The sequence below is a fragment of the Sapajus apella genome, unplaced genomic scaffold (assembly GCF_009761245.1).
Source record: "Sapajus apella isolate SASKATOON/1434 unplaced genomic scaffold, GSC_monkey_1.0 scaffold68, whole genome shotgun sequence".
Lineage (NCBI taxonomy): Eukaryota > Metazoa > Chordata > Mammalia > Primates > Cebidae > Sapajus > Sapajus apella.
The window spans coordinates 5,702,898-5,769,775 of NW_022437008.1; the positions used below are offsets into that span (position 1 = coordinate 5,702,898).

The following is a 66,878-nucleotide window of genomic DNA, read 5'->3' on the forward strand; positions in this document are numbered from 1 at the left end:
GCCACAGGAAGGCGAGCTCCGGGCTGTCCTAGGGAGGACGCTCAATCCTCGCTGCACAGGTCGCTTCCTGGAGCGTGAGTGGGGGTGGGAACCCTCAGAGAACTGAGGTCACCTCAGCCCAGTCCCTGAAGCACTGGGGGAGACACGGAGGTGAGCAACACGGTTCTTGGCTCTTGGGGTGTTCTTGGCCCAAAGGGCTAAAACAGCCCTGGAAAGCTTAGAGTGACACTTCTGTCTTACTCCTTAGGTCCCATTCCTCTACAACGGCCAGAAAGGAGCCCCTGCTTGGGACCTACTGCCAGCTTCTCACTAGCCCTGGAAGAAAATCCCAATTGCTCACCGCGGCTCTATGCGATCTGGGCCTGGCCTCCCTCTCTAAGGCGGCTCTGGGCCTGCTGGTACAGGGTCTCAGGGAACGCGGGCGGCTGTTACCAACGTCTCCAGAAAGCCAGAGCTTCATCTGCTTTTAGGGCTCATTTCAAATGTCCCTCCCTGGGCCACCTTTTCAAATTTTTATTTTAATAGAGACGGGGTCTTCTCATATTGCCCAGGCTGATCTTGAACTCTTGGGCTCGAGTGATCCTCCTGCCTCGGCCTCCTAAAGTGCTGGGACTACAGGTGTGAGCCTCCGCCGCCCGCCCCCAGGCCATCAACCGAGGAAACCTGGCAGCATCACAGCGCCCTGCTTTCTTCACAGCACCTGTTCTCTGAAGTCATCCTGTTTTTGGATCTATTTTTTGTTAGATTATGATATCTCCTTCACCGGGACATGGGCTCCCTAGGGCAGGTATTTTGTCCATCTATAGTCCCCAGCACTAAGAGCCAAATAAATGTTTACAAATGAGCGAATGGAGAGAGGGACTGGAATTAAGTGGGACCAATCCAGGAAGACTTCCTGGGAGAGGGTTTAAGCACAGGGCACATAGGGTGGGCGGCAAAGGAAGAAACCAGACCGGCTGGTGGATGAGGCTGCTTTCCTGGGTGTGACAGCACTGACGGAGGGAGGAGGGATGGGACAGGGATGCCTCAAGTTCTGCCTGCTAATACTCCACACCCCAGCCCCCTTTCTTTCCCAGGATTCCCGGATTTCCACCTAAGTATTCACCAAGGCCCCCAAAACTCAGTGTCTATCCCTTAGACTCTTCACTCCCTCCCTAGACCCAGGAGGCTGGCTGCCAGGCCCTAGGTGTGTCTCACAGTGGAGCAATCGGGGCTGGGCCTTGCCTCTTACCCACACTCAAGTTCTGGCAGATTTGGGGTGGGGTGGGGGCAGGCCTGTGGGAAAACAGGGGTTTACTGCTTTTCCCAGCGAGGGAACTAGGCAGTCAAGCTGCCCGGAGAGGTGATGTTGCAGAGCCAGTCTCTGCGGCTGCCTGATTCCATTAACCCTCCGTGATTCAACCAAAGCCGAGCTGCATATCGGGCAGATATTCCCGCCGCTCATCACGTGAACTGCTGGGATCCTCTCCCAGGGAGAACCCCCTGCTCCTCTCTTCCCCGCCCCCCCCACCCAACCCAACTTAGCGAACACAAACCACTGAGGCAGTGTGGAGGGAGGAAAAGGGGGGAGTTCGGAAAGAGACGCTGGCTTCCAGAGCTGGCACTTACCGCAAAAATCACATCAAGATGGAACCAGCCAGGTGCTGTGGCTCATGCCTGTCATTCCAGCACTTTGGGAGGCCCCGGTGGGCAGATCACTTGAGGTCAGGAGTTCGAGACCAACATGGTGAAACCCCATCTCTACTAAAAGTACAAAAATTAGCTGGGTATGGTGGTGCATGCCTGCAATCCCAGCTACTTGGGAGGCTGAGGCAGGAGCATCGCTTGAACCTGGGAGGTGGAGGTTGCAGTGAACCGAGATCATGCCATTGCACTCCGACCTGGGTGAAAGAGCAAGACTACGTCTCAAAAACAAAAACTAAACAAAACTACCCTCGGAAAATCTACCAGGAAGGTGCCAAGTGGAAACAAATCCTGAGTCCAGCAGAGCCAGCTCTTTGTCAGGCATAGGAACAGAATTTCTTGGGTTGAGCACACAAAGTAGTTGGCCTGTGTTTAGAGGCATGGTGCAAAAAGTCCCTGTCTTTAAACACCAGAATGCTCAACACGAGAGCCAGAACCGAAACCCTATCTGAAAACACATACTTGGCATGGCAAGATGATTGTACTACTGAAGGCATCTGGGAACTGAGGCAATCGCAGCTTCATCTGGAGGCTGATGCGACGAACCTCTTAGTTCTTTGTTTTCATTTTGTCAAGAGCGTGCTGTTTGATTCATTTAAATTAATGCACAGATGCTTGAGGCTGCCACCTAGGACTGTGCAGGCTATGTACCACCATGGACAGTGATAAAGGGGACCTGTGGGGGTTCAATACAGTCTGTCCCCCACTCAGGACATGGGTCTAATTCACACAGGGTGTTACATGGGCTGCAGCATAGCCCCTCCAGCACAGAGAGGAGCAATACAGGTTCAGGCTCTGGAAGCCTGGCGTTCTAATGCTGGCCCTGTCACGTTCCAGCAGTGTGACCTGGGCTGAGTTATTTAACCTCTACATGCTGTGCTTCCCCTGCCTATAGAATGTGAGTAATTACAGTACCCACCTGTGTCAGAATCACCGGGAGATTTCAATGAGATCACATATTTGGAGCACTTAGTACAAGGCCCGCCACATAGTAAGCCTCAATAACTCGGCTAACGTTGTTACCAATACCATTAGGTGGAGAGGAAAACATAGGGAGGGCAATTTACTGTCAAAGGGGAATACACGAACCAGACTCCATAGCCAAACAGAAGATGGTGTTGGATTGTCCAATGCTCTAGATCGCCCAGGCCCAAACTGACGCGGGGTCCCCCCACCGCATGTCAAATCATAGCTGATGATACAACATCAGTTCTCTTGTCTGATTCTTCACTCCTGGAGTTGACCCTATGCGGACGGAATGGTGGCTAATGAGCTTTTTCAGTCACTGTTAATTAGTAAGGATCCATTACACATAACTTGTGTCCTCCAGAAAACCTTTTGGGAGGTGCTCCACCCGCCTCAGTCATTCTCTAACTCGTCCCCTCCAGGAGCACCAACTCTGTGACATCCACTGCTGCGTGGCCACCTGGGCTAAGGGAGTGTTCTCCAAGCACCGTTCCCTCAGGTAGCTCTGCAAAGGGGAAGCTGCCATCATAAAATCAGAGGAGGCTGAAGAGGGGCGAGACGTCTGTGACCAGGGTGTGGGAGCAGCGTGAGGACTGAGCCAAGGTTGCCCAGCTTCTGGGGTTCATAAAGATTGTTCATGGACGCCGTCCAGCCCTCCCACCCAGGGCTGCCACCACCGAGCATTGCATCAGGTTGGGTTGATAAGGTCTTGCTTTGCCCTGGCAGCTCCGGTCCGTGTCCCAGCCCCTCCCTGTTATACCAGGAGCCGGTTTGGCCACCTGAACCTCATTGTGGAGAAGGCTGCTGCTTGACTAGGATGGTGTGTCACAGCGAGATGATCCAACTCCCAAGCTGGGGGTGGGGCGAGCTGGGTTAGGGCAATGACATGGAGTGGCCGCTCCAAGTTCAGAGTACCTGGGTCGCCTCTCAGCCTTTTGGCTAAGATCAAGTGCAGAGTACCTGAATCCCGTTTCCAACTGGGTACCCCAAGACCTGTTTTTTGTTTCCCTGTTCCTTGTCTTCTTAGCTCAAGACAGTCATTTCTCTGAAGACCAAAGAGTAAAAGATGTGCAGCTGGAAAATGGAAGGGTTCAGCCCTGTGGAAGGGAAGTGTACAAGTGGCGGAAGGATGCTGGAATACTAAGTCTAACACATCCAATCTGACCAATGCTGACTCCACCTGTTTTCTGTGTGAGCCATGGTACTAGGGGGATGTAAGGCTGACCAAGATGCAGCTCTTGACCTCAAGGAACTTGATATTCTAAAAGGGAAACAAGGCAAGAGCATGACTTACTTAGATGCAATGCCCGAGAGATACAAATGAACTAATATGGGAATTCTGAGAAATGAAAGGTGCGGAGACGGGGACTGAGGATGGCAGAAAAAATCCGGGAAGCTTCATCCAAGATGAGAGTTGGGTTCTGAGGACTGGCGATGAGAGAAGGCCATGTTAGGAATGAGGAACAGCATGGCCAGAGACGCTTGGAGGATGGAAAAAGAGGGATAGAGTTGGTAAGGAGTCCAACTTGGCCAGAACGTGAGGTATGTTCAGAGGGAGTAGGGGAAGTTATAAAGGTGGGCTGAGTTCAGAACATGCATGGCCTTCAGTGCCAAGCTAAAGAGTTTACATGGATTTTGGGTGGGGGAAAAAAAAAAACCCTGAATCAGCTTGGAGCGCAGACTCACACCTGTAGTCCCAGCACTTTGGGAGGTCGAGGCAGGCAGACCGCTTAAGTCCAGGAGTTTGAGGCCAGCTTAGGCAACATGACGAGACCCATCTCTATAAGAAAATAAAAAAATTAGCTGGGTGAGGTGATGTGTGCCTCTAGTCCCAGCTACTATGGAGGCTGAGGTGGGAGGATCTCGAGCCTGGGAGGTCAAGGCTGCAGTGAGTCATGATCACACCACTTACTCCAGCCTGGGTAACGAGTGAGAGCCTGTCTTTAAAAAAAAAAAAGAAAGAGAGAAAAAGAAGGCTGAATTCTAAGAGAGGAATGAGGGATATAAAGACAAAAGGAGAGGTTGCTTGGGTACCACTGCCAATCCCTTGGAGGGACAGGTCCAACCTGTCTCCGTCCCAGCCCCATCTGCATGAAGAGACCCATTGCAGTCTCACCTTCCACGTGCCTGGGGCAGAATGCGAATTGAGAAATCCAAGGTAAATGAGGAACAGTCCATACCTCCCCCTCCCAGAGCCCCGGGGGTGGGCGACAGGATCTGGGGGTGAGTCAGTGGGGTGGGGACCCCATTTCTGTGCTCATCTGCCTCCTTAGGAATATAAAGAGCAAGCACTGAGGCTCCGCCTCAGAGCACCCCAAACTTGACGCCATGAAGATCCCAGTCCTTCCTGCCGCTGTGCTCCTCTCCCTCCTGGTGCTCCACTCTGCCCAGGGAGCCACCCTGGGTAGTCCTGAGGTGAGCATGTCACCTGCATTTTTATTCTTATACCTGTTACCCACCTGCCCCTCCATCTCTCTACCTCCCGTCCATTCCTGGATAAGGGACAGAGATGCTTCTCTTTCTAGAAGGGACGCTGAAGTGTTGCGGGGAGGCTCATGTACTGAACCCTGGGAGGAGACAGGACTGAGTGGGTGGTCGAGTTCAGACGATCTCCACCAAGGGCCCTCGGAGTGTTCACCCATTCCCATCCAGCTGTGCACATGCTGGGGGACGTGCGGGGGAGGAGGGGAGCTGGAGGGCGGCACGTGTGAGACAGAGCAGCTCCAAACCCATGCCTGTGTCCACATGGGCAGCAGGTGGACAGGGTGGAGCAAAGAGGAAAACTGGCTAGTGCTGCCTGCAGCTGACTTACTCTTAAGAGGAGGGGGGGTTTGGGCATTCTGGAGACACCCCTGCTTAGCCCCTCTTGGCTTCATTTGTCCTCCTATGAGCAGTGCCCAGGTGATGGATGGCTCCCTACTGTCTCTGGAGCGCAGGACACAGTGAGAATCTTTACTATCCAGTCCTCCGCCAGAGAAGAAGCCTGATGCCTACTCTGGATTTAAAAATCTAAGACAGGGGCACAGGCTCAGCGGCTGAGGACGGAGCCAGTGGTGTCACTGAGCAGGGGGTCTCGGGGCCTCAGGTGATATGGGGCCGACTTCCCCAGTCTGAAAGGGCAGCTTTCACCCCACCTGATGCCACGGGGTGGGAAGACGTGCCCAGAGTTTTAAAATTTTCAGGGGAAACTAGAAATCTGGATGAATTTATGAATTCTTACTAATTCAAAACGCCTAATTCAAACCAAAAAACAAACGAGCCAAACTTCCATGAGATCTAAGCATCTGGAGTCAGCCTGCGGGCTCCGTGTTTGGCTCTGTCATGGGGAGGACAAAAGGGGACACACTGAGGCTGGGGTGGGGTCCCCATGGAGGGGGCTAACGGAGCCTCCAACATTGGTGGCAATAAAGCCACAAAGCAATGCAACCTCAATTAGTAAGAGGCAGGCGGGTCACCTCAGCAGCTGGGCTTCGACCTGCACCCGAATCTTTCCCACCCTGCTATATGGACTGAGTGTGGGTGTCTCCAGAACACCCCAACTCTTAGAATTAAGTCCACTGCAGGACAATGCTAGCTAGCATTTCCTGAAAGGAATTCTCAGCTCCAGGCTTTCTGCCTGCTGCCCATCGTGACACTGCTTACATGGACCATTCTCCAATCCCCTCCTCACCCTGCACATCCGCCAACCACGTGTGCGACTGGAACGGAGCCCATGGTGGAGAACGGGTTTCATTCTCTTGGGCTCTGGCTTGTGGATGAAGGCAGAGCTGGCAGAGATGGATGTGGGCAAGGGCCCTGGCATCACATGACCACCTGCCTCCTTTTCCCCCTCTGCCTTTCCAGGAAGAAGGCACCATTGATAACTATGCGTCACGACCCGAGGTAAGCATCTGCCTTCCCCGGCCCTCCGGCTGGAAGTTTTTCCTATCTCTCTCTCTCTGTGCTTCTTAGCAACTTTCCTAACACCCTGCTTTTCTGCCCAGGCCTTTAACACCCCATTCCTGAACATCGACAAGTTGCGATCTGTGAGTATACTTCCCTGGTGCTACCCCCACGAATGCCCTCATGACAGAGGGATAAATGCCTTGTAGAGAGCTTGCAAAGCTGCTACGGCTCCTTCACCTTCTCCAGAGGGCTGGGGGCTAAGCTCTGGCCTCCCTGGAGCTGACCTGCTTCTGCTGTCTCTCTTCCTCCACAGGCTTTCAAGACTGATGATTTCTTTAACTGGCATGCCCTCTTTGAGGTGAGTGCTCTGGTGCCCCTCTGTTGTCTGCCATCCCAGCGTGGTGGCAGCACATTCTGGCCTTAGTCGTTTGGGTTGGTTCCTGAGCTCTGGGAGGGAGTGACCGCCCTGTCTGGGTGCTGCCCAATGGGCTGTCAACCTAAGAAAGCTTCCCCCAGCAACTGTCCTGGCTACCCACATTTTTCTAAGATGGCAGTGGAGGAGCAGGGCCCCAAAGACAATTCCAGAAGAGGAAGAGCCTACTCAGTCAAGATTTTATTTGAATCCCCTCATCCTCTACAGATAAACTGAGGCCTCCTGCACTTAGAAGGCTGTCAGAGACAGAGCTGGAGCCCGAATCTCCTGGCTCTGCACTGACTGAACAGGTGACCTCAAACAAACGCCTTCGGTTCTCTCGGCCTCGGCTTCCTCATCTGTGATATGGGGATGATGACAGTTCGCACAGGGTAGAGGCACAATACAGCCTCGGGAAACATTAGCTCCTGATGAAGTCATGATAAAGCAATAGCATTATCGTTGCTGTTACTGCGGGAGCTCATTCAGGGACTGCTTACTGCTCCATGCCCGGCTGACCTGCGACACATCACTCTCTTTCTCTTTCTTTTAGTCTATCAAAAGGAAACTTCCTTTCCTCAACTGGGAAGCCTTTCCTAAGGTAAGAGGTGTGGGCATTAGGAGGATATGGAGCTTGGGGGTAAGGGAAGAAGCAGAGGATATGGGAGAGAGAGTGGGGCAGGGAAAGGAGGATAAACCTTCTCACCAAACTGAAGGGGGATCTCAGCTACTACATATAGAGGAGGACGGGAACTCACAGCCAGGCAGAAATTCATTTCCATCCCTGCCATCCTATACTGGGCACCCAGGGGTTCCCTATCTAACCCTGACCCCTCTCCCTCCAGCTGAAAGGACTGAGGAGCGTAACTCCTGATGCCCAGTGACCATGACCTCCACCGAAAAAAGGGGCTAGCGTGAGCTCTGATTCTCAGCCTACCACAACTCTTCCTGGCTCAAGAAGTCCAATAAAACATTTTCCATCCACCAGCTCCTGTATCTGTGTCTTTGTCCTTCTCCTACTGGGCTTTGCAAAGGAATTAAGACGAAATGAGCCTCAAGGCTGGCAGGTAGAAATCTGGACTTCCGAGAGGAGAGGAAGTAGGGAGACAGGAGGAAATAGAAAGGACATACCAAGATGGCAAGAGACCCCCTCGTGTCTTAGCTCCTTCCTGTTGGCTGGGATCCCTGAGGAGCACGAAGCTGTGACTTGCTTAGTAAGATGCCCAAGAAATCTGTAACCATGAGACAGGTCTCATTTTTCTGGAGAGGGAGCTCCTGGACCCAGAAAGCTCTCCTGTGGGGCTGAACAATAAAGACAGCTCAAACTAGTACCAAGACTGATAGATTTGCCGGAGGTCAGGGACACCTCCACTCAGGCCGTTCATTGCCAGTTTGTAAACCAAAAAGTATCTGAGATATGTCTCCATCGATTTAGTAGTTTATTTTGCCAAGGTTAAGGATAATGCTGGGGAGAAAAAATACAGAATCAGAGAAACAGTCTGGTCTGTGCCTTTCTCCAAAGATGATTTTGAGAGCTTCAGTATTTAAAGGGAAAAAGACGGGAAAGAGGGAGGGCGTGGTCACACTACTGAACCCACATGTTAGAAGAGAAAAGGCGCAGGGAGGGAAATAGATATAGATTTGTCTCATGCTCAGTAAATCTGGCACTTAACAAAAGATAAGGTGAACACAGTGTAGCTATCTGTTGATATTGAACCTTTTACCTGTAGCTATCGGTTTGGGAACAAAAGGAAAGGCAGCTTCTTACATGTCTCAAATTTCAGCTTATCTTTTTTCCTTTCGACAGAGTGAATTGGGGTCCCAAGTTTTTATTTTCCTTTCACAAATCAAACCTGCTCCCTGACCTGTTGGCATTCTCCCCCATGCACCTTCTGAAAACCTGATTCCTTCTTTAATGGCGACTTTGTATAACAGAGTTATCTAAAATCTAAGGTTCAGGACTCAGCTTAAATCATATGAACCCATCTGAAATCCTTTTCCTGGAATTAGGTAGGCTCTAAATAAAGAAAACTAGCAGTGTGACCCTGAGTGAGAATGTGATCATGGCGAGAGTCTTTCAGGGTCTCACTCTGTTGCCCAGGCAGGAGTGCAGTGGCACGATGTCGGCTCACCGCAACCTCCACCTCCAGGGTTCAAGCAATGCTCCTGCCTTAGCCTCCTGAGTAGCTGGGATGACAGGCACTCGCCACCACACCCGGTTAATTTTTGTATTTTTAGTAGAGATGGGTTTCACCATGTTGGTCAGGCTGGTCTTGAACTCTTAACCTTGTGATCTTTCTACCTTGGCCTCCCAAAGTGGCGGGATCACAGGTGTGAGCCACTGTTTCTTTATCCGTGAAATGAGTATGGAAATAAATAAGAATGAAAATAACCACCCTGTGGTGTTATGAAGGTCAAATGAGATAAGTATGTAAAACTTGCACACCGCCAGGCATTCAGTAGATAATGTATCGCGACTCCCCCAGTTTCAACCAGAGAGCTGCCACAATGACCCAGATTCACTCATTCACTCACCCACCCATCCATCCATCCAACCATCCACCCATCCACCACCCACTGCAAAGATTTTGAAACATAGAAGGATTTAGTTTTGCTTCCTTTAGATGCATTTTCTGTGATCAACTTTGTATACTTAAAATACTAAACTAGTTGGAATTATTTCTAGTTTCTCTTGAAAACTGGGAAAATTAGAGAACAGTGGATGGACGACTGGCTTAAAGCCAAGCAGTAGCTGCCTTCTTTGCACAGGACACGGCTCCCAGGTAAGTTTCTACTTGGCAAGCTTCACTTGTTTACATTGCCATTGGCCTTTATAAGCAACTGAGTTTGTAAACAATGATCTGCAGTTTAATTGAGGAAGTGCACTTCAAGGGAAATTAAACTTGGTTCCCACTTTCAGGGTGCTTACAGACCAGGTGAATAAGACATGTAAATGTTGCTGGATGGACATGGTGGCTCACACCTGTAATCCCAGCACTTTGGGAGGCTGAGGCAGGCAGATCACATGAGGTCAGGAGTTCAAGACCAGCCTGGCCAATAGGGTGAAACCCTGCCTCTAGTAAAAATATAAAAACGAGCCGGACGTGATGGTGCATGGCCTGGATCTATGCTAGATCATGTGAAATCCCAGCTACTCAGGAAGCATATGCACAAGAGTCGCTTGAACCCAGGAGACAGAGGTTGCAGTGAGCCGAAATTGTGCCACTACACTCCAGCCTCAGCGACAGAGCAAGACTCTTGTCTCCAAAAAAAAAAAAGCTGCTTATGCTCTTCCTTCCAATACACACAAAGGAGAGGAAAGCTATAAATGGAATGGCCAACAGAGAAGAAAATCAAGGACAGTGGTCAAATGCCAAAATCAATTGAAAGACTTAGTGAAGATTGCATACTCACAAACGGGTGATAGGAAATGGCGTACAGGAAGAAGGGGGGAGGTGCTTAAGGGACACCAATCAAGTGACTAGGTTTTAGGGGAGGAGTAAAGCGTCTTCAGAGGACTGGTAGTCATGATACACAAGTTAAGAGTATCTCTGAGATAAGGTGGAAGTTCTTAAAGTGTGGTCCCCAGGCTGGCAGCACCGGGATCCCCTGGGAACTGAAAAGAAATGCAAATTCTTGGGCCCCACTCCAGATCTACTAAATCTGAAACAAGGGGTGGGGCCCAGCAATCTGTGTTTTAACAAGTCCTCTAAGCAATTCTGATTCACTAAAGCCTGAGAACCACTTCCAAAAGGAAAGTTAGAGAACGATTAACCCAGAATCAGGATAGTAGTTATCTCTTCGATGGAGACATCCCACGTGATAAGAAAGTGGCACATAGAAAATAAGGGGGTGACAGAAGCCACTTCTATATAATGTTTCATTTCTTCTTTAAACACATACATTTTATACACACTTATGCATGCTGTATTTCACAATAACATATTACTAAAGCCAGAGACTGTCAGACCAATTTGTAAGTGCTGACAGAATACAGAGTCAAGACACAATTGGAGTCTAGAGAGACTATGGTCTGAACCAAAAATAGAAAAATAAAAAGAGAAAGTGAAGTGTAGACAGACTTGTGTACACGAGTGATGGATATATGCTAGATCATGTGAAATTGACAAAATACACAAACCATGGGTCAGGCCATTCACAGGATTCAAAGAATGGAAGACACAGCACCTGTTCTCCCAGGGGATGACCTGTGCAGGATGACGAAGCCAGGATTAGTCACTCTTCATTTTATACTTTATAAAAACAACAACAAGTGCATTTTTTTTTTCTTTTGAGAGGGAGTCTCACTCTGTAGCCCAGGCTGGAGTGCAGTGGTGCAATCTCAGCCCACTGCAACCTCTGCCTCCCAGGTTCAAATGATTCTCCTGCCTAAGCCTCCCGAGAAGCTGGGACTATAGGCGCCCGTCACCATGTCCAGCTAATTTTCGTGTTTTTAGTAGAGACAGGTTGTTGGCCAGGCTGGTCTTCAACTCCTGACCTCAGGTGATCTGCCTGCATTGGCCTCCCAAAGTGCTGGGATTACAGGTGTGAGCTACTGCGCCTGGCCAACAAATGCATCTTGTATGGACGCTATACCACCTGTTCAACAGGATGTACAGCTATGTGCTGAGCTATGAAACAATCTCCAAGACAGAGGAAAATGAAAAAAGAGTGTCGGATCATTAGGCTGCCATGCGGTTAAAGATATGGTACAAATATATGATATTATCTGCATAAAATGTCTCTGGAATAAAACTTGAGAAGTAACAGTGATCACTTTGGGGGAATTAGAGACTTTCACTGTGTACCTTTTTGGATTTTATGAACAATTTTTTTTTACCATGTGTAGATTACATATTCAAAAGAATAAATTAAAAATCAAAACTCTCAAGTAAAGCAAACAAAAACACCAAAAAACTCTTTGCATTGTAAAGTGGTCGGGCCTAGTCCATGCACTGACCGAGAATAGGTACTTAACTGAGTGGATGAAACTGACTTCTCACACTGACCACACCATTTTGCTACTCAGAATGTGGTCCCTGAGCCAGCAGCATCACCATCACTTGGTGCGTGCTTGCTAGAAATGCAGAAGCTCAGGCCCGGTGCGGTGGCTCACGCCTGTAATCCCAGCACTTTGGGAGGCTGAGGTGGGTGGATCACGAGGTCAAGAGATAGAGACTCTCCTGGCCAACATGGTGAAACCTTGTCTCTATTAAAAATACAAAAAAAATTAGCTGGGCATGGGCCTCTGACCTTGGCCTCCCAGTGTTGAGTGCCTGGTTGGCACCATGCCCAGCTATTCAGGAGGCTGAGGCAGAAGAATCGCTTGAACCTGGGAGGCGGAGGTTGCAGTGAGCGGAGATCGCGCCACTGTACTCCAGCCTGGTGACAGACCAAGACTCCGTCTCAAAAAAAAAAAAAAAAAAAAAATGCAGAAGCTCTGTCCACCCAGGGCTAATGAATGAGAATTTTAACAAGACCCCTGCCCGCAGATGATTCACATGCGCAATAACATTGGAGAAGCACGGCCTTAGGCATAATGTTGAGTGCTATGCAGATCCACCTGCCGCTTAGGATAAAGGAAGCACCCGGGGAGGAGGCACCAGATATCCCAGAACGACGTGTTTAAATATGACGGAAGGGAGGAAATAGTTTTGCACCAGGATAAGAAAATCAGGGAAAGTAACTCTGAGTTTGGCATTCATAAAGAAACTTAAAAAAAAAAAAAAAAAAGCCCTTGTCATACTCAGCCAGGACATAAAGGGACTAAAAACCAAAGCCAAACTCACTGATTACCTTTGGAGGCTGCTGGGAATCAACTCATTTTAAAAACTGGTAAATAAAAGAAATGAATCAAGCATTCAGCCTGACTTTCCTCTATGAACTATACTTCAGGGTAAACAGTTTCTCTCTCTCTCTCTCTTTCTCTCTCTCTTTTTTGTTTTTTTGAGACAGGGTCTTGCTCTGTCACCCAGGCTGGGGTAGTGGCATGATCGTGACTTGAGGGAGCCTTCACTTCCCTGACTCAAGCAAGCCTCCTGCCTCAGCCCCCTGAATAGTTGGAATTACAGGCACAAGCCACCACACCTGGCTAATTAATAAATTTTTTGTAGAGATGGGGGGTCTTGCTATGTTGGCCAGGGTGGTCTTGAACTCCTGACCTCAAGTGATCCTCTGGCCTTGGCCTCCCACAGTGTTGAAATTACAGGCATGAGAGCTCATGCCCAGCTGGCACAATTTTTCTTTATACAGGAATTTGAAGCTAGTAAATGCAAAAGAAATAATAAAATATTATCATTTTTCAAAACTTAATAAAATAATGTAGGCTAGCATCTGTAGGGAAGGAAAGAAACCTTTTCCTCTGCTGTCTTAGGTTCAGTGGCTGTGGCATCCTAATTAAATTAACAAAAGAGGCCAGGCATGGTGGTTCACACCTGTAATCCCAGCACCTTGGGAGGCCAAGGTGGGTGGATCACCTGAGGTCAGGAGTTCGAGACCAGCCAGACCAACACGGTGAATCCCGTCTCTACTAAAAACATAAAAATTAGCTGGGTTCCTGAAATACCACAGGGGGATAAAATTTAAAAAATAAAATTAATTGGGTGTGGGGGTGGGTACCTGTAGTCTTAGCTACTCAGGAGGCTGAGGCAGAGAACGGCTTAAACCCAGGAGATGGAGGTTGCAGTCAGCTGAGATCGTGCCACTGCACTCCAGCCTGGGCTACAAAGCAAGACTCCATCTCAAAAAAAAAAAAAAAAAATTAACAAAAGATACAAAAGATAGATTAGCAGAAGAAAAGGCTTATTATGCATGAATCCTGAAGCTGTGCAGAAAAGAAGTGAAAGCCTAAAGAAGTGGTCAGGCTTGAGGCTCATACAGTGTTTTAACAAAGGGTGATACACTATGGAAAAGTAGGCTGGGTGCGGTGGCTCCCGCCTGTAATCCCAGCGAGACTCTGCCTAAAAAAAGAAAAAAAATGTGGAAAAGTGACAAAACAATGAAAAAGGAATTTGGACATCCAGGTGAGGTAACTTGTGGGAGGGTAAGTAAAATAAACAGGGGAAATTAATGGAAGATAAGGCTTATTTAGTAAGGTTTCCTTATGCAGATTCAAGTCTCCAGTGTTATCTCCTCTACCTGATGGGAAATGTATGCCCTGTTTTTGGCAGAAAGGTAGAGGACAGAGAGTTCCTCCCTTGTCTGCTCCTTCTTAATTGCCTTCAGCTCAAAATAATTCTTATGCTAAAGCAGCATACTTTGGAGTGGCACATTCTAATCCCCTTCACATTAATGACTGCCAAAACTGGCAGGTAAAATGCTGATGGGGAACTTTATGGTGGTGAATCAGGCTCACAACCCATGAACCCATGGGTCTTTCCAACACCAAGAGAGAGAAGAGAGAAGCCTCTGCAGACTTGATGCACCAGAATACAGAGAGCCCCACACTGAAGCATTCTTGCCTAAAAGCAATCCCAAGCCTGATTAAAACTCCAGAATCTAGATCTAACTACCAGTTTGCAGGCGGATGAAAGGGTACAGAAAAACATGATAAAGGATTCTACAGGAAAAGCATTAGTAATTCCCCCCCCCGACCCTTGGCATTTCCTATGAGAAATTCTTGAAAACTGATAACCCAGTTTCTTCAACAAAAACACTGTGGAAAAGCTGGGCACAGTGGCTCATGCCTGTAATCCCAGCACTTTGGGAGGCAGAGGGGGGTGGATCACCTGAGGTCAGGAGTTTGAGACCAGCCTGGCCAACACGGAGAAACTTCATCTCTACTAAAAATACAAAATTAGTTGGGTATACTGACACATGCTTGTAATCCCAGCCATGTGGGAGGCTGAGGCAGAAGAATCACTTGAACCTGGGAGGCAGAGGTCTTTACCTTACAGATACATAATGATGAATTTATGAATGAAGTAATAAACTCATTAGGATTTGCTTCAAAATAATCCAGTGGGGGGAATAGGTTGGGGTACACAGGAAATAAGGTCAGTAATTGCCTGATAAATACATAAGGGTTCATTATGCTAGCTTTTTATTTTTGCACATTTTGAAGTGTTCTATAATAGTTTCTTCAAATATTCAAAAAATTTAAAGAGTATACTTTTTTTTTTTTCTTGAGACAGAGTCTTGCTGTGTCATCCAGGCTGGAGTGCAGTGGCGCGATCTTGGCTCACTGCAACCTCTGCCTCCTGGGTTCATGCGATTCTCCTGTCTCAGCCTCCACAGTAGCTGGGACTACAGGCGCGTGCCATCACACCCGGCTAATTTTTTGTATTTTTAGTAGAGGGGGGGTTTCACTGTGTTAGCCAGGATGATCTTGATCTCCTAACCTCGTGATCCACCCACCTCGGTCTTCCAAAGTGCTGGGATTACAGGTGTGAGCCACCGCGCCCGGCCAAGAGCATACTTTTAGAGGAGGGACGGGGGAGGAGGGCCCTCTAGTGGGCAGAGCGCGCAGAACCGGTAGTGCCGGATACTGGACTGGGAACACCGTCCTTCAGCCTGGCTATCTTGCAGGCGTGGAAGCCTGGAAATGCAGGTTGGGTCAGATGATGGGGGGCTGAGAAATTTCCACACAATCCTGTGGTCAATAAAGACAGTCCTGAGGGTGGTAACAACCACAATCGCAACTGCAATCGCAGCCATTCTTCTTTGGTGCTTACCACGCGCCAGGCTTTATGCCAAGTGCTTTGCATATATTATCTCAGTTGATCCACATAACAACCCTATTAGGCTGGCATCATTATACCCATCTTAAAAACAAAGAAACTGAATCTCGGAGAGAGGAGTACAGTCATGCTCTGTAGAATGACGTTTCAGTCAACAACAGACCGCATAAACAACAGTGGTCCCAAAAGATATCATATTTGCACTGTACCTTTTCTATGTTTAGAAACACAAATACTTATTGTGTTACAATTGGCTGCAGTATTCAGTCCAGTGACATGCTGTGCAGGTTTGCAGCCTACGAGCCACAGCCTATACCATCTAGCCTAGGTGTGGAGTAGGCTATGCTATATAGGTTTGTGTAAGTGCATTCTGCTGTTCTTCATTTCTCAGAGGTATCTCCATCATTAAGTGATTCATGACTGTAATCTGTTCAAACTCGCACAGCCAGGATCGAACCCGTACCTACATTACCCCTGCTTCAGCTGGAGTAATTTGGCCTTCACTTGCTTTATAACCTACTGTTTCTTTTAAGACTTTGCTTGGGAAAAAAAAAAAAGCTTCCATTCCTTAAAAAACATTTAAAGCTGGTCATGGTGGCCCATGCCTGTAATCCTAGCACTTTGGGAGGCTGAGGTGGGTGGATCACCCGAGGTTGGGAGTTCCAGACCAGCCTGACCAACACGGAGAAAGCCCGTCTCTATGAAAAATGCGAAATTAGCTGGGTGTGGTGGTGCATGCCTGGAATCCCAGCTACTGGGGAGGCTGAGGCAGGAGAATTGCTTGAACCTGGGAGGTGGAGGTTGTGGTGAGCCAAGATCACAGCATTTCGTTCCAGCCTGGGCAACAAGAGCAGAACTCTGTCTCAAAAAAAAAAAAAAAGTTTGGAAACCACTGCTAAGGATCCACTGTAGGCATGTAAGGTAGTACAATTTAACAGTTAGAATATGAGTTATAAGATCAGTCAGACCTGATTTCAAATTCTGTTCCTACCACTTTACTAGCTATGTGACCTCTGCATGGTCACTCTGCAGGGCCAGAGTTTCATCATTTGTAAAGTGGGAATAACAGCAATACTTCACGGGGGTTAAGAAAACCACAGTAAATGTTAGCCTAGTTTTTTTTTATGTTAATAAACAGTAGCTGTTATAATTATGCCATAAGACTCCATTCAAATAATGACTCAGATAGAGTCATACTTAGAGAAATAATATTTGCAACTGCATTCACTTGCTCTCTTCTGACAGATGAGGAAACTGAGGCCCAGAAAGATGAAGTGACTTTCTCAAGAGCCCCTGAGAAGAAACAGCAGAACCAGGCTTTCAACTCAGGCTCTGTAAGACTTCAGAGCTCTAGAATTTTTTTTTTTGAGACGGAGTTTCACTCTTGTTACCCAGGCTGGAGTGCAATGGCACGATCTCGGCTCACCGCAACCTCCACCTCCTGGGTTCAGGCAATTCTCCTGCCTCAGCCTCCTGAGTAGCTGGGATTACAGGCACGCGCCACCATGCCCAGCTGAATTTTTGTATTTTTAGTAGAAACGGGGTTTCACCAAGTTGACCAGGATGGTCTCAATCTCTTGACCTCGTGATCCACCCGCCTCGGCCTCCCAAAGTGCTGGGATTACAGGCTTGAGCCACCGCGCCCGGCTAGAATTTTTAACTATTTTATTTTCTTGTGTTGGCTGGGCACAGTGGTTCACATCTGTAATCCTAGTGCTTTGGGAGGCCAAGGCGGCAGGATTGTTTGAGGCCAGGAGTTCAGGACCAGTCTCAGCAAGACAGTGAGACCCCTGTTTCTATAAAAAAATCATTAAAAAAAAATTAGCCAAGCATGGTGCTGCTTGCTTGTAGTCCCAGCTATTTGGGAGGCTGAGGTGAGAGGATCACTTAGGCCAAGGAGTTCAAGGCTACAGTGAGCTATGATTGCAACACTGCACTCCAGCCTGAACAAGACCCTGTATTAAAAAAAAAAAATTAGCTCCCAGGTATTGAGCGCCTATAGTGTGTTTGATACTGTAGTAAGTTCTTTACATTCATGGTCTCATTTAACTCTTATGGCTTTATGGCTTTATGAAGTAGTCATCGTTATCACGTGTACTTTACAGAAAGAACATAAAACACAAAGGGGTAAAGCATGGTTGGGTTTAACTTTCTGTCATTGAAGTTTCTCATCAGATTCCTGAATGCCAAAATCAAGATAGAAGTAGAGCTGTGGATGGCGCACCCCAGCAACGACCATCCTAGGGGTACACTAGAGAGAAATTCTTGCATATATATGCAAAGAGGCAGGTGTAAGGATTTTCACAGAAGCAATGCTTGGAATAGCTCCAAGCTAGAAACCACAAATGAAAGAGTGGCTGTCTAGGCCAGGCGTGATGGCTCACACCTATAATCCCAGCCCTTTGGGAGGCCAAGGTGGGTGGATCACTTGAGGCAAGGAGTTCAAGACCAGCCTGGCCGACATGATGAAACACCATCTCTACTAAAAATAAAAACATTAGCCAGGCATGATAGCAGGCACCTGTAGTCTCAGCTACTCAAGAGGCTGAGGCAGGAGAATCACTTGAACCTGGGAGGTGGAGGTTGCAGTGAGCCTAGATCATGCCACTGAACTCCAGCCTGGGCAACAGAGCAAGACTCTGTCTTAGATAAACAAACAAACAAACAAAAAACAATGGATGTCTAAAACAGGGTGGACCATATGGTGGAAGGGTAGCTGTCCAGCAATAAAATAAGAGTGCCACGTGCACCCACTTGCCTGTATACAAGCAGAATGGGGTAATCTCTTTCCTCCTCGTTGTTAAAACTTAGACAAATTAAATCCAACAGAGTTTAACTGAGCAAATAACAATCTGTGAATCAGGTAGCCCTCGAACCAGACTGGCTCTGGCATAGCCACGTGGTTGAACGAGATTTATGGACAGAATAAGGAAAGTGATGCACAGAAAACGGATGCGAGGCACAGAAACAGCTGACATTTGCCTTATTCGAACATGGTTTGAACAGTTGGCCTCCTCTGATTGGCTGAAACTCAGTGATTGGCACAAAAGTAGATTACTGTCTGTTTACGGGTCAAATTAGGTTACAGTGTACAGAAACACTTTTAGGGTGAACTTAAAATACAGAAAGAGGCAGCTTTAGGCTAAACTTAACACCATCATAAAATGTCATGGCTGACATTCCTATAATAAAAGACAGGTTAACCAAAGAAAAGCGTAACAAATGTATCACCTGCACACCTGTGCACAGGAGTCATATAAAATATGAAAAATCACAGAAAGGGCCAGTTGGTTGAAGTCTTTATACCACTTGAGGTAACAGAAAGAACAGAGGCTTAGAGGGTGGGTGGCAGGACAAGTTAGGGAGGGAGAGGGAGGAAAGGTCTAGCTGGCAAGGTCAAATGGGATGCAGATGAAACCCCACACGTAGCAAGCAGCTCAGAATGAACAGATGGTAGCCTGTGGTACAAGTTTCTCTGTGAGGCTGGGCATGATGCTCATGCCTGTAATCCCAGCACTTTGGGAGGTCAAGGCAGGTGGATCACTTGAGGTCAGGGGTTGGAGACCAGCCTGGCCAACATGGTGAAACCCTGTTTCTACTAAAAATACAAAAATTAGCCAGGCTTGATGGTGGGAGCCTGTAATCCCAGCTACTCAGGAGGCTGAGGCAGGAGAATTGCCTGAACTTGGGAGGTGGAGGCTGCAGTGAGCTGAGATTGCACCACTGCACTCCAGCCCGGGCGACACAGTGAGACTCCATCTCAAAAAAAAAAAAAAACAAAGTTTCTCTGTGAGACCTTCAAAAGGTATCAGACTCTCAGTCTCTCTCTCCTGTGTTAATCTTCTCTAGCTCAGGACAAGGTGGGGTAGGGGTGGTTACAGAAAACCTGGCCCTCTATTTTACTAATGTTGATGTTCTCTATAGATGTAAACCTCCACAAAAGGTACAACCAGGGTTCTATCTGAAATACTTTCTTTCCTTTCCTTTTTTTTTTTTTTTTTAAGACAAGCTGTTGCTCTGTGGCTCAGGCTGGAGTGCAGTGGCACGATCACAGCTCACTACAGCCTGACCTCCCGGGATCAAGTGATACTCCCACTTCAGCTTCCTGAGGAGCTGGGACTACAGGCACACACCACCACACCTGGCTGGTTTTTGTACATTTTTAGAGACATGGTCTCACCATGTTGCCCAAGCTGGTCTCGAATTCCTGGACTCAAGTGATCTGCCCACCTTGGTCTAACACCACCTTGCCTGGCTAATGTTTAAAATTTTTTGTAGAGATGGGGGTCTCACTATGTTGTCCAGGCTGGTCTTGAACTCCAGGGCTCAACTCATCCACCTGCCTCAGCCTTACAAAGTGTTGGGATTATGGTAGTGAGTCACCATGCCCAGCCTAACATAATACATATTTTTTTGAGATGGAGTCTTGCTCCATCGCCCAGGCTGGAGTGGAGTGGCACGATCTGGGCTCACTGCAACCTTCACCTCCCAGTTCAAGAATTGTCCCGCCTCAGCCTCCCAAGTAGCTGGGACTACAGGCGTGCCCTACCACGCCTGGCTAACTTTTTGTATTTTAGTCAAGAAGGGGTTTCACCATGTTAACCAGAATGGTCTTGATCTCCCGACCTTGTGATCTGCCCACCCCGGCCTCACAAAGTGCTGGAATTACAGGTGTGAGCCACTGCGCCCGGTCCTAACATAATATTTTAAGGCAACCGCAATAAAGACACCTTAACTTCAAACTGTCCCAAAGCCATTAAGCTGTGAGGGCCAAGACCGAGAATTCTGGTGGCTGACAGGGTGCTCTTCATGTTACCTCCTAAACACAGTCCCTCCTAAGAGCCTGATTTACTTGATTACAAACCCCAACAATGGTAGCACTGTGGAGGCGGCCTGAGAACCTCAACAGAATGATGGGGCCTCAGCTGCTCCTGAGAAATGAACACAGCACCCCGCCCTTGATGACTATCCTCCCATTAAGACCTCCCACTACATTTTCTGACACCCAACCGACCAACCAACCACAACATTCCTGGGTACTCCTCCCCTAAATCAATGACAACTCAAACAAACAAAAAGCCCCCAGGCCTTTCCCATGGATTTGGGAGGCCTCTCCCACTACGCCTCCTTTCCCTCCCCTGCACCTGAGTCTCCTTCCCAGACTGGTGACCTGAGGTAATGCTCCTTAGCGCCTCCTACAACAAGTGACCACTTTGTATTTACCCTCCTACTGTGCCTCTATCACCCATGGGATATAGTCATTTCCCAGAATCTCCAAAAGTCCTTTTTATGTTAAATCAGTTCACGCTACCTTTCTACTCTCTACCCTCCCATGATTTCCCATTACTTCATAATAAAACCCCATAGATTTTACTATGGGCCTTATCTCCCACCTCTCCCCGCCAACCTTAATCACTTTGCTCCAGCCCCCTGCACCCCATTCCAGCCTCCTCAAGGGCTCTTCAAACAGGCCATGCTCCCTCTGCCTGCATGACTCACTTCCTTCTTCCCTTGCTCTCTCACTTCCTCTGTGGCAACCTCACCTCCTCCAGGAGGCCTTGCCAGTCTGATCATCCAACCTTTATGTTGTTATAGCCAGAAACCCTTGCCCATTATGAAAAACCTTACTCCCCATACAGAACACCCTTCATCACTCATTTCCAGTCTAGCGTCAGGGATGGAGCCAGGAGGTTCCTCCAGCACTGGTGATCTGATGAGAATATCCCTCAGGATAACCAATGATCATAGATTCTCCCTGTGGCTTACTCTGGGGATTACCCTTCTTACTAATTCCTAACAGAACATCGGGGGGAGGCTGAGGTGGGTGGATCACCTGAAGTCAGGAGTTCGAGACAAGCCTGGCAACATCATGAAACCCCAAAACTACTAAAAACACAAAAAAGTAGCCGGGCATGGTGGTGCGCACCTGGAGCTACTCCAGAGTCTGAGGCAGGAAAATCGCTTTAATCCAAGAGGCGGAGGTTTCAGTGAGCTGAGATCATGCCACTACACTCCAGCCTGGGTGACAGAGCAAGACTCCATCTCAAAAAATAAATAAATAAATAAAATTTAAAAATTGTGTCTCATTAACAGACTGCCTCGTTATTTCTTAAAAATCCAGTCGTCTGCACAATTGTTTGCCCTGAGTATATTTTTGCATAATTCATTCAATGTAAACATTTACAACACGGCACAATTTTTTAAACAAATTTTGCTTTGGCATCTATCCATTTCTCAATATTTTATACTCAGCATGTAGTTTCTCAATGAAACCTCCCAAGACCTTACTGGACTTCAGAGAAACCTTGTCCAGCTGCCTTCCCAAGAAGCTGCCTAGAAATAAAACTTCCTCTCTTTGAGGCCCAAATTCACAGTTCTTACTACCTGTGGATAACGATTTCCAATTCAACACCGACGGCTCCTCTGGCCCTGTTGGCTCCATGGGGTGGGCAGGATCCCGAATTTCTCATCTGCATCCAACACTCTTCTCAGCAGGAACACCTCAGCCCCGACTTCTGCTTCCCTTCCGACCTCACGCACATCCGGTCGGAGCTAACGTGCGCATGCGCCCGGGCTCTGGACGCTCTCTTTTTACCATCCACTTCCTGCTAAAATGCTCCCCGAGGCGCCTCAGCCCCTGGGACGCATTCCTGGCCTTTTCTCACACCTGTTTGATTGAGCCACTGCACTGATAGGCACCTCGAGGCCTCATGGGAGGATAACCCCCTTTTCTCTGGGCACAGGCCCTGAAGGCTCATCACACTGAGACAGTTACAGAAAAGGCGGGAAAGTCGAGATGCAGTGTTGGAGGCATTGAGGCTGTCTTGAAGTGCGACCCCTTGAGTCCCCAAATAGCGAGGCAGCCGCTGAGCTTCTCAGAACCCGGAAAAGTATAGAGGAGGAGCTCACAGGGACACACATCCCAATCTATCTATCTGTCATCTGCTCATATCTCTATTAACTAATTACATGATGGGATGATAATCCTCTGAACACGTTTTTAAAAAATATATTAATTTAATCTGTTTCTTTTCACTTCTTTTAATTTGGTGATTAGACAACTAAAGATTTTTAAATGGTACCTGTAGCTACTCAGGATACTGAGGCAGGAGAATCGCTTGAATCCAAGAGGCTTGGATTTTTAAAAAAATAGCTTTCATTATATTTCTTTCTTTTAATTCTTTAAAATTATTTTTATTTTTATTTTGAGACAGAGTTTCTCTCTTGTCATCCAGGCTGGACTGCAATGGTGCGATCTTGGCTTGCTGCAACCTCTGTCTCCTGGGTTCAAGCAATTCTCCTGTCTCAGCCTCCTGAGTAGCTAGAATTACAGGCATCCACCACCATGCCCAGCTAATGTTTGTATTTTTAGTAAAGATGGGGTTTCACCATGTTGATCAGGGTGGTCTTGAACTCCTGACTTGAGGTGGTCCACCACCTTGGCCTCCCAAAGTGCTGGGATTATGGACATGAGCCACTGCCCCGACCCCTTTTTTTAAATTTTTGTAGAGACAGGGTCTTGCTATGTTGTCCAGGCTGATCTCGAACTGGTGACCTCAAGAGTCATTCTTTTTTTTTTTTTTTTTTTTGGAGACGGAGTTTCGCTCTTGTTACCCAGGCTGGAGTGCAATGGTGCAATCTCGGCTCACCGCAACCTCCGCCTCCTGGGTTCAGGCAATTCTCCTGCCTCAGCCTCCTGAGTAGCTGGGATTACAGGCACGCGCCACCATGCCCAGCTAATTTTTTGTATTTTCAGTAGAGACGGGGTTTCACCATGTTGACCAGGAGGGTCTCGATCTCTTGACCTCGTGATCCACCCGCCTCAGCCTCCCAAAGTGCTGGGATTACAGGTGTGAGCCACCGCGCCCGGCCAAGAGTCATTCTTGCCTCAGCCTCCCAAATTGTTGGAATTACAGGCATGAGCCACTGTGCCTGGCCTTGGCTTACATTGTATATCTATCGGACAATGCTGGAGTTGATAAAAGGATTCATTGCAAAGCTCTTAATCCAGTGACTGGCTCAAAGTAAGTATCTGATGAATTCTCTAAACATATTTTTACAGATTGCTTCCCTGTGAAAAGGTTTCTGACCCGTGGAGCTCAGTGTTAACTTGGGAGACACATAACAGATGAGTGAACACACAAAGTACTTTCAGATCATTATAAGTAAGTACTGTAAAGGAAAAAAACCGCAGGAATTGGCAGCATTTAATTAATGTGACCGAGAGGGCCCCTCTGAGCTGTGGCCTTTGAACTGAGCCCTGAATGATTGACAAAAGGAGCAGGTTCTGAATGGCTTGGGCAGGGGTTCAAGGCCGTGGGAATAACCCCTGCGATAGCTCTAAGGCAGCAGTGAGACCTCTATGATTGAGGGAGGGAGAGAGGTCCTGTGCTTGGGAAAAGGGTAGTAGGAAATATATCTGCAGAGGTCGAGGTGTGGTGGATGGCAGGTCACAGGGGCCTTCTAGGCCGTGGTCACTGGTATTTGAAGCGTGACAGGAAACTTTTGCAGCTGTCTCCACCCAGTTCTCGGCAGACTTGAGTCCTAAGACTCTAAGGCATCCATTGCATGCAATGAATTAAGTCACCTCCTACTGTACTAAGTAATGGTATTAGCTAGTAGCATCCTTCGGAAAAATCAAGAAAACAATCCCTCAAGCCATTCTCTGCGGGGCTTGATTGTCTCCCACAATCCTAAGAAAGGTTGCAGGAGAGATATTTAGCACAAGAGTTGAAAAAAATCACTCTGAATGCAATGTAGAGAGTGGATGGGGTGGGGGCAAAAGGCAGGAATGGAGGGAAGGAGTTCAGTGGGAAGTTCTTCATATTGGCCTGGAAGAGAGATGGTGGTGGCTTCCACGGGGCCTGCAGTAGCCAGATAGTGAGAGGTGAACATGTATACATATATTTTAAGATGGAGTTTCGCTCTTGTTGCCCAGGCTGGAGTGCAATGGCTCAGTCTCGGCTCACCGTAACCTCCACCTTCTGGGTTCAAGTAAGTCTCCTACCTCAGCCTCCCAAGTAACTGGGATTACAGGCATGCACCACCACGTCTGGCTAATTTTGTAATTTTTTTTTTTTTTTTTTTTTTTTTTTTCAGTAGAGACGGGGTTTCTCCACATTGGTCAGGTTGGTCTCAAACTCCTGACCTCAGGTGATCTACCCACCTCAGCCTCCCAAAATGCTGGGATTACAGGCGTGAGCCACCACGTCCAGCTGTGAACATGTATTTTGAAAACCGGAGTCAACTGGAACCAACGGATTAGATGTGGAGGAAAGAGAAGGAGAAGGAGGAGTCAAGGATGGCTGCTGCAATTTTGGTCTGAGCCACTGGATGGATGGTGGTGATTTGGGTTCTAGTCCCAATTCTGCAGGATGACCCTGGGCAAACAAGTGACTTCTCTCTGCTGATGCTCAGTTTCCTCATCTGTCAAACGGGGATTGCCAAGGAGGTGTGATGAGATTATACATGAAATGCACAGGTCTGGCACATGGCAAGCACGTAAACTGCTGTTGTTATCATTTCCATCATTCCTGCGCCACTAACATGCTGATGTAGCCATATGCTTGGCCTCAGAAACCAGTCAGGCCTGAGTTGAGTTCCTAAGTTGTGATGTGACCTTTAGGGAGGTCACTTCACATTCCTGAGCCTCAGAGTCCTCCTCTGTGAAGGGAGATAATGAAAATACCCTCCCTCCAGACCCAGTTGTGAGGATTCAGTGAAGTCTGGGATATGAAGTACTTAGCCTTCAGTGTAGCACACAGTAGTTGCTCAGTTAACAGGGCCTAAATGCTAGAGCAATTTGAGTTTTCTTCTTGGTATATGTTTGGTAAGCAGTATTAATGAAAAGAGTCAAACTCTGTAAAATATTTTGAAGAGGTTTATTATGGGTGACCATGGCCCGTGACACAGCCCGCAGGAAGTCCTGAGAACATGTGCTCAAGGTAGTCAGGGTGCAGCTTGGTTTTATAATTTTAGGGAGGCATGAAACATCAATCAAATACATTGAAGAAATAAATTGGTTTGGTCCAGATAGATGGGATAACTCAAAGTGGGACAGGCTTCCAGGCTGTAAGTAAATTTAAACATTTTCTGATTGACAATTGGTTGAGTTTGTCTAAAGACCTGGGATTGATAGAAAGGAAATGATCAGGTTAAGATAAAGATTGTGGAGACCAAGGTTCTTTTGAAGTCTTATTGTGGCTGTCCTTAGAGACAACAGATGGCAAATGTTTCCTATTCAGATCTTTGAGAGGTGTGAGACTCTTAGTTAATCTCTTTAGGATTGGGAGGGCTGGAAGAAAAAGATCTAGCTATGTTAATAGAGATTTTTTACAGATGCACATTTCCCCCACAAAGGACAGCTTTGCAGGGCCATTTCAAAATATGGCAAAGAAACACATTTTGGGGTAAAATATTTTGACTTTCTTCTTTGTCAAGTAATGTTATGCCAGAGTAATATTGGAAAGTAAGTCACGACATATAGAGTTAAATAAAACCCATTTGATGAGAATTTATGGTTTGTAAGGCATGGTTCCCTGGGCCCCTTAGATAGGAGTTTGGGCAGGATAAAAAAATCGGAGCTTAGAATCAACTAAAAACAATACTTTGTATGTTTATTATGAAATAATATATGCTCATGGGAAAAATGTAAACGGTATAGAATTATGTAAAGTAGAAAACGAGGCTGGGTGCAGTGGCTCATGCCTGTAATCCCAGCATTTTGGGAGACTGAGGTGAAACAACTGCTTGAGGGCACGAGTTCTAGGCCACAGTAAGCTATGATTGTGCCATTGCACTTCAGACTGATTTTTAGTGATAGCCTCACTCTGTCACTAACAGACAATTTTTCTTTTGAGGCCGAGTCTCGCTCTGTTGCCCAGGCTGGAGTGCAATGGTGCATTCTCAGTTCATCACAGCATCTGCTTCCCAGGTTCTAGCGATTCTCCTGCCTCAGCCTCCCAAGTAGCTGGGACTACAGGCACGTGCCACCATGTCCGGCTAATTTTTGTATTTTTAGTAGAGACGGGGTTTCACTATGTTGGCCAAGCTGGTCTTGAACTCCTGACCTCGAGTGATCTGCCCACCTTGGCCTCCCAAAGTGCTGGAATTACAGGCGTGAGACACCGTGCCCAGCTAACAAACAAAATTTTAAATGAAAAAAAAGAGAAAAAGAAAAAAGAAAATTGACCTACTTCCCTCCTCCCAATTTCCTAAGTAACCACTGTTGGCTATCAAATAGTCTTTGAGAATTTCACATACATATGCACACATCCCATGCTTTCCTAGCAGAAGCTGAGAATTCAGACTCCAGAGTCATACAGATTCAGGTTCTAGTCCTGCCCTGCCACTTATTTGCTGTAAGATACAGGACAAGTTATTCCATAATCACTCTAAGTCTCTGTTCCTTTTTTTTGGAGACAGGATCTCACTCTGTCACCCAGGCTGGAGTGCAGTGACGTGATCTCGACTTGCTGTAGCCTCCATCCTCCCACCTTAGCCTTCTGAGTAGCTGGGACCACAGGTACATGCCACCATGCCTGGCTAATTATTTGTATATTTTGTAGAGACAGAGTTTCTTCATGTTGCCCAAGCTGGTCTTGAACTCCTGGGTTCGAGCGATCCTCCCAAAGTGTTGGGATTACAGGCGTGAGCCATGCGTCCGGCCAGTCTCCCTTTTTGTAAAAAGAAAAGTCATGGCAATACCTATGTCATTGTGCTTTGGTAAGAATTCATTGAATGGTTCATGCAGAGAGATAGCTCCGCACTCACATGTATGAAGGTCTCAAAAACACTCAGCTGCTGTTATTGTATATATATAGTCATGCACCACATAAGAACATTCTGGTCATTGACAGACTGTGTATCCATACGATGGTGGTCCCACATGATTAGAATGGAGCTGAAAAAATCCTATCACCTAGTGACGTTGTAGCTACTGTAACATCATAGCACAACGTGTTACCTTTTCTATGTTGAGATACACTAGTACTGTTTGCTCCAGTTGCCTGCAGTATTCAGTACAGTACCATGGCTTGTAGCATCGGAGCAATCGGCCATACCATTATAGCCTAGGTGTGCAGTAGGCCATCTAGGTGTGTGCAGGTACACTCCATGATGTTTGCATAGCGACACAATTGCCTGCATTTCTCAGAACACATCCCCATTGTTAAGTGACATGTAACTATACTGATTTTAAGATTACAGATAGTACTGTTTCTTTATTCTCTTCTGTAACTGCTATTGTAGCTTTATAAGATGTCTTAGACCCCTTTCCATACTAAGACTCGTCTTGAAGGCCATGCCTGTAATCCCAGCACTTTGGGAGGCAGAGGAGGGTGGATCACTTGAGCTCAGGAGTTTGAGACCAGCCTGGCTAACACGGTGAAACGCTGTCTCTACTAAAAATACAAAAATTAGCTGGGCATGGTGGTAGGCACCTGTAATCCCAGCTGTTTGGGAGGCTGAGGCAGTAGGATCGCTTGAACCCAGGAGGCAGAGGTGGCAGTGAGCTGAGATTGTGCCACTGCACTCCAGCCTGGGTGACAGAGCAATACTCTGTCTCAAAAAAAAAAAAAAAAAAAAAAAAAGAAAAGAAAAGAAAAAAAACTCATTTTGGTTTGATGCAGGGGTAAAAGACCCCCTTGTCAACTTCCTCATCCCTAAGTTTCTGCTTTCTGGGCGATTTATGGTGTCTGAGTATGGATCGCGGAGGCACAGCATGTGTGGTACCTGGACCTCTCAGGGTTTGCGGGCCGGTAGTAGCCTCAGCTGCCCAGGAGGTGGCAGGCAGAATCTGGGGAAGATGCAGGTAGCACATCCTCCCCAGAAAGTGTGGGGTGCTTTACAGCCTTTATCTCTGTGAGCTATACCCTTTGGACCTGGTGTGACTTTTGAGTCACATCTTGCTTCCCTCGATGGGGCCATGCACCCTACTTTCACTTTTCCCTGGGGGTCTTGTGGCAGAGTTCAGGCTATCCAGAAACTAAGTTAGCAGATCCCAAGAGCTGATATTATGGTTTTACAGAACCTGCTGTATAGAATTTTTTTTTCAGGGTGCCACTCTGTCGCCCAGGTTGGAGTGCAGTGGCACAGTCTTGGCTCACTGCAACCTCCACCCTCCAGGCTCAAGTGATCCTCCCACCCTGACCTCCAGAGTAGCTGGGACCACAGGCTCACTATACCTGGCGAATTTTTTGTGTTTTTTCGGTAGAGATGGGGTTTTGTCATGTTGCTCAGCCTGTCTGGAACTTCTGAGCTCGGGCGATTTTACCACTGCAGCGTCCCACAGTGCTGGGATTACAGGCATGAGGCATTCCGCCTGGCTGTCTAGACTATATTTTAGCTGGCTTTATGATTACATTCTAGGATATTTTTCATTTCCTTTTTTAAAAAGGAAGTCTACTAGTTATGGTAAATGGCAATTTTCATCCCAACTCTCTCCCCATATACATAGTGCTCTTAGTTCTGGGACTTATTCTCTCTCCTTCCGGGATCGAAGCCCCCTCTCCTTCCTTCTCCATCCAGCTCTTCTCTATAACGCTACTGATCTGAGAGTTCCACTTTTCTTCTTCTTTCTGCTCCTGTAATGTCACAAAACTCAGATGTCCTCTTTGCTCCAAGGTCCTTGGATAACTTACCCTTGTCTGTGCCTGGTTCCGTGTTTTTTTTGTGTGTGTGTGAAATACTTGTGGCTAACAACAGTGAATCAATACACGAATCTCCTTTTGCTGCCTCCTGAAATCACATTGTAATGATAGTAGAGAGATCTTTTAGAAAGGAATCCCCGTAAGTACAGGGAGAACATAAGAGGATGCAGTACCACCAAAATTGTGCCATCTGGGCAGCAGATGAATGAGTGGTAACTGGTTGCTGACTTAGCAGGCCTGTGAAAGTTGGATCATAAGCCAACAGTGGGAAAAGCCAAGATTCAATGAAGTTTCTACTGAGGAATCCACATAAAGCTCATGAACTGGTGGCAAAGGACAAGCTAACATATGGAAAATAGGCTGAAAGTTATTATTTTTAGAGGCAGCGTCTTGCTTTGTTGACCAGGCTGGAGTGCAATGGTGTGATCATAGCTTACTGCAGCCTTGAACTCCTGGGCTAAGTGATCCTCCTGCCTCAGCCTCCCCAGTAGCTGGGAACCCAGGCTAATATGGAACTCCTAGGCTCAGGCAGCCCTCCAGCTTTGGCCTCCCAAAGTGCTGAGATTACAGGTGTGAGCCACGGCACTCAACAATTCTTTTTTTTTTTTTTTTTTTTTTTGAGATGGAGTTTTGCTCTTGTTGCCCAGGCTGGAGTTCAATGGCATGATCTCGGCTCACCGCAACCTCCGTCTCCTGGGTTTAAGCAATTCTCCTGCCTCAGCCTCCCGAGTAGTCGGGATTATAGGCATGCACCACCATGCCTGACTAATTTTGTATTTTTAGTAGAGACGGGGTTTCTCCATATTGGTCAGGCTGATCTCAGGTGATCCACCTGCCTCGGCCTCCCAAAGTGCTAGGATTACAGGCATGAGCCACCAGTCCCGGCCTCTTTTCTGCTTTTAAAGCAAATCCTAGACATCATATCATAATATCTTTATTTGCTTTTTTTTTTTTTTTTTTTGAGATGGAGTCTTGTTTTGTCGCCAGTGCTGTAGCACGATCTTGTCTGACTGCAACCTCCAACTCCCGGGTTCAAGGGATTTCCCTGCCTCAGCCTCCCGAGTAGCTGGGACTACAGGTGTGTGCCAATACACCCAGCTAATTTTTGTTAGTAGAGACAGGGTTTCACCATGTTCGCCAGGATGGTCTTGATCTCTTTTGTGATCCGCCCACCTCGACCTTCCAACGTGCTGGGATCACAGGTGTGAGCCACCACACCGGTCTCCTTTATACACTTTTTACGTATCTAAAAAATATTAATCCCCTCCCTTCTCTTCAATACGAACAAACCACCAAGAATTACCATATATATGACGACAACTTCTAACAAAAAACATAGCGACCAATACCAAAAAAGGCAACTTAGAGCAGGGAGATGAAGATGCCTCAGAGAGACCCGAGTGGACATTACAGTTATGAAACAAGGGCCTCATGCTATGAAGATATAAACACGTGCTCGGATATGAAAAGCAAGAGCAAAAATGAAAAACTAAGTAGAAGGGCTGGAGGGTAAGGAACTCTCACAGAAAGTAAAGCAAAACAATGGGAAGAGAAAACTTGGGAAAAAAGGGAAATGAGAGGGCCTTTGCAGGAGGCGCAATGCCCCCCAAATAACAGGCATTCCAGAAGGAGTGAAGAAAGAAAACGAAGGCAAGGAAAACGTCAGAAAGTGTTTCAAGAGAGTTTTCCCAAATGGAAGGACGTCGTTTTGTAGACTGAAAGAGTCCACTGAATGTCCAGTGGATGGCATTTTAGAACCCTTGTGAGAAAGGTAAGGATCCTTCAGGCTTCCAGAGAGAAAAAAGCAGGCCATGGACAAAGGACAGGAGTCATGATGTCTTGGGAGTTTTCAGCCAGACTGGACGCTAGAAGGCAATGCGGCAGTGCCTTTCAAGTTCTGAAGAAGAATGATTGCCAGTCCAGAATGTTCCATAAGTAGCCCAGTATCAACTAAGCATGAGAGTAGGATAAAGACGTTTTCTGACATGCAGGATTTCAAAGCATTTTCTTTCTTTTGTATTTTTTTATTTATTTTTGAGATGGAGTCTTGCTCTGTCGCCCAGGCTGGACTGCGTTGGCACAATCTTGGCTCATTGCAACCTCCGCCTCTCAGGTTCAAGCAATCCTCCTGCCTCAACCTCCTGAGTAACTGGGACTGCAGGCATGTGCCACCACGCCTTGCTAATTTTTTGTATATTTAGTAGAGACGGGGTTTCACCATGTTAGCCAGGATGGTCTCGATCTTCTGACCTCGTGATCCGCCCCACTTGGCCTCCCAAAGTGCTGGGATTACAGGCGTGAGCCAATGTGCCCAGCCTCAAAGCATTTGCTATCTAAAGAAGCTGCTTCAGGGTTGGCCATGGTGGCTCACGCCTGTAATCCCAGCAGTTTGGGAGGCCGAGGCAGAAGGATGACTTGAGCCCAGGAGTTTGAGACCAGCCCTGGGCAGGATAGTGGGACTCTCTCCTTTCTATAAATAAACAAAATAGCCAGGTGTGGTGGCATCTGTAATCCCAGTGCTTTGGGGGAATTGCAGGGAGAGGATTGTTTAAGCTCAGGAGATTGAGGCTGCTGTAAGCCATGATTACACCACCGCACTCCAGTCTGGGCAACAGAGCAAGGCTCTGTCTCTAAAAAAATAAATAAATAATAAAATAAGTAAATAAAGAAGCTGCCTAAGGATGTAAACCAAGAAAAGGAAGACAAGAGCAGAGAAGCAAAGAGGCTTTCCACTTCAGAGCTTCAGGTGTGAGCTGGCTGGGCACGGTGGCTCACGCCTCTATTTCCAGCACTTTGGGAGGATGAGGTAGGTGGCTCACATGAGGCCAGGAGTTCAAGACCAACATGGTGAAACCCCATCTCTACTAAAAATACAAAAAGTTAGCTGGGCATGAAGGCACACACTTGTAATCCCAGCTACTCGGGTGGCTGAGGCAAGATAATCGCTTGAACTCGGGAGGCAGAGGTTGCAGTGAGCCAACATCACACCACTGCACTCCAGCCTGGGCAACAGAGTGAGACTCCATCTCAAAAAAAAAAAAAAAAAAAAAGCTGCAGGTGTAAACTGTACACCTGGTACAAACCACCACCCAGGCCAACTGGAGCAGGCCAGAAAGTTCCAAGAGACATTTCTTCAGGAAGATGAAATCTGAATCCTCCTAAAACCCCTGAAAGTCTTTTTATTTTTATTTTTTTTTTGAGACAGAGTTTCACTCTTGTTACCCAGGCTGGAGTGCAATGGCGCGATCTCGGCTCACCGCAACCTCCGCCTCCTGGGTTCAGGCAATTCTCCTGCCTCAGCCTCCTGAGTAGCTGGGATTACAGGCACGCGCCACCATGCCCAGCTCATTTGTTGTAGTTTTTTTTTTTTTTAGTAGAGACGGGGTTTCACCATGTTGACCAGGATGGTCTCGATCTCCTGACCTTGTGATCCACCCACCTCGGCCTCCCAAAGTGCTGGGATTACAGGCTTGAGCCACCGCGCCCGGCCAACCCCTGAAAGTTTTTAGAGGGAGGAGACAGGATAATTGACAGAGAGTCTGAGGTTGAATTAGTGGTAAACATGTAGACTAAATGCGTGAAAAAATAAGGCGATTATTAATTCCAGGGACTCGGAAGGAAGGTTGTGCAGGATAAACTTACTACAGAGCTCCACTGTGAATAATGTTGACGTAGTCATGACCATGCAGACACTGAATATTTTCTAACAGTGGTAATGGGAGCAGATCGGGAAGACAGGGTGGGAGAGGTGTTGTACGCATTGGGAAAAGAACAAGAGCATAATCTTCATCTGCCACAGGTAATTCAAAGATAAAACCTGACATTGAGAAATGGAGAAATACAGTGAAATAAGCAAGCCCCTTACAGACACAAAGGGATAACCATTTTGCTGAAAAGAGGCAGTAGCAACTGCCTCCGGGAAGTGGTAAGTGACCGTGGTGCAGGGAGAGGGGAAGGAAGCAAGATATTTTTCAGTTTAATCTCTTGATGCATTAAGTGATGTGCTAGTCTAACGGATAAAAATATCAAGCAGACAAAAATAGAAGCTATCAGCTAGCCATACACCCAGTGAAGTCAGTAACTCGGGATTATGTGAATGTGTCAAGAGGGAGAAGAGGGAGCCCACCTAGGAGTGGGTGGAAGGAAAGTCCTTTGAGGAAATAAAGTTTGAGTCACAGGCGGGCTGAAAGAGGGGGAATTCAGCCGGATGAGTATCTGGGGAAAGAAGGCTCCGAGAAAAGGGAACCGTAAGGAGAAGGAGCTTAGTGAGCTGTCGGTAACAAGTAAGAAGGAGTGAAGGGGTGGGAGGAGGGCTTGTGGGGAGGGAGTAGGGATGAGCTGAGTTGGGCGAGAGCCAAGTGCCAGATGCTTCAGGGCCTTGTTGGCCTTGGGGAAGGCATGGGATTTTACTCCGAGGAACATGAAAAGTATCTGGAGACCTTCAAGCAAAAGAATTAGCCAGGCGTGGTGGTGCACACCTATAATCCCAGCTACTCCGGAGGCCGAGGCACAAGACTTGCGTGAACCCAGGAGGCGGAGGTTGCAGTGAGCTGAGATCAAAGTTGAGTTGCACAGTACTAGGACAGGATTCAAACCCAGGACACCCTGCTGCCCCTTCCTGGAGAGCCCACAGCTTGTACCCTAGAGGACCAGGACTAAATTCACTGCTTCTCAGCCCTCACCGAACTTCACAAGCAACTGCAGAGCTTTAGAAAATACAATGGCCAGCCGGGTGTGGTGGCTCACGTCTGTAATCCTAGCACTTTGGGAGGCCGAGGCAGGTGGATCACAATGTTAGGAGTTCGAGACCAGCCTGACTAACATGTTGAAAACCCGTCTCTATTAAAAATACAAAAATTAGCTGGGCAGGGTGGCATGTGCCTATAATCCCAGCTACTCAGGAGGCTGAGGCAGGAGAATCGCTTGAGCTCTGGAGGCAGAGGTTGTGGTGAGCTGAGATCATGCCACTGCATTCCAGCCTGGATGAGAGAGAGAGATTCCATCTCAATAAATAAATAAATATACACACACACAAACAATGCCCAAATGCCCTGGCAGCTTTGGAAACTCCTCCAGGGGCTCTGGAGTGCAGCCAGGATTGAGAAGCGGACCCAGGCTGGAGGCCTTCTCTCATCCCCTGAGCTCCATGCTTCTGTCCTTACACCTTCCTTTCTGTTGCAGGCCAGTGGACCCGGGGACAGCATGGGATGGCTCTCAGTGACTCCTTGGCCTTCCATCACTTTCTTGGAGCCCAAGAAAGAGAGAGGCCCCTTCCTCTCCCCAGCCATGACTCCTCCTGAAACCCAGGTTTCTTGCTGGTCTCCACCTGCTCTCAGCATCAGACATCTTACCCTACCCCTGCTGCCTTTCCTTTCTCAGAACCTCGATGGAGGTGAGTCTCCATTGCTCTCCCCAACTTTCATTTTTTTTTTTTTTTTTTTTTGACAGAGTCTCTCTCTGTCATCCAGACTGGAGTGCAGTGGCACAATCTCGGCTCACTACAACGTCTACCTCTCAGGTTCAAGTGATTCTCCTATGGCAACCTCCCGAGTAGCTGGGACTACAGGCTTGTGCCATCACACCTGGCTAATTTTTTTTTGTATTTTTAGTAGAGTCAAGGTTTCACCATGTTGGCCAAGCTGGTCTCGGTCTCCTGACCTCATGATCTGCCCACCTCGGCCTCCCAAAGTGCTGGGATTACAGGCATGAGCCACTGCGCCTGGCCATGGGTGGGCTTTTTATTTAAAACATCTAGATTTAGGAGCAGTGACTTTACTTTCCTAACTGTTTTTTGGAGGCTGGTCGTAGCTCAGACTGACAGATGGCAGAGGACAATGTGTGGGGAGAGGGAGCCTGGGTGAGCATGTAGCTTGGACAGCCCCTCCTTGGGTAAGCTACCGGTGGCCAGCTGGCTGCGGCCAGCGTTTGCAGAGTCGGCTCCCCTCCCGCACTGCTTGACCTCACATCTACTTTCTCAGACCTTTGAAACTCTGCCAAGTGGGTTACTGGACGACCGCCTCTGAGGGCTTAGAGATCTTTGGCCCAATTTCCTGACTGGATGTGCAATTTGTAGATGAGAAATGTCCTCATTTCCTGTGACTACAGAAAAATAATGAAATAAGAAAAAAGAAAGTGGGGCAGAAGTATTTACCCACAGGAGGCAGGGCAAGGTGAAAAGAAGAACTAGCAGAGACCCAGCGCTAAGAGGCAGGTCTTTTAAGGGAGTGACGCTGGAATCATGGCTGTGTGTTTGTTCCAGACCCTCTCCACCCCCACCGCTCCCGCCCCTCCTTTTCCAACCACAGTATTCACCACCAAGCCACACGGCACGTGAGCACTGGTTGTGTGGGCTGATGAGAAGTTCTGAGGAAGGGGCCCAAGAGCGTCTTTTCCAGAAAGGAGAAGTGAAATAGTCAATGCCAGGTTCCCCTTTCCTGCTGGTCAGGGCTCCAGGTTGGCCAGCTCCCTCCCCCCTGTTTCCTGGTAGCTGCACTAGGCTGTTGTCTGTGTTATTCATTAACCAGGCACTAATATTTCTGTTTACCCATCTGTCATCCTGCTTTGGGGCACGGGGTTCAGAGGAGCTGTGCAATCATACAGCCACCCGGATGCTTTGGAGTGGGCCCAGCCAGCCACATTTAACTAGTGTTTACTGTGTCGGAAGCACTGTGCAAGAGGCTTGCTTGAAACGTTGATAGGGAAAGAGAAAGTTCTCTCAAGGAGGATGTTATCTGGCTGCCATTTGAGCATATGTACTGTGAGGGGCATGCAGGGATATGCCTGAACTCCTCATAGCATAGTAAGAGCCCGTTATTAGCATCTCCTGCCAAACTGCGTTCAAGATCTTCATATACACTCCTAGTGCGAGTGTATATGCCACAGAAATTGACAAATGCAGTAAATCAGGGCTTCCTACCCTCTGTCTATCTATCTATCTATCTATCTATCTATCTTATCTAGTATCTACCTACTACCTACCTATGTATCTCTATCTACCTATCTATCTAATCTAGTCTAATCTACTATCTGTCTATCTACCTACGTATCTGTCTATCTAATCTGTCTGTGCTGTTGGTTCTGATTATCTGGAGAACCCTCATCAATATGCCTACAGATTCTGAAGCCCTGTGGGGGTGAGGACTGTCATCTATAGTTTGGCAAATGCTTCAGGTGATTCCAATATTTGCTTCCAATTGAATCCCCTGTTCTAGCCCTGCACTGGCCTTGAGGCGTGCTAAGGTTTTCCCTCTCCTCAGAGTCTTTGCATCAGCAATTTCTGTTTCATCGTTCAGGGCTCCGCTGAACACCACTAACTTGGGAGATTCCATTTCCGAATGAAGAAACAGGTCGATGTGTCAAGTGGCTTGTTCCCAGGTGATGCAGCTGCTGCTGGCTCAGAGGCCACACGCTGAGAAGCTCTGGGCCGGAAGACTGTGAATGGGGACAGAGTGGAAGAAGATGAGGCTGAGGAGCTGAGCAGGGGCTTTTAGGTTACAGAAAGGAATTCAAGTCTATTCTAAGAGCCTCTAGAAGCCATTGGAGGAGTTGAAGCAAGAGAGTGGAATGATCTGATTTCCATTTTAAGAAGATCATTCTGGCAGCTGCGCCTACCCGAAGGTACCTGGAGGGAAATGTTTGTTAGGACCAAGATCATGTGCTTGAGAGTTAAGAAACCATAGACTACTATGCAAACATGCAGGATTTTCACTGGGCTGGCAGCTCCCTGCAAAGTCCATGCAAAGTGTTTCCTTCCTGACCACGAGGTGAGGAGTTCGAGACCATTCTGTGTGGCTACATAGCATGTATCTTCTAACCAGGCATGGTAGTGGATGCCTGTAATCCCAGCTACTTGGGAGGCTGAGGCAGGAGAATTGCTTGAACCTGGGAGGTGGAGGTTGCAGCGAGCCAAGATTGCACCATTGCACTCCAGCCTGGGTGACAGAGCAAGACCCTGTCTCAAAAAAAAGAAAAAAAATAATAAAAGACCTTTTCTTGTCCCAGCCAGTGTTCTTACTTCCTTCTCATGTGTCAGTGAAAACAGCATGCACTTTAGACTCAGGAAGACCTGGATTTAAACTCCCTGCCACCTATTGGCCTTGAAAAGTGCCCTTAACCCTCTCAGGCCCCTTCTTGACAAGGTGCCTGGCATTTAATTTGTTCTATTATTATTATTACTACTGTTACACAGTCTTAAATCCCCAAAACATTTTGGTTAAATTTTCTGGGCTTGATTCCTTGAGTTAGTGTTCTTCTTAAAATTGTGTTGCTCAGGCTGGATGCGGTGGCTCAAGCCTATAATTTCAGCACTTTGGGAGGCTGAGGGGGGTGGATCACTTGAGGTCTGGAGTTTGAGATCAGCCTGGCCAACATAGCAAAACCCCATCTCTACTAAAAATACAAACATTAGCCATGTGTGGTGGTGTGCATCTGTAATCCCAGCTACTCGGGAGGCTGCGGCAGGAGAATTGCTTGAACCTGGGAGGCAGAGGTTGCAGTGAGCTGAGATCACGCCACTGCACTCACTCCAGCATGGGCAACAGAGCGAAACTCCATCTCAAGAAAAACCCCAAAAAATGTGTTGCTCAGTTCTGAACCTGCTGCTGATTAGACTTAAGTGGAATGGGGATTATTGAGGTAGGAGGTGGGACTTGACCTCAGGGATGGGGTTCAGACCCTGTACCAAATTGAGGACTAGCTAAAACAGGGAAAGGGTGGAGCAGCTTTTCATAAGGCATGCCCACCAGAGTGCCATGTTGACTATGGCCATGGCAACACCTGGGAGTTACCACCCCTTCCCTGGCAATGACCTGACAACCCAAAGGTGACAACCCCTTCCCTAGAAATTTCTGCATAAACTGCCCCTTAATCTATGTGCAATTAAAAGTAGGCAAAAATCTGACTGCAAAACTTCCCTGAGCTGCTGCTGTCTGCCTATGGGGTGGCCCTGCTCTGCAGGAGCAGTCACGGAGCTGCAACAGGGCTGGAGCTGCAACACAGCTGCTTCAACAAAGCTGTTTTCTTTCACCACCGGCTCGCCCTTGAATTCTTTCCAGGGCAAAGCCAAGAACTCTCTCGAGCACAGCCCCATTTAGCACTCCTGCCCCGCATCAGTATCATCAGCTTGTCTAGATATGATTTCTTTTCATGTCATCCAAATCCAATTAGCTTTTGTGGAAGCTGGCATACATGACAGAGTCATAGCGCATGTACAGTCAGCTGAGAATCCCAGATTTTTTCTCACATATTATTGCCATGCCATTACGTAGTTGACCACCTACTATATTATTTCTATCTTTTGTTTGTTGGTTTGTTTGAGACAGAGTCTCTCACTGTTGCTCAGGTTGGAGTGCAGTGGCATGATCTCAGCTCGCTGCAACCTCTGCCTCCCAGGTTAAAGTGATTTCTGTGCCTCAATTTCCCAAGTATCAGGGATTGCAGGTGCCTGCCGCCATGCCTGGCTAATTTTTTTGGTATTTTTAGTAGAGATAGGGTTTCGCCATGTTGGCCAGGCTGGTCTTGAACTCCTGACCTCAAGTGATCTGCCCATCTCGGCTTCCCAAAGTGCTGGGATTACAGGCATGAGCCACCACACCCAGCATTATTTCTATCATTTTTAATGTTTACTTATTATATTTCTAATAAGTGAGGGTACATCTGTGTACATGGATTTATATCTTAGAACTACTTAATACTCTATGATTTCTCAGCAGTTTTATACATGGAGTCTCATTTTAATCCGCAGAATAATCTTGGGAGGCATATAGTATCCTAATTACTCTGATTTCGAAATAGACGCTGGAGGCGGTGGCTTGCTTCAGGCCATCCATATAGTAAGTGGAATAGACACTGAATTCAGGGTTCTTATGATACCTGTCCAGTCTTTTTTAGCAGTAGGAAAATAGAAAAAGAGCTTTCAATTCAGTGGGACTAATAAGGAAAGTTTTTCTCGAGAAAGTGAATATTGGGTGGATTTTTGTAACTGAGAAAGAAGCAAGCACCAGGAAATGGGGGAGGGCTGGGTACAGTGGCTCGTGCCTATAATCCCAACACTTTGGGAGGCCAAGGCAGGAGAATCACTTGAGGGCAGGAGTTCAAGACTAGCCCGGGCAACACCCCGTATCTACAGAAAATAAAATAATTAGCTGAGTATGGTGATGTGGACCTGTAGTCCCATCTACTTGGGAGGCTGAGGCGGGAGGGTGACTTGAGCCCAGGAGCTTGAGGCTGCAGTAAACCATGATTGTGCCACTGCACCCAGCCTGGGCAACAGAGTGAGACTCCAGCTCTAAGCAGGCAAGGTGTCTGACGAACAATTTCTTGGACAGATTGGGCTTCCGAGCTAAGACAGTGATTCCTGACCCTAGCTGGCCACCTGGGGCACTTTGTTTAAAAGCTCACCTGCTGGGCCGCACCTGCAGAGATTCTGTCAGGTTGTAGGTGGCTGTCTGTATTATTTTCACATCTCCACATGTAATTCTGATGTACAGCCTGGGCTGCAAACTACTAGGTTAGGGGCTGGAGGTCAGTTAATTAGAGAGAACGGTCTAGGAGTCCTTACTGTGGAGAAATGAGCTAGGCAGGTAGAACTGGAAGGGGAGAGTGGGCACAGAGCAAGGAAAACAATGGTACAATATGAGTTCGTTGGGGGAAGCATCTTTTTTATTTATTCATTTTAATTTTTTTTTTTTTAGACAGTCTTGCTCTGTCACCCAGTCTGGAGTGCAGTGGCTCTATCTCAGCTCACTGCAACCTCCACTTCCCGGGTTCAAGTGATTCTCCTGCCTCAGCCTCCTGAGTAGCTGGGATTACAGGCGCGTGCCACCATGCCTGGCTAATGTTTTAAATTTTTAGTAGAGACGGGGTTTCACCATGTTGGTCAGGCTGGTCTTGATCTATTGACCTCTTGATCTGCCCGCCTCGGCTTCCCACAGTGTTGGGATTACAGGCGTGAGCCACCATGCTTGGCCAGAAGCATCTTTTTAAAATAAATTTTTAAAATTAAATTAAATTAAAATTTAAAAATTGAGAGACAGGGTTTCACTATAAGACCCCGATCCACTATGTTGCCCAAGTGGGTCTCAAACTCCCAAGCTCAAGCCATCCTCCTACCTCAGCCTCCCAAATTGCTGGGATTACAGGCAGGAGCCCCTGCACCTGGCCAGGGAAACATTTTGATGATAGGAGAGCTCTGCAGGTTTCTGAGCAGGAGGGTAACATGTTTTAAGCCCCTGTGGCAGACAGATGACTGTGAGTCGGAATCACCCTGAATCCTTTCTAAGTCCAGACTCTACTGATCCCTCGAAACAGGATCTCGTCAGTGCTCTCACTTCCTTTGCCCACACCACCTCTTCATCGTAAGACGTTTCTGTGGTTTCAGATGCATCACTTCCCCCCTTTGGTGCTGAATCTGCTTCTCTCTCCCATTTTATTTATTTATTTTTAAAATTTATTTGTTTATTTATTGAGACTGGGTCTTGCTATGTTGCCCAGGCTGGAGTGCAGTGGCTATTCACAGGTGCAATCCCACTACTGATCAGCACAGGAGTTCTGACCTGCTCCAGTTCCGACCTGGGCTGGTTCACCCCTCCTTAGGCAACCTGGTGGTCCCCCACTCCCGGGAGGTTACCATAGTGATGCCGAACTTAGTGCGGACACCCAATCGGCATAGCGCACTACAGCCCAGAACTCCTGGGCTCAAGCGATCCTCCCACCTCAGCCTCCTGAGCTCTCTCCCATTTTTGCCCTCCCTATGCTTGCAGAAGTGTTACAAAAATTGTGGACACTCACTTAAGCGTTTTATCATCTTTATTTTCCATCTGCTAGACCAGATTGCTTTCCCTTGTAAGAAGCAGTGCCAATTTCTGATTGCTGGGTACCGACCCATGTCCTGGCCTGTATGGGGTACCACGGAGGAAGGTGATAAGACCCAGACCTCTGACAGCTCCTAGTTTAGATGGGGAGACAAGATAACATGTGAAATCAAACAGAGCACAATGAAAAGGCAACAGGTCAGACTGATGCAGAGAAACTATCATTAAAGGTCTAAGCCCCGAGGCCTCCCTGCTCGTTTCCAGGCTCAGAACCTTTCTGAGTCTTTTTTGACCTCATTTAGTATTTCTCTTCTATCTCTTTCCTGTTGGTTTATCTCCAGCACCAACCACTAGAGCAGTGTCTAGGTGTTGCTTTGAAGCTTGCATCGAGGTTGTTATAGGACTCCCTGCTTTAGCCTGGCCACCCCCTAACTACCAACCACATCACAGGGACTGGACTCATGTTAGCTATGCTGCTTCCCCAGCCTGAAAGTCCTTTTTTTTGGAGACGGAGTCTCGCTCAGTCACCAGGCTGGAGTGCAGTGGCGCCATTTCCATTCACTGCAACCTCTGCCTCCTGGGTTCAAGTGGTTCTCCTGCCTCAGCCTCCCGAGTAGCTGGGATTGCGTGTGCCACCACGCCCAGCTAATTTTTTGTATTTGTAGTAGAGATGGGGTTTTTCCCCATGTTGGCCAGGATGGTCTCAATCTCCTGACCTCGTGATTTGCCTGCCTCGGCCTCCCAAAGTTCTGGGATTACAGGCGTGAGTCACCGTGACGGGCCGGTGCTTCCATACCTAACTATTTCTTCTTGCATCTCTGAGCTATGCTCCTTTGAGTAGGAAAATTCTGTCAGGAAGGGATACCAAGCTGGTGAAAGGCTTTTGTTCAAAGTCCCAGTCCCAGACTGGGTCTGAGGATTTCTGAATCTGGATGGGAACCCTCCTGCTCCCCGTCTCGCAGCCTTTCCAGCTCCTGTGTAACCCAGGCCACCTCCGAAGGTCCAGGGAAACTGCTACTCCGTAGTGAAGTCCGAACTCGGCATTCCCTCTCCCTGACTCACACCCCTGTCCCCATTTGTCCCTTCTGCTGTGTCTTTGCTTCTGCATCCCAACAGGGAGGAGCCCTGATTCCGCAGCACTTGCAGCCCTCTGCCAAACGCCCTGCGCATCACAGAAGAAGAGAAATAGAAGAGCAGAGGGTCCACACTGGCGTTGAGTGAACTGAACACCACGGCGATCGCCCGCCACCAGGGGCTTTTCTTCTGGTAATACCCCACCAAGTGGGACACGTTGTAAGGTCCAAAGCACACCAGGAAATTGAGCAGCGTTACCACGGCCAGCCCTACGGCCCGGCGCCGCCTCTGGGCCCCCACATGGGGCTGGGAGAGCATGATCCGCACAAAACGCCAGTAGCAGAAGATGGTGACCACCATGGGGATGAGGAAGAGCACCAGGCACAGCTCCAGCCGCACGGGCAGCACCACATCCAGCTGTTCGTCGGTGAAGTTCTCGTAGCAGGGAATTTCATTGCCACTTCTGGCCTGCTCGGTTGTGTTCAAATACTGAACGATGATCACGATGGTGCAGTGACCAAAGGACATAATCCAGGCCACAAGAGCTGCAATCACTCCATACAGAGGCCGGCGGGAGAGCTTGTACTGCACGGGGAAAGCCACTCCCACATAGCGCTCGATGCTGATGCCCGCCAGCAGCCACGTGCTGCAGTAGATGCTGCTGTAAAAGCCGAAACCCGTGAGGGCGCAGACGATCTCGGGCAGGTACCAGTGAAAGTTCGACGCAGCCTCGATGATCTTGAAGGGCAGCAGCAGCAGCAGGAGGAGGTCGGCCAGCGTCAGGCTGAGCAGGAGGATGTGCACAGGTGCAGGCTGGGGCTGGCGGACCCGTCCTATGAAGGCCCGCAGGGCCAGGAGGTTGGCAGGGAAGCCAGTGAGGAAGATGATGATGTAAGCTGTGAGGGTCAAGGAGCTCTTCCAGTCCAGCATCCTGGAGGGGAATCAAAAAGGGCGGGGTCAAGGGGTCTCACTCACAGCCTGCGCAGCCTGCTCTCGTTCACGATGCAGACATCCTCCCCGGCACCGTCCCCTTCCCAGGACAGTGCTTTCTGATGCCACCACGGTTTGCTCACACCACCTGCTTGAACTGCCCAGAGCAATTATTGACTTTGCCTGGGCGGGATATTAAGCAGTAGTGATTACGTTTGCCATCATGTGTCTCTGGGGGTGGCCAACCTGTGGCTTTCCAAGGGAATTTCCCCTCCAGTTTCCCTAGCTTTTCTCCTCCTATCCTCACAGATAGAGGAAGTTAGCGTCACCAGTTCCTAACTTTACTCAAGTCCCCTTCTCAGACAGAGACCTGCGGGAGAGAAAGGCATCAGTGCGGGCAGAGAGCTGTAAGACGCATGTCAGGATAACGAGGCTGTGGGGCCCCAGGCCCCGATGCCCAGTGCCAGCTTTCCACAGGACCCAGGTGCCCAGCCGCCAGCCCAGCTTCCTCCTTCCCTTCCTCTGTTTCGCAGAACATAGATTCTCCCCCACCTTGTCCTCCCCTGCCTAACACCAAACTCCGGGACTTTCTAGAAAAGGGGAAGCTGGGGCCTGCCGCAGTGGCTCACGCCTGTAATCCCAGCACATTGGGAGGCTGAGGTGGGCAGATCACCTGAGTTCAGGAGTTCAAGACAAGCCTGGCCAATGTGGTGAAACCCCATCTCTACTACAAATAGAAAACGAAATATTAGCTGGGCAAGGTGGCGGGTGCCTATAATCCTAGCTACTCGGGAGGCTGAGGCAGGAGAATCGCTTGAAACTGGGAGATGGAGGTTGCAATGAATCAAGATTGTGTCATTGCACTCCAGCCTGGGTGACAAGAGGAAAAACTCCATCTCGAAAAGAAAAAAAGAGAGAGAAAAGAGAAAAGGGGAAGCTGGGAGGCTTAGAGTGGGGTGGAGGGAGGAAGGACGGACCAGCACTAGCCTTAGGAGGAAGGCTTGTCCCCAGAAGCCCTTGGAGGAACAACATTTAGAAAAGCCCACAGGCCTTCACTGGCTCCTGAGCCTCGCACTCTGATCAGAAACAGAACTCGTCTTCTTCACGGGGTAACTCAGTTTCCACTTGGGGTGTCACGCTTGCTAGCCCCCAACGTTGGTTCCGTCCCTCCATCCACTCTCCAGCCTCGGTCTCCTGGCTGTTTCCTTACCCCGCCCCGCCCCCAACTGGCTCCTTTCTCTCTGTATGAGCCTTCCATTTGGTTCTGATAGCCTTCCTCCAGACCCCCAGCACCGTCCCCTCAAATCTCATCCTGGACTCTCTTCCCAGAGCACAGGCACGACACTAGCTGCCTTGCCTTGTCTTGTTCCGGATAGATGGCTTCTCAGGATTGGTCCTGAAGGAAGGTCTGCAAGCTTCCCGGAGAGAGGAATGGAGCTTTAGCCCCTGCTTCTGCCCATGTCATGCAGGAAAAAATGGTGAGGAACCTGGCTGGTAGGAGGCCTTTATACCAGCACTAGCCACGTGACCAGAGAAAGGAAGGCCAGCCTTTAAGCACTATTTCCTCTCAAACCCAAAGGAAGGGCCCAGTATCTTTATTCTCTCCCTAGAGAATCCTCACTCTTGACTTCCAAATGCAGATTTTGCTGTCCTTAATCCCTGATTTTAAAAAAATCCCAGGCATTTTTTTTTTTACTTCCCAAGTCAGATTATTTTCTCTTCTCTTTCTTAGGCAGTTACTTCTGTCATTCTGCTCATTCTCGGGAATGAGCTTTCCTCCTTCCTTTTCCATCTTTTTTTTTCTTTTTTTTTTTTGAGGCTGAGTCTCGCTCTGTCGCCCAGTCTGGAGTACAGTGGTGCAATCTCGGCTCACTGCAGCCTCCGCCTCCCAGGTGCAAGCGATTCTCCTGCCTCAGCCTCCCTGGGATCACAGACACCTGCCATTACACCCAGCTAATTTCTGTATTTTTAGTCGAGATGGGGTTTCACCATGTTGGCTGGTCTTGAACTCCTGACCTCAAGTGATCCGCCTGCCTTGGCTTCCCAAAGTGCTGGGATTACAGGCGTGAGCCACTGCGCCCAGCCCTCCTTCCTTTTCTTCTTCAATTTTTAACTTTCTCTGTGGTCTCCTGCCCTCTGCCCCCAATACATTTCTTTGGCCCATCTCAGGGTTGAAACAGGCTGGTCCTAGCCTGCATCTTGTTATGATGGAAATAGTGTGGGAGTTACAGTCATGCAAATGTGGCTCAAATCCAGGTCTCTTCATGACAACCTTGGGGCAGATCAGTTTTCTGGCTGTAGTTTCTTGCAGTCAAGTGAGCGTGGGAATTCTGACATCCCAGGATTTCTGCGAGGATTCAGTGGTCGTTTATATAAAGCATAGCCTCGGCTCAGGCCTGTAACACAGCTTCATAGAGTGAGCTACTTGGTGCAGACTCCAGAGACTAGGGCATGCGCCTGCTGTCTCTCAGGGAAAGTGTCAGGAATTCAGAAGGCCCAAGTTCAGATGCACGTGTGGCTCTTCGTCAGGGAGTGGCACTCAGGCTCCATTCCTTTCCCTGATAAAGTCTCACTATTTCCCCCTATCCAGCTTTGGTAGCCCCAGGTTAGAAGCTCATGAAGTTCCCTTTGAAATACACACCCAAGGAAGCAAGGATCATTGGAACATGTTTTCCTCCTGACCTAGAGAAGAAGTCTCTGTTCTGCCATCTGTGGCCTGAGAGTAGCTCGAATTACAGATTACACCATGCCTGGCTAATTTTTTTTTTTAGACAGAATCTCACTCTGTTACCCAGGCTGGAATACAGTGGCACCATCTTGGCTCACTGCAACCTCCAACTCCAGAAATTCTCCTGCTTCAGCCTCCCAAGTAGCTGGGATTACAGGTGTGTACCACCATGCCTGGCTAATGTTTTTATTTTATTTTATTTTATTTTATATGTTTTGTTTTGTAGAGACAGGGTTTTGCCATGTTGCCCAGGCTGGTCTTGAACTTCTGGACTCAAGTGATCCATCCACTTTGTCCTTCCAGAGTGCGGGATTACAGGCACGTGCCACCACGCCTGGCTAATGTTTGTATTTTTTGTAGAGATGAGGTTTTACCATGTTCCTCAGGCTGGTGTTGAATTTCTGGACTCAAGTGATCTGCTCACCTCGGCCTTCCAGAGTGCTGGGATTACAGGCATGAGCCCTGTGCCCAGCCGGAGTCCATGGTCTTTGCCCCCACGCTACACTCGCCACTATACCGTGAGGTCCCACGTTAGACCCAGCTTTCTTGGCAGCCCCTGGAAGTCCTGTGCATCCAACAGAGGAGGACACAGAGGATAGGCCAGGGTGGAGATCGTGTCACCTGCTTCCCACAGGGCGTGTCTGTATCATCACCAGGCTTCTTGCCAGTGGCCTTCACTCTTTCCCTGAAACCGTGAAGGAATGACCTTCAACCCCAGACTCGCAAGACTCAGGCGACTCCCAGCTTTCCACATGTCCTCATTCCCGCCATAGCCCCAGATCCCAGATGCTGCGACCTGTCATCAGTGCCCACCTCCCTGTCTCTAAACATTCTGGATACACAGGAAGTAGAGGGAAGCTTCTGTTTACTGTTTCTCTCTACTGTTTACCAAGTTGTTTAGCTTTCATGGTTTCCATGAGTGTTTATAAGACTCTGGACTTGATTATGAAACAGAACGAAGAGCTTGGGAGGAGAATGTTTATTCCTGGAATCCTGGAGAGATTGCCTGACCTTTTCCTTTTTCCTCGAGCCCCCTTTTCCATCTGCCGTCCGTGCAGAGGTGACCACTGGACTAGGCACAGGACTAAAAGGCCCTTCCCCTGCCGCTTCCAGGTTGGACCACTGGGTGGCTTGAGTGGGTTCACATCGTCCTTCGGTAAAGGCCAGAAGGCAGCTGGTTGTTTCCTTGGGCTGCCTTTCATTCCTGACCTTGAGCAAGGGAGGAGAGGCAGCAGAGTGTCTGGAGACAGAAGCTTGCAGTCAGGTGCTGGCTGATCCTGCCTAAGGCACACCAGATGGGGGCAAAACTGGTTGCGCTGTGTTCCTGTCCCCAGGCGACCTTGTCTCTGTTTTCCTCCATTACCTGCTTCTGCCACATACATGACTCATCTTCCCCTAAGAGTTGTGGTGTCATTGGAGTCACCCAGGTCTCTGTCTACTTTGCAGAATCTTAGGAAACTTAAATTAGACCGCAGATTTTCAGGAAGTGTGGGCAGGGTATCAGAAACTCCCGGGTGTCGCAGCGGGGGAGATGGCAGCACATTTGAAGATGCTTGGACATTTTCCAAGAGAGAGAGAGAAAAGGCCAGGCTTTCTTAATGCAAACCAGAAAGTGAAGTTTCTGTTTATCAGATGTGGGAGGTTGTTGAAAATAATAGATTGAGAAACTGAGTGATGCAGTGGACGTACCACTCTAAGACCCGCTCTCGGGAAAGTTGATGTGAACCGAGCTCCTGCTCTTCACGTTGGGCCATCTTCCCCCAGCCCTTTCCACCATCAGGAGAATTCAGATGCCATAGAGAGCAGTGAAGACTGCTGTCAGGAGAAGGTGGGAGGGGAGCCTGCAGTCTTATTTTGGGAGTGTCTCGCGAATTCCTCCCCTACTTTTTTTTTCTTGAGCCCTTGCTACGTCATGATATGAAACCACAGTGGACTAGCACGTGGAAGCTCCCTCCTGTCTCTAGAAGTCTTTGCCATTTATGAAGATCAAAGCCTTCTATCTCATTTGACGATTGTCAAATGTGCCCAAATAATAGAGACGTAAACACATAGGGATTTATTTTTCTCACGGGGCATGAAGGAATTAGGGAGTCCGTGGCTGGGGCTGCTGCTCAGGGCCACTCATCCATTCATGCCTGGGCTCCTTCTGGCTGTCTGTTCCACCATCCCTGGATCTTCACTTTCACTTCATGGTAATAAGAAGCATCTATATTCTCAGCAGAAAAATGGAGCAGGGAGGATAGAGAGCAAAAGACGCATGAGAGATGGATCTAACCCTCTTTTAAGCAAAAAAAAAAAAAAAAAGATAGCTTTTCTAGATGCAGTGGCTCATGCCTGTAATTCCAGCACTTTGAGAGGCTGGGGCAAGAGGATTGCTTGAGGCCAGGGGTTCAAGACCTGCTTGGAGTGAGACCCTCATATCTACAAAAAATTTTTTTAAAATCTAGCTGGGTGTGGTGGTGCACTCCTGTAGTCCCAGCTACTTGGGAGGCTGAGGTGGGAGGATCGCTCAAGCCTGGGAATTGGAGGCTGCAGTGAGCTGTGACGGTACCACTGCACTCTGGCCTGGGCATCACAGAGAGACCTTGTCTCCAAAAAACAAAAAAAAAGAAAATGATAGCTTTTCTGGAAGCCCTACCCAGAGACGTCTGCTTATTTCTGACTGGCTGGCATTGTATCTCATGGCAGCTCCTGGCTGCAAGAGATTTTGGGCAAATGAGTATTAATTGGGTACTTCTCTAACCTAACAAAATTGCTATTCTGTTGGTAAGGAAAAAAGGGAGTTGCAAAATTATACCGATCTTGAATAGCAAATATGGGGAGCAAAAACAATTCTAAGCCTAAAAGATCTATGGTAGCCATAGGAAGATGTGGGATTTTAGAGGGGGCTTTTATCAATTGCTATTAACAGGTAACATACATACTAAAAAGTGAGCTCATCTTAGGGACACAGCTTGGTGCATGTTAACGGATTTGTACATTTGTGTATGACCACCCAGGTCGAGATAGAAGCCACGTTTAGCACCCTAGAGGCCCTTTCATGCCCCTCTCATTTCTGCAGGCCTTCCATCCTCAAGATAACCACTTTTCCAACTTCTACCTCTTTTTTTTTTGTGAGACAAGGTCTCTGTTGAGTCAGTGCTCATATGAGCATTCCCAGGTTGGAATGCAGTGGCGTGATCTTGGTTCACTACAACCTCCACCTCCCGGGTTCAAGTGGTTCTCCTGCCTCAGTCTCCTGACTAGCTAGGGTTACAGGGAAACACCACCATGATTGGCTAATTTTTATATTTCTAGTAGAGAAGGGGTTTTGCCATGTTGGCCAGGCTGGTCTTGAACTCCTGACCTCAAGTGACTCACCTGCCTTGGCCTCCCAAAGCACTGGGATCACAGGCATGAGCCACCATGCCCGACCTTGTTTCCATTTTCTTGGACACAAGCACTATTTATCCTCCAGTGTAAGAACGCAATCAGCCATGCACTGGGAGAGCAGCCAGGGGGCCGGTTGTATCCCACTGCAGCAGCAGCCCACACAGAGGCTGGAAGGGCAGTTTGCGCACTCTGTGTGGACCTGCTGTGTCCTTCAGTGCAGGTCCAGCCAAGAGCCGTGGGCCACATAGGACACTGGTGTGGAAGCAGAGGGCAGACCACATAGCGGCAAGGCTTTCCTGTGCCCTGAGCCGTCAGAGGTGGACCAGGGTCTTCAGCTTTCTTGATAGGGCAGAAGTGGCCGTGCTGGCCCCATTCAGCACAGGACAGGGCCAGAGCTGCTGGGCTTGTCCGGGAGGAGGAGAACTGTGCAATGGAGTGAGGCTCTCTGAGAATGTTCTGCTGGAGTTGAGAAAAACTAGGATGAGGCACCTGCCTGATTTTATGTCCCTTTTCCCAGGTCCAGCCTCCTGAACAGCTACCATTTGCTTCTTTGAAACACCTGTTGGTGCCTCCTTTTCCAGCCCTTAATGGAATGATGAGTGAGGTTTCCTGACTGGCATGGCGTCTGCTTGTGAGATTCCCCATCCCATGTCTCTCTGACTGCTGCTCCAACTCCTTACTCCCCCGATGCCTCTCGCAGCCACCTCAGATTCCCATACCACCCTGCCCGGACAGGAAGCGTTCTTACAGGAGTTTGAAGCTTCAGGAGTGCCCTCCAGCCACAGGAAGACGAGGCGCTAACAAACGTGGCATTCTGGAAGTTGCACCAATGCCACCTGCTGTCTTACTCTCCTGTGCCCTGAGCCATCAGAGGTGGGCCAGGGTCTTCAGCTTTCTCGATAGGGCATAAGTGGCCGCGCTGGCCCCATTCAGCACAGGACAGGGCCAGAGCTGCTGTCCTACAGAGGCCTCTTGGGCTCTTCTGAGAAGGGTGGACATGATTGGAGGGAAGAGCGGGGTTTGGGGGCTCTTAGTAAAATTGCTTCACACAGTGAGCTTTGGCGGTTTAGGATTATAACCTGTGCAGAGAGAGGGTTTTCTGTCCTGAGGTCACAGTCCAGATCTCCAGGCTGGCCCTGCCGCCTCTGAGTGGTTTGCGGGTCACATGCACCCACAGCATCGCCAAGGGCTGACGTCAGCTCTGCTTGAGACACAGAAACTCACCCTGAGTGGGCAAGGGTGATTTCCCTAGCACAGAGGGAGGCATTCCCTGTCAGGACCGTCTGCACATGTGCCATGCAGTCCCCAGGCTGCACTGCGAGGTCAGTGCTGTGTCCTCCCTCTAGAAAGTGTAGTGGTGGCTGGGGCGGGTGCAGTGGCTCACGCCTGTAATCTTAGCACTTTGCGAGGCCGAGGCCGAGGCCAAGGTGGGTGGATTGGTTGGGCTCAGGAGTTTGAGACCACCCTGGGCAACATGGTGAGACCCTGTCTCTACTAAAATACAAAAAAAGTGTGGTGGCGCACGCCTGTAGTCCCAGCTACTCAGGAGGCTGAGGCAGGAGAATCGTTTGAACTGGGGAGGCAAAGGTTGCAGTGAGCTGAGATTGCGCCACTGCACTCCAGCCTGGGCAACAGAGAGAGCCTCTGGCTCAAAAGAAAGCGTAGCAGAATACTCATAACTGACAGTGACGTTGTGGCAGCTTACCTTGCATCCTCTCAGTTCTTTGTTTACTTGAACTTCCAAAGCCTGTTTCTGTTTTTTGCAGTATTACCAGGAACCACGGACTTGCAGTGCTTGCCTCTAGGTGTGTTGCAACATCCCAGCAGGGTGTCTCAACGCGCCTTTGAGAACTACTGCGAGAGGGGACAAGATATGCAGAGGCAAGCTTCTAGCCTGGCTAGGGACCGACCCTCTGGGGATGCTCCTCTCTGGCTGGGCATCAGTAGAAGCATCTGCCTCCATCCTCATCCAGACGCCATTCCCTTTTCTTCACCACTGCTTCCCATTGGCCTAGAAACAGGGAGGAGGAAGCCACACTTGTGTTATTATTAACTATCTTTGGCCTTTTATTGGTTTGATCAAGTAATAATCATCTAAAGTGAATTTCCTTTGTGGGCAGTCCAAATTCCAGGCTGGAAAAGGTCCAACCACCGTTCTTCCAATGCCGGTGCTTTTCGAGAATGTGAACTTCATGAGAGCTGCAGCTTCCTGTCTTATTCACCAAAATATTCTCAGCAGCTTGAACAAGACCTGGCTGGGAGCAACTGATGAAGGAGTGAATTACAGGCAAATTGGAATGTAAGCAGGTGTCCATGTCTCCAGAGGAGGGAGTGTCTTTTTCTTCCCAAACCCCTGCAACGAGAGCCTTTGAGGAGAGCTAATAGAGTGTTTTAGAGCACAGGAAGCCTTTGAAACAAAGCTGAATTGTTGGCAGGAATGTAAATTCACGCAGTCATTATGGATAACAGTATGGAGGTTCCTCAGAAAAGTAAAATTAGCACTGCCATATGATCCAGAAATCCCACTGCTGGATGTAGATCTAAAGGAACTGAAATCAGTATGTCAAAGAGATGCGTGCATGCCCATGTCCATTGCAGCATTATTCATAATGGTGAGATGAGGAAGCATCCTATATATCCATCATCAGATCAATGGATAAGGAAAGTGTGGGCCATGCACGGGGGTCCATGCCTGTAATCCCAGCACCTTGGGAGGCTGAGGCAGGCAGATCACTTGAGGTCAAGAGTTCGAGACCAGCCTGGCCAACATGGTGAAACCCTGTCTCTACTAAAAATACAAAAAAATCAGATGGGCGTGGTGGCAGGCACTTGGAATCCCAGCTAATCGGGAGGCTGAGGCAGGAGAATTGCTTGAACCCAGGAGGTAGAGGTTGCAGTGAGCTGAGATCATGCCACCGCATGCCAGCCTGGGCAACAGAGCAAAAACTCCGTGTCAAAAAGAAAAGAAAAGAAAATGGTGTAGATATACAGTGGAATACTAGTCAGCCTTGAATAAGAAGGAAACCCTGTCAATCGTGACAGCATGGATGAGCCTGGAGGGCCTTCTGCTCAGCGGCATAAGCCAGGCACTGAAAGACAAATACTACATGATCTCACTTACATGAAGAATCTGAAAAAGCTGATCTCCTAGAAGCAGATCTCACAGAGAGAATGTTGGTTACCAGAGCCTGGGGGAAGGGGCTGGTGGGGAAAGGGAAGATGCAGACTGAAGGCTACAAAGTTTCAGTTAGGAGGAATCAGCTTTAGTGTCAATTGCACATAATGGCAACTATTATAAATAATAATACGGTGTATATTTAAAAGCCATGAAGAGATTTTAAATGTTTACACTGCAAGAAAAGGATAAGTATGTGAGGTGATGGATGTGTTAATTAGCCTGATTTAATCATTCTATATTATAAATATGGATGAAAACATCACATTGTATCCCATACATACATACAATTATTATTTGTCAATTAAAATGGAACTGTGCTGAGCCTGTAGTAAGTACTCCACAATGTTTCCTGCACCCCGCCTCAGGACCCAGGCAGAAACACCAGCAGCTTCAATTCTCCTCCAGGGCCCCGGCATTCAATCCTTTAGCGTCCCTGTTGCCACACCCCGCTGCTGTAGTGCAGAATGCACACAGTTGAGTGGAGACTGGCATATTTATTCGTCATTGGTCTGGGACCATGGTGCGAGGCACAGGCAAGCACGGGGAAAGTCCTGTTCCTGGGCCAGAGTCCAGCCGGCAGCCACTGCCCCAGGAGAAGCCAGACGGACGAAGGCGCAGACCACAAGTCACCATGGGAGCTGGCAGCAGCCTGGCCGTCTTGCATGGTGGCAGATGCCATAGCAGCTGGAGCAGGCCAGCATTCTTCCCGGGCGACACACGTGGCCAAGAGGCTGGCAGAGGGACCGATGGCACAGACAGGATGCAGCTGCAGAGGACTGTCCACCTGGAGACCTTGGATGCTCTCCTGATTGTACCCGTTGGCCTTCCTGCTGCAGACAACAGACTCTCCTCTTGCCAGGTTAAGCAGAAAAGGAATTTTGTTTTTATTTATTTTATTTAATATTTATTTTCTTGAGATGGAGTCTTGCTCTATTGCCCAGGCTGGAGAGCACTGGCGTGATCTCTGCTCACTGAAATCTCTGCCTTCCAGGTTCAAGCAATTCTCCTACTTCAGTCTCTCAAGTAGCTGGGATTACAGGTGCCCGCCACCACACCTGGCTAAGTTTTGTTTTTTTAGTAGGTTTCATCATGCTGGCCAGGCTGGTCTCGAACTCCTGACCTCAGGTGATCCGCCCGCCTTGGCCTCCCAAAGAGCTGGCATTACAGGCGCGAGCCACCCCATCCAGCCTAGGAATTTTGTTTTTAAAGGATATTAGGTAGCTTGTGGAATCCCCAGGCTGGCCAGAACACCAGGCTTGAAGGGTATGCCCAGATGACACCTTTGCAGACACCACCAACTCCACCACTGGCACAGACTTTGCAGCTCACACCTTGGGCACTGCTGCCTCACGCTCAACACCTCTCTCTGCTGCCCTGGCAGCTGGCTGTGTGCTGCCACCTCCCTTGAGCAGCCTCCCAGCCTAATGTCACAGCTGTGCAGCACTGCCTCACCTGGCCTTGCTAATTGGCTGGAACTTGGTCACATACCTATGCCCTAGATGGGATGGACCCTGGGAAAGCAAGTTTCTGCTTCTCCCTTGGCAAGGCACAGATTCACAGGCAGGGAGTTCAGAGGTCCAGGGTGGCCAAAAAGAATGACGGAAGTCCCTGATAGAAGAGGTGTTGTCAGGGCCAGGCACAGTGGCTCACGCCTGTCATCCCAGCACTTTGGGAGACCGAGGTGGGCAGATCATTTGAGGTCAGGAGTTTGAGACCAGCCTGGCCAACATGGTGAAAACCCGTCACTACTAAAAATACAAAAATTAGCTGGGTGTGGTGGCATGCGCCTGTAATCCTGGCTACTCAGAAGACTGAGTCAGGAGAATCGCTTGAACCCAGAAAGCGGAGGTTGCAGTGAGCCAAGATTGTGCCACTGCCCTCCAGCCTGGGTGACAGGGCAAGACTCTGTCTCAAAAAAAAAAGTGGCGGGTCAACATCCCCTCCTTCGCCTGTCTCCCTCCCCACACCCCATGGACCAAGAGTAGAGGAAGAGAGGTTAACTAGAGGAAAACTGGGATGCACCGCTCATAGTAGGTCACCGCACAGAGTATGAAAACTGTCATATCACAGGTGAGTTGAATGCCCGGGCAGTTCTCCACTCTGAAGAGAGATCCAGGGAGAATAAGTGATAAGGGCACAGGTCTGGATCCCGATCCCACTTTTAGCAGTTCCCAGCTCTGTGACTCTGAGAAAATGATGCAGCATTCGGTGCTCAGGGCATTTCTCAGCTCTGAAGAGGATACGTGATTCTGCTTGGTGCCTTCCCATTTCAACCTCTGTCATCCCTCTACCAAGTTCTCTCCTAGTTTTTGTTCAGTTTTCTTGATCTTTTACTATTCTGGCTTCCCTCCTGCCCTGGAAATGAAGGTGAGAAGACCTTGTTTCCCCAGCAAGGTGAACCTGTGGTTGCTTGGGTCTCTCATCCTTTTCCTTTCCCAAGTGAGAGTTTAGTGTGTCATCTCCCAGGACAGGCCGGGAGTATTTTAGGTATCTAGCTTCATCCTGCTTCTAAGCAGATGGCTCTTGGTGATCAGCCTTAAGTGGACTTTTACCAACATGTAGAATAAAGTGCATAGATACAGGCACCTCTGCCATTTCAGGATCTCCCAGGAACCAAGAACTTTCACACTTGAGCTTGCTATGTGTCAGGAAGAGGAAGGTCAAGAGTCGAGCTGTTTCTCGGGCCACTTAACCCTCTGTGTTTCCCCTAAAAGTCTGTCCCCACAAATCTCATTGATCCCTTCTAGATGTCAAGCCCTGATGATTCTGTCAGACTTTGACCTGCTTCCGTAATTCATTCGGGCATTCTGTTTCATGTCCTCTCTCGGCGGGTTATTCCAAAGCAGCCTGCACACTGCCAGTTTCTCCTGTGTTTCCATCCCTGCCCCTGGCTATTCTCCTTGTTTGGTTAGTTTTCCGTATTCAGGATCAAAGTGGAATTGGTTATTTTTGTTTGTCTCTCAAGACAGGGTCTCACCCTGTTGCCCAGGCTGGAGTGCAGTGGCACGATCATGGCTCACTGCAGCCTCGACCTCCTGGCCTTAAGCAATCCTCCCACCTCAGCCTCCCAAAGTGCTGGGATTACAGGCATGAGCCCCTGTGCCTGGCCGGCATTGGTTATTCTTTAGCTTAGCCTCATAAAATCTCCGTAGAATTAATTCCTGGACACATGAGCACCTAAGAAGAAAGCAGGGCCACGTGTTAAAACGTCCGCAGAGGGCCGGGCTCCTCACACAGCCCGTGGCTCTCAGCAGGCAGGGGATCTGATTCTGTCTCACACTCTGGCCTCATGTCTCAGTGTCCTATCCCCAACCTCTGCACTATTTCTAGCTTCTTTCCACTTGTGCTTTCCTTAAACCGTATAGACCTAAGTGGCTCCAGCTCCCTCTCAAGGCATTTGACACAGACACATGAGCACACGACAGACAGACCACGCTCCATTTCTCTGTAGGAATCATGTCTTAGCTTGGCCCATGTTACATGTCACAGAGCCAAAAGAGGCTTCGTTCTCATCCCCATGAACCAGGAAGCTCGGCCACCACCCCACATCCTCCCTCAGGATCCCAGCATCTTATTTTCCCCTTCCCTCCGTCTCCAATCTGCACACCACTCCAAGACCAAGCTTTTCTAGCCTTCCATTCACTGTCTCTCTCCTGCATATGTGTGCTTTCCATAGAAATGGTGGGATCCGGGGGAGAAACCCCTCTGTGCTGAATTTAACTGCATCGTTTTACCTTCATGCTTGTCTTGAATGTTCATGAACATCTGGATTCGGTTAAGAAAGGCAAGGAGTGGGAAGGTGGGTGACTCCTTTACCTCTGGAGTGCTGGAGAGAGTGTCCTGCTTTGCCATGGATACTCTGGAGCTTGTCCCAATCTGCTGGGTTCCTATGAGGGTCTCAGGTGCTTGTTTGAAGCCTCTTTCCTCTGGGCAGGGCATGCATGCCTGGGTCACTCCTCACCGCTCGTTACCTAGGGTCAGGCTGCAGGGGTGGGGTGGGGAGAAGAGCTGGTGGGAAGGCTGGTGAGCCTTCTCTTGTTTTTTGAGATGGAGTGTTGCTCTGTTGTCCAGGCTGGAGCACAGTGGCCCAATCTTGGCTCATTGCTACCTCCACTTCCCAGGTTCAAGTGACTCTCCTGCCTCAGTCCCTTGAATAGCTGGGACCTCAGGGGCCTGCCACCACGCCTGGCTAATTTTTGTATATTTAGTAGAGACAGGGTTTCACTATGTTGCCCAGGCTGGTCTTGAACTCCTAACCTCATGATCCACCTGCCTCAGCCTCCCAAAGTGCTGAGATTACAGGTGTGAGCCACCACACCCGAGCCTTGCAGAAAGAGCTGGATTTATGCCATCACTTTGGAGAGCACCTTGGCAGCTTCTGCTGAAATGGAAAATGCATACGCAGTGCCACCCAGTGGAAGAACTCTCCTGCGTGTGTGCACGGAGGCACACAGGGATGTTCCAGGCAGCGTTGTCATACTGGTGAAGAATGGGGATTGATTTAAATGTCTGTCAATAGGAGAGTGGAAAAAATAAAACTCGCCTTAGTAATATGATGGACTGTTACAGCAGACAACAAAGTCAATGACATATGTAAGGTTCAGTGATGGAGGCCAGATAGCAAAGGCATGATTTGGGGTGGAAAGTAGCTAGTGGCAGAATGACTTGTACTATAGGTATTTACGGGTATTTGATAAAACACAAAAGAATACTAAACAGTGTTTCAGGGCAAAGTATATTTGCAAAGCATATTTTAGAAACATGGACAAAAAGGATGCACTTAAAGTCCAATACAACGCTGCCTCTGATGAAGAAGGCAGGAGATTGACAACCAGACGCGGTGGCTCATGCCTATAATCCTAGCACTCTGGGAGTCTGAGGCGGGTGGAACTCGAGGTCAGGAGTTCAAGACCAGCCTGGCCAAGATGGTGAAACCCCATCTCTACTAAAAATGCAAAAAATAGCCGGGTGTGGTGGCGTGCACCTGTAATCCCAGCTACTCAGGGGGCTGAAACAGAGAACTGCTAACCCTGGGAAGTGGAGGTTGAAGCAGTTTGCAGTGAGCCGAGATCGCACCACGGCACTCCAGCCTGAGCAATAGAGCAAGACTCTGTCTCAAAAAAAAAAAAAAAAAAAAAAAAAGATTCAGTGAGGGAGAAGCATAATGGGAACATCAACCTCAAAATTCTAAAGAAATATGACTCAGTTTTGGCCGCTGCAGTGGCTCATGCCTGTAATCCCAACACTTTGGGAGGCTGAGGCGGGCTGATCAACTTGAAGTGGTCAGGAGTTCAAAACCAGCTTTACCAACATGGTGAAATCCCATCTCTACGAAAAATACAAAAATTAGCCAGGTGTGGTGGTGCACACTTGTAATCCCAGCTACTCAGGAGGTTGAAGCGAGGGGATCACTTGAACCCAGGAGGTGGAGGTCACCGTGAGCTGAGATCATGTCACTGCACTCCAGCCTGGTCCTCTAGCTTCTAAGATTGGAAATCCTACATATAGTTTGGGTTAATATTCCACCCAATTATAGATGAAGTAATCCTTCCCCATAAAACAAGAAGAAAAATACCAATTTAAAGAAACCCTAGGCTGGGCGTGGTGGCTTATGCCACCAGCACTTTGGGAAGCCGAGGTGGGCAAATCACTTGAGGCCAGGAGATCAAGACCAGCCAGACCAACATGGTGAAACCCCATCTCTACTAAAAATAAAAAAATTCGCCAGGTGTAGTGGCACACGCCTGTAATCCCAGCTACTTGGGAAGCTGAGGCATGAGAATTGCTTGAGCCTGAGAGGCGGAGGTCAAGATTTCGCCATTGCACGGCAGCTTGGGTGACAAAGCCAAACTCTGTCTCAAAAAAAAAAAAAACAAAGGCCGGGCGCGGTGGCTCAAGCCTGTAATCCCAGCACTTTGGGAGGCCGAGGCGGGTGGATCACGAGGTCAAGAGATCGAGACCATCCTGGTCAACATGGTGAAACCCCGTCTCTACTAAAACTACAAAAAATTAGCTGGGCATGGTGGCGCGTGCCTGTAATCCCAGCTACTCAGGAGGCTGAGGCAGGAGAATTGCCTGAACCCAGGAGGCGGAGGTTGCGGTGAGCCGAGATCGCGCCATTGCACTCCAGCCTGGGTAACAAGAGCGAAGCTCCGTCTCAAAAAAAATGAAAAAAAAAAAAAACATGAACTAGGTTCTGTGGGGAGCAATTTTGGCTATCTAAGCCACTTTTGTTACTTCTTTATCTTCTCATGGAATAGTTCTGGTTGTTAAGTCTCATATTTAATACACCAACAAGCTTTGCATTTTACCAGGCAGACTTTAAACTCACATCTCTGAGAGCTGAAGTGGCATTAGACTTTATGAAATTTTGAATTGTTAAACACACGTCAGGTAGCAGAATGTTTTATGCGTGCACATTTGCACTTAGCAGAGTAAGCCCGTCTACCATCTCACTAGGTCAGCAATTCTCAAGCTGTGGATCTCAGGGCTGGTTTATACTTTTGAAAATTACTGAAGGTCTGGGCATGGTGGCTTGTGCCTGTAATCCCAATACTTTGGGAGACTGCGGCAGGTGGATTGCTTAATCTTAGGAGTTCAAGTCCAGCCCAGGCAACACGGCACAACCCCATCTCCACAAAAAAATACAAGAATTAGCTGGGCATGGTGGCTTGCACCTGTAGTCCCAGCTACTTGGTAGGCTGAGGTGGGAGGGTCACTTGAACCTGGGAAGATGAGGCTGCAGTGAGTTGTGCTCACGCCACTGCACTCACCCTGGTTGACAGACTGAGACGCTGACTCAAAAAAAAAAAAAGAAAAGAAAAGAAAAGAAAATTCCTGAGGCTCCCAAAGAGCTTCAGTATGTAGGCTGTATCTATTTGCATTAACCATATTCAAAGTTAAAATGGGGGCCGGGCGCGGTGGCTCACGCCTATAATCCCAGCACTTTGGGAGGCCGAGGCGGGTGGATCACGAGGTCAAGAGATCGAGATCATCCTGGTCAACATGGTGAAACCCCGTCTCTACTAAAACTACAAAAAATTAGCTGGGCATGGTGGCACGTGCCTGTAATCCCAGCTACTCAGGAGACTGAGGCAGGAGAATTGCCTGAACCCAGGGGGCGGAGGTTGCGGTGAGCCGAGATCACGCCATTGCACTCCAGCCTGGGTAACAAGAGCAAAAACTCCGTCTCAAAAAAAAAAAAAAAAAAAGTTAAAATGGGGCCAGTGAAGTGGCTCACGCCTATAATCCCAGCACTTTGGGAGGCCAAGGCAGGCAGGTGGATCACCTGATGTCAGGAGTTTGAAACCAGCCTGACCAACATGGTGAAACCCCATCTCTACTAAAAATACAAAAAATTATCCAGGTATGGTGGTGCACACCTGTAATCTCAGCTACTCGGGGGCCTGAGGCAGGAGAATTGCTTGAACCCAGGAGGCAGAGGCTGTAGTGAGCCGACATGGTGCCACTGCACTCCAGCCTGGGTGACAAGAACAAAACTCTGTCTCAAAGAAACAAAACAAAATTAAAACAGAAAAATTTTAAATGTGTATTAGTTCATAATAATAACCATAAAACCATTGCATGTTAATATAAATAACACATTCCTAGAAACAACTATATCTTCAAAAAATTCGTGACAGTGGCATTGTTTTACATTTTTGCAGATCTCTTTAATTCCTGGCTTAATAGAAGACGGCTGTATTTTCCTATCTGTTCTCCATTCATTCCATCATGATACCACATCAGGTAGTTCTCAAAACCTCCACTGCGCCCATTATCTGTGAAATAATGAGGGTGAGGAGAGCAATCAGCATCTTAATAGCATTATGAATAGTTTGGACCTCACAGACCATGCTTTGAGAACTGCTGCCCTAGATTCACATAGTTTGAAGCCACCTGGGTTGGTTTTTCCTTGATGTGTGGTTTTAAAGGGAAGAGGGAAGGGAGGGAGGAAGGAACTCACTGAGGAAATCCTAACACCTTACAATGTTTAAAATAACCATTAAATAATGAAAACAGAACATATAGTTTCCAAGTGAATGGAGGAATAAATGAAAGGAGAAACAAACAAACTTAATCTCCAGAGAAGGTGAGAGAGGAGAAAAAAAGAAATATTAAAGATGAGGGACAGCTGAGTACGGTGGCTCACACCTGCAATCCTAGCACTTTGGGAGGCTGAGGCAGGCGGATCACCTAAGGTCAGAAGTTCAAGACCAGCTTGGTCAACATGGTGAAACCCCGTGTCTACTAAAAATGCAAAAATTAGCCAGGCATAGTGGCACATGCCTGTAATCCCAGCTTCTTGGGAGGCTGAGGCATGAGAATCACTTGAATCCAGGAGGTGGAGTTTGCAGTGAGCTGAGATTGTGCCACTGAACTGCAGCCTGGGCAACAGAGCAAGACTGTGTCTCAAAAAAAAAAAGGAAAATTAAGATACATTTCCAAAGTCAAGAGTCAAAGAAAAAAATCACATGGAAATTGGAGCCTAGAGCTCAAAATAATGAGAATTCTGCAAATCAAAACTTGTGACATCCCACAAAAGCTGTTGTTAGAGGGAAATCTATCACACTAAATACTTACATTAGCAAAGAAGAAAGGTTAAAAGAGCATGTTAGAAAAGGAACAGAGAAGACTCGCTAGAGCAAAGGAAGGAAACAATAAAGATAAGATTAGAAATTAATGCAACAAGAAAACAAAGATAATTGCTAGAGAGGATCTTGGTTTTCTGAAAAGACAAATTAGCAGACCTCTTGTCAAGACTGAGAAAGGGAAAACGAAGGCACAGACACAGTAAGATGTAACCACTACAAAGTACCGTGCCCTGTTTCCCACCACGTGGACTCTTCTCCCAAGGACTGTTGCTTTTCTCACCCAGTTTGTCCACCTGTGCCAGCCACTGCTTTGCTTGGGGTGCTGGTCCCTCGAGTCCACAGCATCAGGAACCCCCCTTTCTGAATCGGGGCCAAGGATAGAGCTAAGAGCTCTGTAGCAGATAAGCGAATGCTACCATCTTCTAGATACAGAGTAGCGAAGATAAAGAATTCCAAGATCGATATTACAGGATAAAAAGGCTTGTGACTTACCATGAGGCAGTACCAGCCATCATTAAGAAAATGTCATAGGCGCCGGGCGCGGTGGCTCACGCCTGTAATCCCAGCACTTTGGGAAGCCGAGGCGGGTGGATCACGAGGTCAAGAGATCGAGACCATCCTGGTCAACATGGTGAAACCCCGTCTCTACTAAAAATACAAAAATTAGCTGGGCGTGGTGGCGCGTGCCTGTAGTCCCAGCTACTCAGGAGGCTGAGGCAGGAGAATTGCCTGAACCCAGGAGGTGGAGGTTGCAGTGAGCCGAGATTGCGCCATTGCACTCCAGCCTAGGTAACAAAAGAGAAACTCCGTCTCAAAAAATCAAACAAAAAAAAAAAAAAAAAAAAAAAAAAAAAAAAAAAAAAAAAAAGAAAATGTCACAGGCTGGGCGTGGTGGCTCACGCTTGTAATCTCAGCACTCGGGGAGGCCTAGAATACAGTGGCGCGATCTCGGCTCACTGCAACCTTCAACTCCCGAGTTCAAGTGATCCTCCTGCCTCAGCCTCCTTAGTAGCTGGGACTACAGACGTGCCACCATATCCAGCTAATTGTTTGTATTTTTAGTAGAGATGGGGTTTTGCCGTGTTAGCCAGGATGGTCTCAATCTCCTGACATCATGATCCGCCCACCTCGGACTCCCAAAGTGCTGGGATTACAGGCGTGAGCTTCTGTGCCTGGCCCCGCAGGCTTTCGTACCTAGAAGAGTCGTGCGGTCAAAAAGAGGAAAGTCAGTGGCTGAGCTCTTTCTAAGGCAGCTTGACCTTCTGGGTCCCCCACCAAATTTTGTCCCCAACAGACTTATTTCACTCAGAGTTCATTCTTGTTTTGTTTTGGTTTTTTTTGGAGACAGTTTTGCTCTTTCTCCCAGGCTGGAGTGCAGTGGTGCGATCTCGACTCACTGCAACCTCTGCCTCCCGGGTGCAAGTGATTCTCCTGCCTCAGCCTCCTGAGTTGCTGGGGTTACAGGTGCCTGCCACCACACCTGGCTAATTTTTGTGTTCTTAGTAGAGACAGCATTTCACCATGCTGGCCCGGCTGGTCTCGAACTCCTGACCTCAGGTGATCCGTCTGCTTTGGCCTCCCAAAGTGCTGGGATTACAGGCATGATCCACTGTGCCCAACCAAGGAAACAAATGTTTTAAAAGGGAAAAGGGTATAGCCACTGGCCACAGGGCAATTGGATCTCTGAGCCACACCCCCACCCACTCTTGGCATTGCCCAGTGCCTGAGATTTTGCCAGTCACATGGATAGCAAGTAGCATCTCCATGCCGTTTCAGTGCCGTCTCATTTTTCTGATTACTAATGGGCTGTACATTTCTCAACAGAACTCAGGCTTCCTTGCTCATCATCGTTGTGCTGGACTTGTGTCTCAGCGATGGCTGTTAATTGTAGCAACAGAGAACAACTCTGGCTCATTTAGGGATTTAATGATAAGATATTGGGTAGCTCAGAGATTTGCCAGGAAGGCTGGAAAAAACCAGGCTTCTAGAATCAAGGAAGCTGCACAGACAGGGCCACATTAAAAGTCATGCCGTTAACTCAGTCCAGGGAGGATGCAGGACCCCTCCCCGCCCCCACCACACACTAGGACCTAGAGCCACATTCCATTTGCCACTGCTACTGCCACTGCCAGAAGTGATTTTCCACTTTCCTCCTTTGTGGATTCACAATTTGGGGCAAGTGCATCTGACTGGTTAAATGCAGGCATGGGAGATGCTTGGAAAACAAGGTCCCTGCATCAGTAGCTTCTCTAGTGGGATGTGAGATGGGCTCTGCCTCCCCACAAGGCTCAGACGTGGCCAGTTCCCTAAACACAGAAGGGGTTCAGAAGCCAGAAAACCGAAAGATGACCAGTGTCCCCTCAGGGCCTTGCAGAGGTCAGGACAGCCTATACCACTTCCATTTTTGGTGACACAATATATGAAAAAAATGATGCAATACCAAAACCATGAGACTTATGTATTTGTGTGTGCATTTGAGATGACCAAAACCATGCCGTCGGCCGAGCGCACTGGCTCACGCCTGTAATCTCAGCACTCTGGGAGGCTGAGGCAGGTGGATCACCTGAGGTCAGGAGTTCAAGGCCAGCCTAGCCAACATGGCAAAACCCCATCTCTACCAAAAATACAAAAATTAGCCAGGCGTGATGGCAGGCACCTGTAATCCCAGCTACTCAGGAGGCTGAGGCAGGAGAATCGCTTGAACCCAGGAGGTGGAGTTTGCAGTGATCCCGCCACCACGCTTCAGCCAGGATGACAGAGAGAGGTTCCATCTCAAAACAAAACAAAACAAAACAAAACAATGCTGTCTTTTACATGTTTCCAATAATAGAGCAACATTCTTAATGTGAAATGAGTAATGCATTGTTCATAAAATAGTTTTAGGATATTATTATTATTTTTGACAGAATTCATCACAGTGGAGAGCCAGAAATAGGCCACAGATTTAAAGTTGGGTACTGTCAAGATAGCCCTGTGACTGCATGATCAACTTCCCGCAGCATTCACACCAGAACAGTGATGATGAGGCTGCGGCCAGATGCTCTGGTGTGGGCAGATGGCCCTGGCTGTGATGACAGGACTTGTCCTTGGGCAGCGGCCCCTCCCAGCACAAGCAGCCCAGTCTTTTCCGACAGCCCAGAGCTGTGTTCTGTCATGCAGATGCTGAATGCTAAAGAGGTCAATTACAGCACAGCACTCTCCTTGGAGAAAACATTCCTGCTTTCAATGCCTGACGCTTGGGAACTGTTTAAGCATCCTGCTCCTCCCCAGCCCCAGGATGGGCCCTTGGAAGCCTGAATGATTTACCGTGGTGATTCCAGCTACCCTCACAGTGACCCTGGAGGTCTTCAGGCAGCTTGAATCCCTCTGCTCCCTTATCTGTTCTCACTTGGTCAGAAACAAGGTGCAGAATGGTTTCCCATAATTATTTCTCTAATTTTAAAAAATCGCATTATCATGCATGAATATATCCTTTAAAAAAACCCAACAGTACAGAAGTAAAATGTGAAATGCCATTTCACTTCTCCCTGACACTTCCTCCTTTCTAGAAGAAACCTCTGTTTTGTTTATGTCCGTATATATATATAATATTTGTATATATACAAATATTTGGTTTAAAAATGCATAAATGGGGCTGGGAGCAGTGCCTCACGCCTGTAATCCCAACACTCTTGGAGCATGAGGCAGGCACCTGAGGTCGGGAGTTCAAGACCAGCCTGGCCAATATGGTAAAACCCTGTCTCTACTAAAAATACAAAAATGAGCTAGGCATGGTGGTGTTGTATTTGACCGAGTGTAGAAAGTTACCACAAGACAAAAGTATGCCAGATTGCAGGGTCATTTATTTATGCCGGCGACCACAGAGGACTCACGTCTCTCCAACCTGTGGCAGCAACAGGAGGGTGCCACGATTTTTTATACCCGAAAAACCACCTTGGGAGTGGGGGTGAGGGGCGGGGATGGGGATGAAAAGGCTTCAGACATTCCGAGGGCTAGTGGATTCTGTAAATTACCTCCTGGGCAGAGATGAGGGTGGGGGTCCCCGGACATTCCAAGGGATGGGGACTTTTGTCATTCCGTTTGTTACTTAAGTGGTTTACAGAAGTCAAGATAAACATTTGTTTACACATTATCTGGTTAAGGTGGAAATCACAGACCTTAGTTACTTATTACAAGTCGCAGGAGCCAAGATGGCATGGGTTAGGACTGCTTGCCTGTCACATTAGGGCCACAGAGAGCAGTTACTGATAAGAAAAGGTAAGCAGCTTTACATAGTTTTGAGGAACAAACTGGCAGTTCTATTTACAGAGGCCAAGGACAGTAGTTATTGTAAGGAGAATGGGGCAGCCATTTCAACTTATCTAAAAACAGTTTTGCATTTTATAAAATAGTTTTGCTCTGGTTCTGGCTCTAGGCCAGCACAATATCACAGTGGCAGGCGTCTGTAGTCCCAGTTATTTGGGAGGCTGAGGCAGGAGAGCCACTTGAATCCAGGAGGTAGAGGTTGCAGTGAGCTGAGATGGCACCACTGCACTCCAGCCTAGGTGATGGAGCTAGATTCCATCTCAAAAAAAAAAAAAAAAAAAAGCGCATAAATGGAATCATATTCTATATATTTTTCTGAAATTTTATTTTTCACCTTAGAATACGCCTTAATGATCTTTTCATGGCAGCCTATAGCGATCCATAGCCTTTCTTTTTTTTTTTTTTTCCCCATTTATTTATTTTATTGTATTTTAGGTTTTGGATCCATAGTCTTTCTAATGGGTACGTGGTATTTTGTTTTAGGACTGTCTTATAATTTGTGTAACCATTTAGGATTAATTTACGTAGTTTACAGTTCTTTTGGTATAACAGACAGTACCTCTGCAAATTTATCTATCATCTATCTGAACAGGTGTGAGTATTTTGGTTAGATGAATCTTTAGTTATGTAATTTATGTAATTACTAGGTCAGAGAGATGTGGCTTGAAATTATTGATAGATATTTGCATATTGCCTTCCTAATAGTGTTTGGTAATTTACATTAACCCATTCCCCTGCACGTTCTCGAACATTGGATGTTTGACTCTTTAATATTTTTGCTAGTTATGGGTAAGGATGGATAAAAATGATGAATTCTTGTTGTTTTAGATTACATTAGGGGGATTCCTTCTACTTAAGTGATTCAGGACCATTTCAAACCGTTGTGGGAAAGGATGGACTATTCAGTAAATTATGTTAGGATAGCTGATTATCTACTGGGAAGAATTACAGCTAGATAACAATAATAATAGCCAGCTGCATTCAAGATCAAATATGTTTTTAAACATTATAAACCCTGGACCGGGCGCGGTGGCTCACGCCTGTAATCCCAGCACTTTGGGAGGCTGAGGCAGGCAGATCACCTGAGGTTGGGATTTCGAGATCAGCCTGAACAACATGGAGAAACCCTGTCTTTACTGAAAATACAAAATTAGCCAGGTGTGATGGCACACGTCTATAATCCCAGCTACTCAGGAGGCTGAGGCAGGAGAATCCCTTGAACCCAGGAGGCAGAGATTGCAGTGAGCAGAGATTGAGCCACTGCACTCCTGCCTGGGCAACAAGAGCAAAACTCCATCTCAAAAAAAAAAAAAAATCATAAACATTGTGTAGGTATTATGTAATTTTAAAAGTCTTACAAATAAGGAGGTTTTTTCCTAGTATGACATAACGTAGAAGTTATCAAAAAATGATGACGGGCTGGGCGCGGTGGCTCAAGCCTGTAATCCCAGCACTTTGGGAGGCCGAGGCGGGTGGATCACGAGGTCAAGAGATCGAGACCATCCTGGTCAACATGGTGAAACCCCGTCTCTACTAAAAGCACAAAAAATTAGCTGGGCATGGTGGTGCGTGCCTGTAATCCCAGCGACTCAGGAGGCTGAGGCAGGAGAATTG

The 66,878-nt window shown here is 48.0% G+C and overlaps 2 protein-coding genes across 4 annotated transcripts; one reads left to right on the forward strand and one right to left on the reverse strand.

The window, feature by feature from the left end:
* The first annotated feature begins 4,893 nt into the window (after positions 1–4,893).
* KRTDAP (keratinocyte differentiation associated protein) lies at positions 4,894–7,933 on the forward strand. 2 transcript variants are annotated; one of them, XM_032249018.1, is made up of 6 exons: positions 4,894–5,064; positions 6,493–6,531; positions 6,633–6,674; positions 6,848–6,892; positions 7,500–7,547; positions 7,792–7,933. In XM_032249018.1, the coding sequence occupies exons 1-6, from the start codon at positions 4,978–4,980 to the stop codon at positions 7,828–7,830; spliced, it is 300 nt and encodes a 99-aa protein (XP_032104909.1). In that variant the 5' UTR covers positions 4,894–4,977; the 3' UTR covers positions 7,831–7,933. The 2 variants fall into 2 exon arrangements, with proteins under 2 accessions (XP_032104909.1, XP_032104911.1); XM_032249020.1 differs by lacking the exon at positions 6,633–6,674 and having other exon boundaries at positions 4,938–5,064.
* A 33,127-nt stretch (positions 7,934–41,060) lies between these two features.
* LOC116530729 (free fatty acid receptor 2) lies at positions 41,061–44,837 on the reverse strand. Of its 2 annotated transcripts, none has more exons than XM_032249022.1 (2): positions 44,452–44,837; positions 41,061–43,090 (listed from the first exon to the last, which is right to left on the reverse strand). In XM_032249022.1, the coding sequence occupies exon 2, from the start codon at positions 43,085–43,087 to the stop codon at positions 42,098–42,100; it is 990 nt and encodes a 329-aa protein (XP_032104913.1). In that variant the 5' UTR covers positions 43,088–43,090; positions 44,452–44,837; the 3' UTR covers positions 41,061–42,097. The 2 variants fall into 2 exon arrangements, with proteins under 2 accessions (XP_032104913.1, XP_032104912.1); XM_032249021.1 differs by having other exon boundaries at positions 41,061–43,088; positions 44,445–44,826.
* Between the last annotated feature and the right edge of the window lie 22,041 nt (positions 44,838–66,878).

Excerpts from the sequence above, each read along its gene's own strand:
- KRTDAP (XM_032249018.1), top strand. The coding sequence starts at position 4,978 with ATGAAGATCCCAGTCCTTCCTGCCGCTGTGCTCCTCTCCCTCCTGGTG. Across the intron at positions 6,675-6,847 it reads ACATCGACAAGTTGCGATCT|GCTTTCAAGACTGATGATTT; the intron begins GTGAGTATACTT and ends CTTCCTCCACAG. Across the intron at positions 6,893-7,499 it reads ACTGGCATGCCCTCTTTGAG|TCTATCAAAAGGAAACTTCC; the intron begins GTGAGTGCTCTG and ends TCTTTCTTTTAG.
- LOC116530729 (XM_032249022.1), bottom strand. The coding sequence starts at position 43,087 with ATGCTGGACTGGAAGAGCTCCTTGACCCTCACAGCTTACATCATCATC.